This window comes from Quercus robur, chromosome 7, assembly GCF_932294415.1.
Source record: "Quercus robur chromosome 7, dhQueRobu3.1, whole genome shotgun sequence".
Lineage (NCBI taxonomy): Eukaryota > Viridiplantae > Streptophyta > Magnoliopsida > Fagales > Fagaceae > Quercus > Quercus robur.
In genome coordinates, this window is record NC_065540.1 from 4,122,577 (window position 1) to 4,194,665 (window position 72,089).

Genomic DNA, 72,089 nt, shown 5'->3' on the forward strand with positions numbered 1-72,089 from the left:
ATCAATTATAATTTCATTGATCATAACAAAAAGTAAGCAACTGACAGCGAATACGAGTCACACGACTCTTATTTAGCCAATCTTCCCATGAGTAATAACTAATAGGCAGAATTCCATTAAGCAATTACCAACATAGTAAGATTTAGAGCAATTGCATAAGTTGATGCAAAATTGTGCAAAATGGAAAAATATGTTCATTTTACACATTTTGAGCAAAAAAACACCCACATCAGTGGGTGTAAAATTGTGCATTTATGCACAATTGCTATAGTAACCATGCATATATGCATGGTTATTGTAGCACTTGCATTTATTATTTTATTAGTTTTTTCTCTCTCTTTCTCTCTGTCTCTCTGGTTGCTCTCACTCTCATTGCCGCAGATCATCAAAGAATGCCACACCATGCATCAATAGAGAACACCACATCAAAAAATTTCTTCCAAAATCAAGTAAAACAAGAAATTAATATTACACAGAATTTGTTTGGTTGCCGAGAAAAACACAGAGCAAACAAGAAATAAAGAAAATTAACCAAACACAGAGAAAATCAACAGATCTTTGGTTGTAGATCGTCTTTCGTTCTATTTCTACTCTGTTCCACCACTTTCTCACCAACCAAACAAGAAATAAAGAAAATTAACAATAAAAAAGTCTTGAAGGACCTGGATCTTCAGTGCGAAGACAAGCATAAGAAGACCAATCCAAGAAGCGAGCCATTTCGATCACCGGACCGCCGGAACCGGATGCTGATGAAAACAATAGAGCTCGCATGTCGACGAAAACAACTGCTACTTTTCTTTGCGTGTTGGGTCTGGGTCTGTGAGAGAGTGTTGGGTCTGGGTCTGCGAGAGAGTGTTGGTCTGTGAGAGAGAGGGGCGCTGAGGGAAAGTAATAAAAAATTGTAAAAAAATAAATATTTTATTAAATAAATGTGTAGAATAGATAAACTGATTTAAGTGTTTTACAAAAATGAGTGTATAAAATAGAAAAAGTAGTTTTTTTTGTACAAAATAGAAAAAAAATTTGCATCAACTGATGCAATTGCTCTTATGAAATAATTTTTTAAACGTTGAGAATTTATAGTCAGAGAATGTTTATGTTAGACAACCAAGTAAACAATTAGTACCAGAATTAATAATAAAAAAACCCCTCATCATTGGCATAAATGGTCTTTCTCACAGCAGCTTCACCGTTGATTTTCTCACATTCTCAGTTTCTCACACTCGCTCTCTACTCCCTAGTCTCTTCTCTTCAGGTTTTTTTTTTTTTTTTGGTAATTTTGTTGATTACATTAGGGTTATTTATTTATTTATTATTTTTTAATAATGTTTTCTTATCAATTTGGGCTAAGCCCGCTAGACTAATCTATTTATTACCTTTTTTTTTTATCAGTTTAAGGCCTTGGGCTCCATTTGGAGGCCAAAAATAATTTTTTTCTCTTTTTAATTTTCCTTCATAGCAAATGATTTTTAGTATCACTATAGAATTGGGATCCTATAGATCCTAAGATTCAAATTGGGATTTCACACAAATTCCACTTTAGTAAAGATCTAGTGAGATCCAAAGTGTTTTAGAGATGTAGGATCTTAAGATTTTAAGATTTGGATTAAAATACTGATAATTATTTGGGATGAAGAAATTTGAAACCTAAATATCTATGTTGGAAACATTAGGAAGTATTAACCAGTTAACAAAAGTATAAATCCTTATTTTATGCCATAATAGCGGAAAAAATCATATAAGTCCCAACACAAATGACAAATCGCCTCACTTTGATGGAAGCATTACTAGAATGAACCCTAATAAGTGGCCGGCCAGATATCCAAAACAAAAGTTATCCTCCCTATAACTAATGATAAACTACCGATACGAATAAAAATTACTTCCCAACCTCATCCTCATGTTTGTGATTCTAAAGTTTCTAACTAGTACAAACAATTTAACTAGTACCACCCTTTGGTTGCTTCGAGTTGAGGTTGTGTCAGCAATCAGCATTCATGTCGGCAACAATGACATTATCTTTTTTTTTTTTGGTTAAAAGGATATAGCATTAACAACGAAGAGGCTGCAGTAGTGGCTAAGAGCCTACAATAATACAGTCTAGAAGCATCAGAGTTAACAAAAGAAGAAATTTCAACAGAGGGAGAAACATCAAAAACAACAAAATCTTCAATAAGAGAGCAGCCCCCTTTTGCTATAGCATCCGCGCACTTGCTTCTCGAAAGACGTGGACCACTTGGACCTAACAATGGCATATCAAATACGTTGATTTAGAAGTCAAAGGCTGAGAGTGAAAATTAAAAAAAAAAAAGTTATAACTTTCAATCTCAGGCAAAAATAGCACAGTACCACTGTTTTTTTGAAATTATTAGTATTTTAACACTGTTTCTAAAATATGTAGAGATCTACTACTTTTTGGGTATTCGAATTTGGAGAAATTGAGTTTTTAATGATACTTGAGTTCCATGAACTTGAGTTTTTTGAAAAAATAGTCTTCAAATTTTTCGAAATTCTTTTGATGGAACTCAAATTCATGAAACTCGAGGATCATGAAAATTTTTCAAAATTTTTCCATGAAGCTGGAACTCGAGTACCATAGAAAACTCGAGCATCAGAAAAGTGATACATCCCTACATATTTTCGAAATAGGGCCAGTATATCTGCCTTCAATCTCGCCACTTGATAGTTTATTACACTCATATCCCAACATGCAAAGCTTATTTTCCAAGCCTGTCCCCATCCCATTTGGCAAAGTGATACCTTTATTAGAGTGACCGCACTGCGGATGAAGAACTCTAGTACTGTGTTTGAATGATCACCTTGTCAGTGGGCTGTCAAATGAAAAGGTCAAAACAATAAGACTTTAAAAAGCAGAAAATGATTTTTTTTTTTTTAATTTTAATAAGCCGATAATAGGAGAGAAGAACTTGGTTAGGGATGGAACTAAAAAAAAATTATGAATGATGGTCAAAAAAAATAATAATAAATATAAAATTAAACCAATTTAATAGTGTCATATAAGAAATATAAAGAGTTTAGGGACTAACCATATTTATTTTGAAAATTTTAAATAAATTCAAGGATAAAAATCTAATATTTGAGAAGTTTGGGAGGGAGCCAATAATATTTCTTTTTTTTGAAAATTTAGGAGTACTTTTATAATATTGTAAAAGTTTGGGGGCCATGCCAACCCACCCTTCTAAGTAGCCCTTCCTTTGAATAACCACATATATATATATATATATATATATATGAATATTACAAAAAATGTCATTATCACTAGGTTATCACTAAAACTCAATTAGCTTTTAAAATATGCTAAAATGAGAAGCTATGAATGGAAGGGCACCAATTTCGTATAAATCACTAAAATCTATTTTTTTTTATTATATATAAGATAGAAATTCTATTTTAGTATAATCCAAGTGTATATGTGTGTGAAGTTCTTTACTAAAAACTTGAACCCTAGTCTTTTCTCTTTACATCCGACAAGCACTTATATTCGTAGAATGATAAAATCTATTTTTCAATGATATATAAAAGGCAGAAAAAAAAAAAAGTGGTAAAATGCCAAACGAGGTTGGTTATGGATGAACACGATTTGTGTCGACTGTCAAGTGTAAGTGATTGATGCACTGGATACAAATTTGACCAGTTTTGGATACAGTAAAATCTATTGCAAAAAAATTCTAATTCCTTTAAAAGATTTGCGTTCACCATTGGATTGAGATTAGGTGCAATACCATACAATTGGTTTGTAACTTTAAATTTTAACCATTAAATATAAAAAATGAGAAAAAAATAAATAAATAAAAGTAAAAAAAAGTTGTGAAGGAATTGGATGAATTGCATTGCACGGCCGGATCCCAATCCTTCCCCATTGTTTAACGGGGTACGCAGGAGTCGTGGTCCTTGCCCGTCATCATATCGTCTTTGATGATTGAAAAGGAGACCCATGACGAAAGTTCAAAGGCTCTGAAACCGTGAACTCAAGTTTGAAACCTTGACTCGATCAAAAGACCACAGAGGAATCATCAATTCGAGCAAGTTGTTGTTTTTTATATTTTATTTTTTAAAAGGTTGGAAAAGCATTTGACGCAATTGTCCTTTGTTATGCTGACGTGGACATGGGAAAATTGGGGGATATCATAAAATGACATGCGTTAATTGCAGGAAATATGTGAGGCCAATTCAATTCAAAATGGCATATGATTATTCAGCCTGGCTCTCTTGTGCATGGATGAACCTTCCTAGGTATATCCTCCAAAGAATTAGGTAAAAAATGGAAGGGCGAGGAAATATATTACTGTAATTTTTTTTTTTTATGAAAAATAAAAAAATTATAAAAAAAAACTAGCTATTTTTTATTTTTTATAATAAAAAATTTTCTAAAATAATTTATTAATATTTATACTAAGAGCATGTGTTAGTAAAAACTCAAAATTAAATACATCTATTACACACACCTTACTAAATACAAATTTTTGTGCAAAAATTTTTTAAACTCCTATTTGGCATTAACTTTAGTTTTTAATTGTTAAATTTTAGCTTTTAATTTTTATGTACAACTTTTTAAAATCTCATTTTTTTTCTGTATTTTTTCATTTTTTTCCTTTTTTTTAAAATACAAGCATATTTTAGTACATTTTCAATAAAAAATTTTAAAAACAAAAAATTAAATAAACTATTCTCAAACAGACATTTAAGTCGCCAACTTTTAAACTAAAATCATGACTTAGAGAGTTTTATAAATTTTACACGTAAGTTTGTGTGTATTAGGATGTATGTAAGGGTATTTATCCTCAATATTTAATGGTACAAACAACTAAGTACCAAGTACCAACAGTCTATTATTCAGCAAAAAAAAAAAAAAAGTACCAACAGTCTATTACATTTGTAGTTTATTAAAAAAAGGTCTTAATATGGTCTAATACGCACCTGTTTTTTGTTTTGTTTTGTTTTTTCTTCCTTCCAATATCTGCTTGGTTCGACTCAATTTCCTTTTTGGGGCTTCGGCTATTTTCCATTGAACGCAACTAGCAGACTTAGTTGGACTCTAAATTGCTCGTGTTTGAGAATCAACTAATTAATAACATATTAAATTAATAATTCTATTTTACAGTTTTTAAAGCCATGTAATGAAGTGGGTATGGGATTTTCTTCTAAGATCATAAAATATGTATTTTGTTTATTCGACCATTAGGTGAGACCAGAAAGACACATTATGTAATGGTCTCAACTCTCAAGCGAGAGAGAATTTTTTTATAAATTTTTTATTGAAGCATATTATTATATTAACAACTAGGGAAATTCCTTTTAACTTATCATTTTTTTTGGCTAAGATTCTAGCCTATCATTATTATTATACTTTACGTTATGATCAACTTGTAGTAGGCTGCTTTTTGTTGTTGTTGAAGATGATTGTAGCAGGCAGATAACAGACTAGTGGCATATAAAATTTATAAATTAACATTAATATAAATAAACTAATAATTTTCATAATATAAAATCCCAAGTAGAACTTTCAAAGTCAACAGACTTAAACAAAGTCTAGAGAGAGAGAGAGAGAGAGAAGTGTGCTAAGGAGTCAAACTCCTGGAGGCGTGTCCCCATTTATTTGTGCTCTCCTATGCTGCTTCTTCTCTCCCTTCCAATTTTTCTATTTCTCCATTATGCTTTCTGATTAACCCATATATCAAATTTCAAGGAGAATTTAATTTGTAGAGTACAACAACATGAAACTTTCTTGCTTAAATTGCTTCAGTTCAGATTCTAGAACTGCGGATAGGACCAGGCAAGGTAAATTTTTTTTGACAATTTTCAAAACTTCATCCTTGTTTAAATGTTATTGTTTCCATTACACATATTGTTGTTTCATATATATATTCCTTTATCTATTTTGTGTTTTACTTTGATTATTTACTTAGATTTCTTTTTATGCATATCCAATAAGTCTAGAAGCACAAAATCCAGAAAATTTCCGAGTGTTCTCTTATAACGAACTAAGATCGGCCACTAATGGCTTCCATTCCGCGGCCAAGATCGGAGAGGGAGGTTTTGGCTCTGTCTACAAGGTTAATCTCTTTTTAAAAATAAACCTTTAGCATATGTATAAAAATAGAGTTAGAGCCTAATAAGACTGTTTGGTTTCACTTTGAAGGGTCGGATTCGAGATGGGTCACTCGTGGCTGTAAAAGTGCTTTCAATTGAAGTAGAATCGATGCGAGGTGAGAGAGAGTTTATGGCTGAAATAGCTGCCCTTTCTGATATCAGACATGAAAATCTTGTCACCCTTCGAGGATGTTGCGTTGATGGAGCTAGCAGATACTTGGTCTATGAATACATGGAAAACAATAGCCTTGCCCATTCCTTACTTGGTAATTTTATGTCTTTCTTGTATTTTTTTTGATACCCCATTTACATAACTCTATAATGCATGATGTTTTAGGTGGTATTGCCAAGTTATCATACTTCAATTTCCTTTTAAACAAGTTATGTTCTTGATTGATAGGTAAACAGCAAAACAGGTTGAGATTTAGTTGGGAAACAAGGCGGAAGATTTCCTTAGGAGTGGCTCGAGCACTTGCCTATCTTCATGAGGAGGTTCAACCCCACATTGTCCACAGAGACATTAAAGCCAGCAATATACTTCTTGATAGAGATTTTACACCAAAAGTTTCAGATTTCGGTCTATCAAAGCTATTTACAGATAACGTGTCTCATGTTAGTACTCGTGTTGCGGGCACATTGTAAGTGGAATTTCTAATTCTTACCTATAATAAGCCTAGGAAATGGTAATTTTATTGTGGATGTGGTTTATTGTGATTTGAATATAATAAAAGTAGTTTATATTACTCGATAACTTGTCACCTTCTAATTTATAAAATGCAGTTGTGAAAAAACTTATTCACCTCTTTAGATTTTTCTTTTTGAAATGTTATGTGCTAATGGGGTTTATTGCTATCACAAATGCCAAAGAGGCTATCTTGCACCAGAATATGCCATCAGTGGACATCTAACACGAAAATCTGATGTTTACGGCTTTGGGGTACTACTATTAGAAATCGTAAGTGGTCGGGCAGTCATGGATTTTGACCGAGAATATAGGGAACATTACCTCGTTCAGAAGGTAATAGAATTACGAATTGTATCCTTTTTCAGCTTTAGGCTACCATATGGTCTAATTAGAATTTTTTTTTCTTCATATGTGACTTGCAGGCATGGGAAGCCTACAATGCCAATGAACTTGTACAATTAGTCGATTCCGCCTTAGAGAACAACTTTCCTGAGGAAGAAGCCGTTCGATTCTTAACGGTAGGCCTACTTTGCGTGCAAGAAACTGCAAAAGTCCGGCCACGAATGTCGGAGGCGTATAGAATGTTGACAAATGAGACCAACGTCAATGATTTTGAGATTTCACAACCTGGACTTGTTTCTGATTTCATGAATATCAGAACAGGCCCAAAGCAAACGACAGAGGCTTCGAGTTCTTCTTATGCAGTATCCATGTTTAGTACAGCCAATCTTGGACGTTAAATGAAAGAAAATTTTTTAATGGATAGGTTGAAGTTGAACACTACAATTGGAAGAAGAAAATGGGTATTTTTTTTAAGGCTGATTTTTGGTCAAGCTCCCATTAGAGTTCCCCCCACTAGGGTTTTTGCCAAATCAACTGGAGAGAACATTTTTTTTTTTTACAATGGTCACCTCGTCCATGGAGCAATTGCGTGTATTGAACATTCCAAAGAAGACTAAGACCAATGTTGGAATTCCATTATAGATAACGCAATGATGTGTATTTATTGGAGGCAACTTGTGGATTGTAGCTGAGGATTGTGCATATTTTGTTTTTGATCGTGTGAGTCCTCTGGTAAAGTTAATCATCTTTTCGAACTTTGTAAGTGATTCAATTAATTAACATTCGATTGTGTAATACTATTCATTCTTCAAAGTGAAATAAGAAAATTTTGATTTGTACAAGAATTAGTATTCAAAATGTTTTTGGGTTCTTATTAGTTGAATAATAAATAATCGATATTGGTAGCAAAAGTGTAGGAAACATTGACTGATCTTGTCCAGTAGATATCCTATTCTCAAATAGAGGAAATAATACTTTTTCATACTTGGTAAGCAAGAGGGATATAAATATTGATATTCATTTGAGACAGTATTCTTATGGGTACACTTCAACCACCTTACCATGAATCTTCTGTCCTGGAGACCTTGGATATGGAAAACCATGGTAGAATAGTCAATTCAAATTTCACTACCATGACCAGAGGTGGCTGGAATTTATTGAGTGGCACAAATTTGAATGGAGTCTTTGGCAAAAAATTCAATAAGTATTATAAAAAAAATACCCCTACAACTACATTAAAAAATAACAACTTAGACTTTAGTCTCAAAATTTGGGTTCAATTATGTATTCTTAGTAGACTAATTAGAGTCAGTCGTATGTATTATTTTCCATCATATCCAAAATTATTTATACTATCTCCTTAATTGACATTTGTTTTTACTACTTTTACCAATGTTATTTTAGATTCATCGTCTATCATTTTTGGTTTTTTCAACTTGAATCAACTTATCACTTCTCATTTGTACATTAATCACTCTATGATTCATATAACCAAACCTTTTAAAGTAGCCATACTTCATCTTTTTAGTAATAGTGGTCACCCAATCTTTTAGTGAATTTCTTAGTTTTAAATTTATATATATATATATATATATTCACTTATTAATCTTAATTGTCTCATTTTAGTTACACTTATTTTATGAACATGTTGTTTCTTAATTGGCCATCAATGCAGTACCATAAAACATATTGGTCTTATGATAGTTTTACTAAAAATTTTCTTTAACTTAATAGGTATGATAAAGTCAAACAATATTCCTAATGTGCCTCTCCGCTTCATCTTGGTGCCTCTTATTCTATCATTCACATTCTTTTCCATCTCTCCATCTTTCATCTCTAGATTGCTATATTATTCATCATAAGCCTTACTGCCTTGAATTAATTTAGCCGGCCTCTCCATCTCCTTAGTTGGTATTGCTTTTTTATTGTTTATATTGATTCTTATGCTTGGATAGTTGTTTTGAGTACCAATTGAGAGAGAGAGAGAGATAATTTTTTTTTTCACCCCAACAGATATTCATACTTTGGAAGCAAGAGGAAAATAAAAATTGATTTAAAGCAGAAACCTCAAAATCCCTTTACTCGGAAAATTTTCATATCGAATCTACCTAGGAAAGAAGTTACCCTGGTCCTTTCTACAAAAATAATTCCAACTACACATTTCCATGTATATATCTTCAATTATTCAGGCTTTGGATGAAGCCACGAAGGGCCTTGCAAGAATAGTCAATTCAAGACCATAGGTGAGTTAAATTTATTGCGAGTGTGACACGGATTTGAATAAATCAGCCCTGGCCAAAACAACAACAACAACAACAATCATATTTTTTGTAGTAATCCTATATTAAAAAGAGAGAAAAAAATTATGTATTGAAAGATTAAACCTTAACCCTATCTTAGACATCGTACAACTAAAAATATAAAATAATATACAAGTTACCAACACAAGACTGTATCAAATCAGAGTACCTTCTTCTTCCACGATTTGAATTGATCTTCCCTGGTGAATGATACGTATATAGTAGATGCATAGCTCCTTGCACGCCATACACGAAGGCCACCAACATTCTGATAGGCTTTGCATATGGCATACAGGGAGCCAGGCATACTCGTATATATGTAATGTGTATATATGAATGCCTGCACTGCACACGAGTTTTAACTTACAGTTACATATTTTTCTTCCATTTTGAAAGATGATGAGACAGTGATACAATATAATGTCCTTAACTTGCTTTTGATACGTCAAGACTTGGAAGTGCCTGTAATATTAAGATAACACTAATTCTGAGGGTTGAACAAATAAGACATCTTGTATAACATGAATGGAACAGTATTTATATAGAAAAGAGACATAAAGTAGTCATATTGTTCATTCCTCGTTCACTTCAACCCCACACTGATTATACCCAGAGACGAACTAGCTGGCCTTTGCGTTGGCAATTTGGTGTAAACCAAAACACCAGCTGTATAAACCACTGCCATCTCTGAACGGCCACATCTTTTTTCTACTTTAGTCTCTAAACTTGGCAAAATGCCTGGTTGTGCTTAGGCTTTAAAGCTGTAAGATGGAATCTATGGGAGGTGGGTGTTCAAATATGTGTTGGATGTACATGTACTTATATATGCATATGCTTGTGAAAGAGAAAGATGGGTTGGACTACATTTTGAAGCCTAGCTCATATGGCTTTAAGGAACTTTCACCTTATTTTCTGGAGCATAATGCAAAAGGTTCTCTTCCTCTCCTGAAACGTATTTGTCTGGAAGTGTTTGGATGACTTGGATTCCCATCTCTACATATATTTACTTTTTGTCTTTCAATGGAAGAATATAGCTTGGTCTCACATGCCTTCCTGTTCCAAGGTCTTCTTTTCCTTGATTCATTTTCGTTTTTATCCATTATCATATATGAAATGATAACGCGTTGTAACCATAATCAAATCAATTAAACTATGATTTAAGTCACAATAGGTAGAGTAACTTTCCGGCATTAACATAAGAATTTTATTAAGCCTGCACATCTGACAGGCCCTTGCATTAGAAGCAACCCCTTGTGATTTTGAAGTGGTATATGGTTGTCGTTTTGGGGTAGTTCTCTCTATGTGTAGAGGGCTGTAAATGAACCCTTCGAGTTATTTATGAATAGGAAGTTAACTTAGAAAAATGTTTGTTTATGTTCACTTCTAGCGAACAAAGCTAAGAACAGGTCCAAATTTTAAGCTCAACTATTAAATGACTTAAATTCAGGCTAAACAATGTATTCATTAACATAAAACTTGATTTAAGTATATAAAATATTATATATTTATATACATACTTGTATAAAGTTTACTTATATATATAGATTTTAAAAATTGAATTATGTAAGTTTGTAAAGAGATTCATATTCTTTACAATTATTATTTGTAATTTATTGTTAATATAAACAGTTCATTTATAGTATATCGTTCTTAACAATACAAGGTTCTTAAATCTATTTTTTATAAATTCATGAATGAAAATCATTTTATCTAATTAACTCAAATGATATAATTCCAACTATAACATAGCTATTAATTATTAGCATAGATTTGTGAAAGGGTAAAAAATATTCTAGACATGGTTATATTATATTTGGAAAAAAATACTAATAATCAAGTAACTCTTGAACTTGCTTGATAAGAAAATGAATCAAGCTTAAACATGATGAGTTAGAATTTGACTTATGTTTGAAATATAATTAAATAAACAATATTGAAATGTCAATACTCGATCCGCTCAACACGTTTATAGCCCTACCAATATATGCTCACCGTTTTAAACTCTTTTCCATATTGAAATAAAATATGTTGCTTGTTCTAAAAAAAAGAAAAGGGCATTTTTTCTTATTCTTCATTCTTATTTTCAAAAGAAAATAAAACCATTTTGATTACGAAGAGTATGAGTAGGTGAACATTGTTTTATCTCAAATTAATGCAATTAACAAAAGTCCCAGTTTATTTATGATGATATTAAAGCCATTCTGATTATGAAGAGTATGATTAGGTGAACATTGCTTTATCTCAAATTAAAGCAATCCACAAAAGTCCCAGTTTATTTATGATGATATTCTTGCAATCTATTTAACTATAAGTATTGGAAAATTGTGGACAATGACATAATTAAAGCTATTTTTGTGATCTTAAATTATGGGTATTGACTAAAAAGAGAAAAAGAAAATCAATTATACACACATGACATTAGTTACTTAAGCGGAATGCCTTGAACTAATAATTAAATGAGTCAAAAGTCTTATAACTCAATTAGTATCTCCTAATGTTTCTAACAGAGACGTTTAGAATTTATATCTCCCTCCGTCAACTGTCAAATTATCAAAAAAAAAAAAAAAAAAAAAAAAGAATACCGTCACATGACTCACTTTAGTTGGTGCAATGTTCTCTCAATGGAAATTGCTACAAAGGAGGTGAAGGAGTGGAGAGTAAAAATGGCAAGGAAGAACGGAACAAAAATAATACCCCCACAAAAATACCAAGTGCAAGTACAATTCAACGATTGTTGCATCCAATTACTCCTCTTACGTTCTTCCCTAGGAAATCCGATCTTTATAATCCTCCTTAAAAGATGGATTGGATTGGTAGACAGAGTCATTATCACGTTAATTATGACCCCAACTATCCTGCCTCGCATTTAATGGGACTTTGCTTGTCTATCAGGCAGAAATTCCAATAGCCCATATGGGCATGCATTCCATATTTCCATTTCAACAAATCAGGCAGGACTATATATGTCACCACAGTCGGAAGCATAACGAGAGAGATGGTGATGAAATTCACTAGAAAACATGGAATTACAATTATAAATACCCCACTCCTCTTCTCACACATATATGCAATCTCAACTCAATACACTTGCTATTCCAACCCTCTATTTTCTAGGAATCTAACTTAATGACTGGAGTGCTTACTGGTGACCCCCGGCGACTGCCATGTGATGCAGGCATTTGCCGGAGACATCCTCCTCCTTTGCAAGAACTTCCTTAATAGTTAATCCACCGTAATATATTAATCACCTATTTAAAATTATCCTTCCACCTACAGAAGGTATGTGACTAAATAGAGACAGAAACCTAGTGGTGGAACATGAGGCACTCAAAATAGCAAGTTCTCTTACCACATGATTGAGGTGGAATTAATTAGAAGTAGACCTCTAAGCAAACAGCAACAAGCAGACAAGCTTATAAGGACAGGCACAACAAATGGCATCTTCATTAACAGGGGCGGCCCAACATAATTTGGGACCTAAGGTGAAAAATTTATGCGGGGTCTTTAATAGATAAATATTAATTAAACAAAATTATTTAATACTAATCAAATTAAGGTTAATTTGATACATTAAATACATAAATAATACCAACTAGACTAATGTTAATTGCATATAGAGAATTGAATATCATAGTTGAATTATAAATATTAATAAAAAGAAATAAAAATATATTGCAATTGGAAAAGATACTTTATTTTGGATATAAGACGATGCATAATTAAATAAGGTTGTAATCTAATTTTTAATTTTATATTTTGATTTTAAGAGAGAGAGAGAGAGAGAGATATTATTTGGTGTATGGTTTTGTAGGATATTAGTTTACAAAAATCAAAGTCTCAAACTATTAGGAGAGATTAATCTATAATTGATGATTTAACACATTTGCAACATCTTTTTGAAATATTTTAGGGTTTCAATTGAGTTAAGGTTGTCTCGTACTTTGAGAGTTTTAATAGAAATGAAAAAGAAAAATGCGCTAATTACTATAAAATGTTCAAAATATAATGTGATATTGTTTCTCATTGATGAATTTCATCAATTTAACTAATGAATGTTTATATCACATTTTTTGTGATTAATAACATGACAATTTGTAAGCTAATAGTAAAATTTGTATATCACTAATTAAAAAACGTACAATCTTTAGAAAATATATATAATTTTATAAAAATTTGGACCTTTAACTATAAAAAATGGGGCCTTTTTTCCCAAATTTTTTTTTTTAATTTTTTAGTGGGGCCTTAGGCCTAGGCCTAACTTGCCTAGGCCTTCAGCCGGCCCTGTTCATTAATTCTTCACAGCAAGTAGCGCGTACCACATAGAAAATAAAGGAAGAATGGAGGATAAGACTAAGAGAGTTGAAAGTTGAAAGTAGTTGTGGTAAATAATTTGGAAGTTCGGGTCCCAAAAATATTTTTACATAGGCATGTCAGGAAAACTCCCAACCTCTATGTAAACCTTTGAAAGAGAGGTATTCCGAATGATGTAGGGCCTGTTTGGTAATGTTGTTTTAATAATATTATTTATATTTTTTGGAAATACTTATAGGTGAAAAAATGTGTAAAAATACATATAATATTGTTTAAAAACTGAAAATTATTGCTCAAAATCACATACCAAACGGCCCCGTAGTTTTCCAAGAGCATGGAATTGAAGCCAAAACAACAATACATGTATCGTGGAATTATAGATTTGCGAGGGGAGTTTGAGAAAGTGGTTTTAAATAATCATTTTGAAACTCGAACTATTCAAAGAATTAAAAAAGGGAAATGTTCAAGATTTTTTTTATTTTGGACCGAGGTCCAATTGTGATGTGTCATTTTATTTTTAAATAAATTTAATCCATAAGTTGTTCTTATATATAATAATTTTCCACAACATACCAACAAAAGGTGTGTGGCCCAATGGTTGTCACTCAAAACATGCAAATTAGCAAGCTGGAAACCCCAAAATGTATTAATTAGTTGAGCTATAAAGCTTTTGGCTTGTGAATAGTGTGATTAATTAAGTGTAGTAGTCCCATATGAGATAATAATGACAAGAGTGAATAGTTAATATAATATAATTAAATACAAATCATACTATATGTAAATATGTATTTTTATAATATATACATAATCACCAATCATTTGATACGATTCATACAATATATAAATATGTATTTTATGATATATACATGATCATCCCCGATACAATTAAAAAAGACATTTTTGTGCACCCAATTCAACAAGTATGTGTACGTTATGTATCACATATACATTTTTATGTTACTAACAATCATGCATTAAAAAAAATTCCAATTAGTAGGTGGTCTATTACAATAGTAAACAATTTACAAGAACTTCAACAAATTACAATCACAATGAGAAGATAATCCTAGATTAAAAAAATAAAAGGTTATTGCCAACTTATTTATGGTAGTTATAATCCATCGTGTCAACATGTCAAAACTCATACTAGATCCGTTTTCATAGGTTAGGTAGGACTCAGGTTAACCCATTTTTCCATGTGTATGGAACCTCTCTATTCATAATTTCATACTTATTTTTCCTTCAGTTCGACTTTGATTTTGCCTCATCTAAACCTTGATATACATGCATGCACTTGTTGCTGCCAACAGGTTCCAAACACCGGGGTTGGAGTCTCAAAATTGAAAATATCCAAGTGATTCACAAATGAATTCTTCTCTCACGGTACGGATTTCTACATTGCCGATGGTCTGTCGTGTCTATGACGATGGATGGCTTCCTTCCAGTTCCAGATCACCTGCCAGAAATTTTGGAGAAGATAGGAAAATTATCCAAAGTTAAGCTAATGCTTTGACAAGCTACCTATGTTACTGATTAGATAAGTCAGCCTAGCTTTTGTCCTCGTAAACAAACCTCCTAATCCTTCAATTTACCGGGAGAGGATCAGTTTTAAGATTTCACAAATAACATACATTTGATTTTCCATGTGAAGCTCCCATTTTTCTATAATTGCCTTCCCTTTCCATGATTTATTTGTGCAGAGCATGACACATCAAACAAAATGGGGGAACTCAAAATTTCATACAACCGTCTAAACACACGTCTCCTTTGATTCTTTCTTTTACTGAGAATTATGGAAATGAAGCAGAATTTGAGATGATGGCGCTGAAGATATATTCCTGACATAGTAAAGCACAAAATTTTACCAATTAAGTGTTATTTAGTTGTTTAAATAATATAGTGTTCATGATCAAATCTTAATAACAATGACAATCATGTGGATGATCTAAAACATTGCTGGAGTCCAAAAAGTGCACTATAGTGCTAGTTGAAGTATTAGGCATGAGTCAAATAAGATCGTCATCCCAGAATTTGTAGGTTATTCGATTATCAAAGCCATCACACAGAAATACATAATTTCCTTAACATGTATTCCTTGGGCCATTGACAAGCCTAGAAATAGTTTGTTCCTTGAAGACAAGGACGTGTGAGTTGCAACCCTCACATGTTTACACGAAAGGTGAATATTATTGGGTGAACTTCCATAAAAATGAATAAAAGAATTATTTGGTGCAACAATACCATTTCCTTCATTCTCTAAAGATAAACAAGTAAGCAAACGTCATATACAAGAATCTCTTAATAAATGTACAATTGCAGAAGAGTAGCACTCAGGGCAGCTGCTGTCTACAGATCCATTCAGTGTTGTTCAAAATTTGAGAACTCAGTACTACAAGATCAATCCATCTTTGAAAATTTGTTCCAGCCGAGATGCCACATCTGACATGGTAGGACGCTCACTAGGATTTTCCCTCACAGCCACCTCTGCTAAATCAGCAAGTTTAAGTAGAGGTTCAACATTTCTTGGAAGTGCCACATACCGATCAATTATGGCAGCTGCCTTACCCTGTTTGATTAAGGGCACTGCCCACTCAACTATACTTGGAGGCATATAATCTCTGTCATATGCTTTCCTTCCACTGAGAATCTCTAGCAGTACAATTCCAAAGTCGTAAACATCACTTTCTATATCTCCACTAAGATCTTTGTCATTTGAAGTAACAAGGCCAAAGTCTGCAATTCGTGCTCCCCAATCAAAATCCAAAAGAATATTTGAAGTCTTCACATCCCGATGGGCAATTGGAGGCACAAGTTCCTTGTGAAGGTACTCAAGTCCCTTAGCAGCCTGCATTGAAACCTTCAACCGGAGGCTCCAATTCAAAGGAGAAAGCCCACCATGGAGGTGGTCATGAAGTGTCCCATGAGGCATATACTCATAAATGAGCAGCCTCTCACCCATTTCTGAGCAATAACCCAACAAGTTCACAATATTACAATGCCGGATTTTGCAAAGGATTTCCAACTCCATTTCAAAGTCACGATTGTTAGAGTGAATTATTGTGGCAGCATTTGCCCTTTTGACTGCAACTTGCCGCCCATCTGAAAGGACAGCTTTATAAACAAAACCATAACTTCCCCTGCCAAGCTCATTAAATTCCTTGAACCCATTAGTGGCATCTTTTAGCTCTGAGAGTCGGAAAATTTGAGCCATCCCGGGACAGGAGGCAACAGAAAGAGGAGGCTGCAAATCAGCAATAGGGTCAGTTTCTAACTTCGGCTTGCCCATGCAAGAATTGAAATGTCTTTTGGTCCCTTCCACTTTTTGGGTAGTCCTCATGCACGGAAGAAGACACCAGCCAATCAATATGAATAACAAACCTGAAATAGAAGATCCAATAATGAGCACCAATCTACGCAAGTGATTCCAATGCTTCTGATCCATCTTCTGAGATGATTGAAGTCGACAAACATCCCAACAAGAGCTGTTCTGGCAAAGAGAGCAAGCGGTGCATGCTCTGTCAGCATTCTCAGAACATGAACTAGACAAGAAGAAACCTTCAGAACAATTTGACCCACAAGGTGAACAAATCTTAAGATCTTTCCGTACACACAAGCTTGTCAAATCGAGCTCATTAAGAATACTTGCATTATAAGCAAATTGCCCTGTGCTACAGGAACCAGGAGTACAAAGACCCGGGCTGCACAATTCCAATGGAGGATCATAATCAGACGGTGAAGGGGAATTGACAAGCCAGCAATCAAGAACCAAATCATCCTCTCTAAGACCACAAGTAACAAAATCAGATGATGCTATTGCCATAAACCCAGAACCCTTTGGAACCGCAGACAAATTAAAGATCCCCCAACACTCCACCCCATGATTGTCCTCACGTATTCCGCAAAAATGGTTAGCACCAGCCGTCAGAGACACAAACTTAATACCAATTGGAGGGGCAACATATGAGCCACTATCACCCCAACATTTCACTTCATTAGAAATTTCTGAAATCCCACAAAGAGAACTTCTCCCTGAAGCTAAAACTACATAGTTCTCCAATATGTTAGAAACCCCCAAACTTGCTGAGTTTGGTCCCCAACAAACAATCCCACCTTCTCTAAGACCACCACAACTAAATCCATCACCAGACACAACTTTCTTAAAAACAAAGTTGCTAATAGACTGATTATAAAACAGAGTACTCTGTTTAGAACTCAAAAAATTATTGGATTTTTTCACAATTTCCCAACAGTCAGCGATGCCCGAATCGTGATCAGAGTAATAAGTCCCTCTAATAGCACAAACATGATTCTTGCCCGCGGCTATATGAGAATAAGCAGTGGTTTGATATATTGAAGGCACGAGATCTATACCTGAACTGTTTGAGCTCCAACAATAAGCTTGCGAAGTGTTTGCTAGAATGCCACATAGAAAACCTTCGCCGCCAGAGAGAGCAGCCATTGCAGGAATGTTGTTGAGATAAGCAGAGGCTGAAGACGATGATGGTGATGAAGAAGAGCTGTTCTTCGCCCAGCAAATAACGTTCTGCTTGCCACTCGCGTCAATGGCACAGAAGAACCCGTTTTGGCCAAATGCTGCAGAGATGGGTCCCATTGATCCGAACCCAGATGCAGTGGTGCAGCAAAGAAGCAGAAGAAGTGGAAAAAGAAGTAGAGATTGAGAAAACGCAGAAAGGGTTGTGAGGATTTGCATGGTTGAAGCGAGTTTTGAGGGTGGGTTTGGATGAGTGGTAGTAACATGGAATGGTGTGAATGTGTTTGTGCTTGGTGTTTGATGAAGTAAGAGCTGGGATGATGATGAAGGTGGTGACGATAAAAGAACGTGGGGGTAGTTGTCGCCATTTTTACAGTTTGGTTTGGAACCTGAAAACTACTGTAGGTAATAACTAATAACTGTGGAACTTAATTATATTTTGGACTCTGTATGGACTGGATTTGGGACCAGACTCTCTCGTAATGAATGTAATGCACAAGTCTCGGACTTTACAACGAATCTCATGTAAGATACTAAGATTTTTAAGTTCCTTCCGCAAAATTTTCTACATTGATCATATTTGTCAGATCATAGCGCAACCTAATTCGGTGATTACTCCATAAGTATACGTGTTTGTGATGTGTGAAGGGTAAATGTCAGGGTTCAAGTTAAAGTTCTGTAACCATTAGAACCAAAGTACTGAATTAGTTACATGAGCTTATCTATCATTTTGCTCAAAAAAAAAAAAAAAAAAAAAAAAAAAACCATGTGTCAACTAGTGAGTTGTAGATAAGTTATGGATTCGGTTAATGGGTGTCTTTAGAACATTTGTTAAAAGACAATTTTAAAAAAGTTTTAAAACTAATATTTTTAAGACATTCGTTAACATTTTCTATAATTTATTATTGGGTTGCTTTAAAAGGAAAAGAGTATGGATACATATAAATCGGAAATATTGGCTTGATTTGATTACTTGATCATTAAGTATTTCAGTTTGTTTTTATTAAAATTAATCTCTTCACACATATTCAAACACTTTTTAAAATTTTCAAATTGAAAGATGTTAAAATTACTACAAGTTTTATTATATAACATTTTCAAATTGATCTAGCAATAAATGTGATTAGCTGATGTCAACAATATAATAAGTAAATGTTAGAATTATTCTTTTTGTGATTGTATATCAATTTGTAGAAGTTATGCCGTCATATTTATAGTATTTATAGAATCTTTATATATAATTGGGACACTTTAGTCTCTACATTTCTATAATTCCAAAATGTGATGATTTGCTACTGTTTTAATTTAAAAAATAAAAATAAAAAGAGTTCTATGATTGGATGCATTTCTTCTGTTTACTATTCACTAAAAAAAAGTAATCATTTTTTTTTTATTTACCAATGAACTCAATTTTGATGTCATTACTTTTTTTTTTTTTTTTTTTTAATTGTGGGGGATTCAACCTAATTTAAGAATAAGATTTGTAAAGTTGAAAATTATTATTGTGAATAATCTTTAAGGTGACCCAAAGTGTTAGTCAAAGAGAATCATCTAGTAAAAGATTTCTAGAAACACATGAGGTCTAGGGTAGACAAATACCTTGAGAAAAGCATTTTGAAATTTTTTATCTTTTAGAATAAGCAAATTATAATTTATTTTGTACTCATCACGTGGATCCTAAAATTCATCATGAATAAATGCAGTATAAATTATACATATTCATGAACTAAGTCAAGTTTCTTTTTTGTCTCACGAAAAAAAGAATCAAGTCAAGTTTCTTTGACTCTTATGTATTAAATGCGAGTTTTAATATTAACACGATTTTTATTAGAGAGTTCTTGGATTTCTAACTTGGGTTAAGTTAATGGATACTCTTAGTGCATTTATTAATTGATTATTTTGATATTATTTTCGTGAGAAATATAAAAAATTATAAAAAAATTACTTGTTTTTTTCCCCTAAAAAATTTCCGAAAGTAATTCTTAAACTAATGTAGGCATTCATTCATATTTATCTTATAAGTTAGGTAAAGAGGATAATTTTCTCTATTCCAAAGATCTTTATATTTTAGGTTAAAATCGCGACTCTTTTTATTATTATAGAATATTAACTTATGACGTTCGCTTTTGATGAATATATTTTTTATTATCAAATCAAGATATCAATAAATTTTTAGTGTAAGTAGAAATTGAACCCCAAAACTTTCATTCAACCATAAAAAATTTTATTAGTTGAGTTAATTAGAACTACAAAATCGTGACTTATTTAAGTGCAAGAAACTTTATGATTCTTTCAATTAGACCTCTATAATTAAATGACTGCTGCTTATGATTCGCATCTTATTGGACCAATGAGCAAGAAAGTGGATCGCCCAATAAAAGCCAATTTGCCGCCGTCGGAGATTAAAAATAGGAAAGAACAGCCTACCCAGCCACTCATAGTGTACATTAGTGGATCCTCTTAGCTAGTGTGGACAAAGTACTGAATTCAATCACTTGTGTACTTAATTTGTATATATATACTACGCATTAATGGGTTGAAAATGGCCTACTTGCAATTTGGAAAGCATCAATATTATATTGCATGTGGCTTTTACATTCGAGTTCAACCACTGGGCAACACAGCCTAGAGAATAGAGAGAGAGATTTACCTTTTGTATTCTTAATTAAGAAAACATATATTTCTATTTTGGGACGTAATGTAATTGTTCACCTCGTGCTCTTGCTTCTAAAATGTCCTTGAAATTCTAACCCCGCCGATTGCATGGCATCACGTGGCTGATTGGTCAGAGACACTCATAGCTGTCTGGCCTTTGGCCTTTCTTTGAATGCATGATTGAATCAAAGACTTTAGTCAATTGTGAGTTTCTTTTTTAAGACTTCCCCCTTGGAGCAACAATCAACAATGTACTTCTCTTACTTTTGGAGCTGTCTTTAGGTGTTTTCTATATCAGTCTAAAATCTCTGGGTCTTTGCCTATCCAAAAAAATGAAAATAAAATCTCTGGGTCTTTAACCACCCTTCGTCTTCATATTGACGGGCTGTTGGGCTTTGCTAAATGGTGTGTACGGCCACCGCTCAAGGGAGCCATATTCACCACAACTATTGCTTGATTGGGATGTAGGTAAGAGAGAGAGAGAGAGAGAGAGAGAGGTAGCAACGTGTCAAACATGGGGAAGTGAGAAATCTAAATAGCAAATCAATTGCCAATTGAGAGATAAAGATCCTAATTTTTCAGCTTAGCTTAATTTTAAGCTAATTACAAAATTAAGCTTAATTGTTAATATGATTCGCCGCTTAACACATGCATAGATACACAATCGCAATATATAGCAAATCCCCATCAACAACACAAACACTCAAAACACCTTTAATTGTTTAATTACAAAGCAAAAAACCCCTATACTAGGCAAAAAACCTCTTAGGGGTGATAGCACTAACTGATATCACTAAGATAATAGTTGCAATATATCTCACTTACAAACCCTCCAAGCTATGTAAATGACAACTTATTTGAGCTCTTCGCTTGTGCTCACAACTGATTGCACTAGTATTTTTTCCTTAGCAGTCAATACTAGTTTTGCAAATTGAGCTGCCAATCGCAAGACCAAGTCTACTTGACTACTCTATGGCCTCTTAAAGATTTAGGGATTGCTCCAATGGTTCCCATCACCAAAAAACAACAAAGATAACTCAAGATTTTTATGCATGTAAGGTTTTTATCTCCTCTCAATAGATTTGGAAATTGAAGAGGGTGAAGGTAGAGAGAACAAGTTGGTTTTTGTTCTAATTTGAATGGTTGCTTTCTAACTCTTCAATATGAGAATCAAATGTGGTATCTTGTGGAAATAAAGAGTTATATGAGAGGGCTGAGTGAATGGGTGCAACATAGAATGAGTGCAACAAATTAATTAGGTAATCTCGCTCGATCAAGAAAGGGGCAAGTGTCGGGTGAGACTGCTGGTAAATTGATTTTCAAAAAATATACTTCACATGTCATACAAATCTTGCTCGATTGAGATTCTCAATGTAGCAACTCCAATCTTCAACATTTTGACCTCTCATCTGAATACAAAAAGTAACCCACAAATGTACAAATTACATGAAATAATAAGTAATAACAAGGAAATACATGGAAATATGGCATCTCTCTCTCTCTCTAGCTGTCCTAATCTCCCCATAAGCCAATAAATCTCATTGGTCTGATTGTGCCAAAATAGTGGGTCCTTTTGCAAGATTTCATAATCCATTTTGGGGGAGTCACTTTAAATCCGGTGTATCCAAACAAAAAAGTTAAATGCACATATAGGGTTTAGAACCCACCCACCCTGATATTTACTAGGAAGTCTCTTGGGCAATCATGCAAATCTCTTCTGTACGGCCACCTTATTCTAATTTTTCAAGGCCCGCCACCATGTTGAGGTGTCTCTTGAATTGTTGCGAGCTTTCCACATTTTAATCCTAGTTTTACTTCAAGTTATAACATCACATCATCTTATTAATCATATATGTATCCACACGCTAATGTGAGTTGACAAAATGGAATTTTGTGATGAAAATGAGATTTTTATTTAGATATTGGTTCCTTATAACTTCCTCAATATCCAGATTTTGGGTCTCTTAGATACACAGAGACGGACCTAGCCTTGGGCTTGGGGGGCCATGGCCACCCCCCAATTTTGAAAAAAAAAAATTTCTTAGCATGTGTGTACACAAAGAAAATTTTCAATTTGTCCCAAAATATGCAATCTTGGCCCCTCCCTCCAAAAAAATTATAAATTGGCCCCTGAAATCCAAAAGTATAAGTTCTATTCTATCCCTTTTGCCCAGTTTCCTGAAGAATAATTACAATAACCTATGGATAATAACAAAAAAAAGCACAAATTTGGTCTAAAGAAACCTAATTGCCCAAAAAATAATATGAATTACCTGCAAACAAAGAAACCCAATTGCCCCAAAAATGACATGAATTACCTGTAGACAAACTAATATTGACAACAAAAGTAAAGCACAAATTTGACATTATCAAATGTATGATTTTCAGTTCATATGGTGTGAATTATGAAGTGCTTAATGTTATATTTTTTAAGTTACTTTGTAAAAAGTTTTTAGTTGTGTTTGTTGCAATAATAATGTTTATTTTTTTTATTAAAAAAAATTATATAATGAGTTTGCTGTAATAAAATGTTTGGTAATGTTACTTTTTAAGAAATGAGAGAAATTTGTCAATCTTATGTCAAAATATTATTTAAATGGTTAAGTAGATGTAGGATAAATTCCTTATAATTAATTATTGTTGCCTTTTTTTTTTTTTTTTTAGATCATGGAAAAATAATGTTCAATTTTGATTTTTTTTTATTAAGATAAATTAGAAATAATTTAGAAGCTTATATTGAAAATGCAATATTGTCAACATTTTAGTTTGATGTCCCAATTTCTAAAATCCATCAAATAAATTTTTGAAAAATCACCATATATAAAATTGGTAATAGTTCATTATAGAATAATCTAGAATTATCACGAATATATTATGATGTTAATTAACACAATGTAATTGAACAAGCTTATGTTAAACTTGCTCTTTACCAATTTTTTTTATATACTTTGGCCCCTAATTTCCGAATCCTGGTTCCGTCCATGTAGATACGTGTGATATCATATGTATATATGCTGAAATCTGAATAGTTACTCCTCTATCTCAAAGAATAGCATATTCCATTAAATAACAATTATTCTTATTAAATATTAAGAAAAAGCCACCCACTCTGTCTTTGTTCACAAGAGCAGGCAGTGTCAGCGACAGATCCACAATATCTGAGCAGGCAGTGACAGATCCAAAAGAAAAAGAAAAGAAAAGAAAAGAAAGTGAGTGCATCTATCTGTGCTGTGCATGGGATTTATGAGGGGGGTGGTGGAGATTACGATGTTCACTTCATTAGCAGGGAAAAGGGACCACTCGATTGGATGACTCATCTGGCACGTGAACTGTCGTGGATGAAGATTTTAAGCCCCAACAGCCAAAGTAACCTTGGATTTTCTTTGTTTTTCTTGCAAATATATGCATGCTTTGTTTTGAAAACGCATTTTGTTTTGGATGTATTAGTCGACTCTTCATTGTTTAATCTAAGAAAGTTATCCTCCAACTTTTGTTTTGTCACAAACAGTTGTACTTGATTGAGCAACAAAATTTTTTTTTCCCTAAATTTTGGTTAATCACACTATTTTCTTTTTAATCTCCAACAACTCACCTCTCAACAAATTATTATATATATATCTAAACTACTTCAACAATTGTATTGAGATTACTTTTTAAATAGGTTTTTATTGAGGGCGGTGTTTCTTTCACACAGTGTGTGAAAACGTTTTCAATTTATAAAAACACACCGTGTTAAAGAGTTTTTTTCCTTTTGTTAATTGGTGTTAGAGTGCATCCATTAAGAAGGAATTGAGCGGATTCCACTGTATTGAGAAGCAATAAAAGCTAAAAAATAAAATGTTCGATTAATGAGTATTTGAAAGTATTGGTTACGGTTGGATTTTTTTTATTGTGATCTATTTTTATTTGGAGAGTTGCACAACATTTAAAGTTCAAAATTATTTTAATAAAAGCTAAGAGAAAAAAGAGCAAAGGTATTACTGGTATAAAGTCTATGATTGGATTCAAAAAAGCATAAGCCTCAAGCAATTTTGAGAAGAAAAAACTATTTTACCTGCTCTTATTTTCATTTCCTAATGCATTGGAACCCATTAAATTCTTTTTTAATGAATGCGCAAATATGCCCTTTAACAAAAGTCATAAACAAATACCACTTTCACTAAAAATTGCTTAACTCTCTAAAAAATAAAAATATGGAACAATTGCAATTAAAAACTCAACCTTAACCAATGTATTTTGACACTTGTTAACTGAACCCTTTTAAATAATTTATTTTAAAATAGTTCATTCTTTCTATCTCTCTCTCCCATACCAAAAATGAATTTAAAAAAGAAAAAAAAAAAAGGCTTATCCAAAAAGCAATGCATTGCAATAGTTTAGTATTGAATGATTTGTCATGAGAATGAATTGATGAACGAAATGTTTCGATAGACACTTCAACATTCGATAATAAGTTAAATTTCACAACTAAACCACATATCAGAATTGAAAGCTAGGTAGGATTCTTTGCTTACATTCACACATAGTAAAATTTTCTGACACTGATATTATTATATTTTTAGCTGCTGTTGGATAATAATTGAATTCTTCTTCACATTTTTAGGGTATTACTGACACAGCCTAAATGCTCATGGAATAGCAGGCTTGCAGCCCTAAATGACTACATGCCTCTGATTAGAATAGTTAAAGGTCTTCAAGCAATTTTGTTGGCAGCATATTATGGGTGGTTCCAGCATGGTAAATATTAGCTCCCCTAACATTGTGATCAAACACAATATGTTTTTTCATCTCTCTCTGGCAGATGATAACCATGTTTATTACTTATTAAGCAACTGTTTAATCTAAGAAAGTTATCCCCCAAATTTATTTTATGTGAATCACAGTTGTATTTGATTGAATTGAGCAACAAATTTTTTTATTTCCTAAATTTTGGTTAATCACACTTTTTTTTAATCTCCAAAAACTCACCTCCCTACAAATTATTATAAATCTACACTACTACAACAATTGTATTGAGATAGCGGTTTAAATTATTTTTTGTTGAGAGTGGTGTTTCTTTCACATAGTGTGCGAAAATGTTTTCAGTTTACAAAAACACATTGTGTGAAAGAATTTTTTCCCCTTTGTTAATTGGTGTCAAGTGCACCTATTAAGGAAGAATTGGTTGTCTCACTATATTAGGAAGTAACAAAACTTAATAAATAAAAGATTCGATTAATGAGTGCTTAAATGTATTGATTAAGGTTGAGTTTTTTTATCGTGATCTTTCCATTTTTATCTGGAGAGCTGCACAACATTCAAGGTTAAAAAATTATTTGTTTATTTGCTTTCTTTTTCACCTTTCTCAATGCAATAGAACCCATTAGATTCTTCTTTAATAGATGCACGAATACACTATTTAACAAAAAGCCATAAACAAATATCTCTTTAACTAAAAATTGATTGACTCCCTAAAAAAGACAAAGAAATCAAATGCAATAAAAAACTCAACCTTAACCAATGCATTTCGACTCTCGTTAACTAGACTCTTTTAAATAATTCTTACACCAATAGCCCATTCTTTCTCTCTCTTTCTCCCATAAATAAAAAGCTTATAATCCAAAATCAAAGCATTGCAATAGTTTAGTATTGAGTTATGAGTCAAGAGTGTGAATTGATGAATGAAATGTTTCAATAGACACTCTAGCATTCGATAACAAGTTAAATATCACAACTACACTAGATATCAGAAGCGAAATCTAGGTAGGATATTATGCTCGCATTCACACATTGTAAAATTTTCTGACACTGATATTATTATATTTTCAGTTACTGTTGCATAATAATTGAATTCTTCTTCACATTTTTAGGGTATTACACAACCTAAATGCTCATTAAATAGCACTACCCCTACAGGCTTGCAGCAAATGGCTACATGCCTCTGATTAGAATAGTTAAAGGTCTTCAAACAGTTCTGTTTCCAGCATACTAGGGATGGTTCCAGCATGGTAAATATAAGCTTTAACATTGTGATTAAACACAATGTGTTTCTCCATCTCTCTCTAGCAGATGACAACGGTGGTAAGTTGGACCAGGAGGTATGGCAGACTGGCAAAGAATGTGTGGGCATGTAAAAGACTGATTTTGGACATGTCCATCAGGACCAAGACATCCCCATGTGAAAGAAGGGAGGGGGTGTGGAACTCAGACATTTCATGTATTCACAATTTAAGACAAACTGACACATTACCCAAATAAGGTACTAGTTGTAGAGTAATTGATAATTTGATACACATACAAAGAGATGCCGTGACTGGTTAGAATACCTTATCAATCCAAAACAAACTTTTGAGCCATCATTCATTGATGACATTATTGGAACGAGAACAAATTCTAGATTCTCTGTAAAAATGCATCTCTAATTTTATAATTTTTATTTGTTCCTCATAAGTAGAGAAGTCCTAACTTATTATCATGAAATTCACAGGGTAATCCAAGCCCAAAATGGTGTGCCAGATTTAAAATGTATAAACACTGGCATGTCTGGATATCTGACATTTGTGATATATATGAACTTATTGACAAATAGCCTTGAGTTCGCGGATGGTTGTTCTTGTTGTTGATTATTAAAAGCTCAATTATCCTCTTTAAAAAAGTAAACACAAAAGCTTATATAATTTAGCACAAAACACAGACAGCCCAGGATAAGGGTTGGAGTGGAAGCCATTCGAAGTCGTACATGACATGCATGCTAGGAGTTAAAAGAGTTTTGGGTCCTTTTAGGTAACTCGAATTGCAAACAAGTCATACTATAACTTGCTAATTCGTTGGTAAGAAGAATTTAAAAATGACAACTCACAGAAATTTTCTAAACTTTGATTGTAATTTGGATTCTTTTTTTATATGAAAGTCGAGGAATGGATGAAATGGTTATCTAAGAGAATGCCCATTCCATTCCTTCCCAAGCATTTCTGACTGAAGGAACACTCATTCTTTTAGATTTTAGAATCAATTAAGTTGGGATAATTTTGATTTTTGATGAGAAAAAGGAAAATGTGAGATTGTTATCCATTTGGTATGAATGAAAAGCCAGGATGAAAAGAAGAGAGAGGTGGCATTCTCCGCCCAAACCTACAGAGCCTTATATTTTCTCCACGCCCCCACCCAAAAAAAATAAATAAATAAAAGGGGTTATAATAACTATTAACACAAAATTAGTGTTACTATTCCCCCCCCCCCCCCCCCCCCCCCCCCCCCACCAACAAAAAAAAACACACACACACACACACACAAAATTATTGTTTCTTTCCCAATAAAAATTTTGTTTCTATCCTTCAATTTTTTTTCTTTTCCCCAATCAAAGGAAAATAAGTTTTCTATTCTCACTTTTTTATTCCTTTTACCAAACACATAAAGGAAAACAACAATCATCTCATCCTAATTTTCTGTCCTCCATATATTTTCTATGCCCCACTGTTCCATCATTTCAAAACAAAACCTCAATGAAATGGAGATTAAATACTGATTTTATCTTTATTATAAACGAAAACAAATAAACAGTAAAGTCCATTCCAGCACAATTATATATTCTTTCCTTTCCATTAATTTCTTAATAAACTTACACTAAAAAAAAAAAAAAGCACCATATTCTATTCCATTCCTTTACAATCTACTTATTCCATTCTTTTGAAAACTCTCAAATAAAAAGCTTGTACTTTTATTAAAGAAAATATATATAGTATGGGTACAATCTACACTGGTATGTCGTGTGGAGTTAGCTTGAGGACTTGCACGAATCACGATCAAATATTTCATTGGCATATATATATATATATATATATATATATTATGGGTGATTAAGTAAATTACTCTTTGCTATTAAAAAAAAAAAAACCAAATTACTCTTTGTACGTTTTTCTTTGACAAAACAGCACCTCATTTGTAATAGAATCAATTTGCCTAAGAAGAGATGGCAAGAATTTGAGGGATATTATTCTTTCTAACATAGAAGGCATTTATGGCATTCTTTGAGTACAGTACACAGCATAACAATTACCAGAACAAGAAATCCTATTCAAAACACACAAGCAGTCTAAGGTCCATGAAGAACCAGTCCATAATTAACAAGATCTAGGAGTTTGCAATATCACCTTTACCATCCACAGACTTAATTTTTCACAGTTGTCACATGCTTCAGAACCATCGCAACTACATCTTGTGATATCCTTGCAGCGTCTTCTTTTAGTTTACAGATCTTTGCCTCAGTCTCTTGTTCAAGCCGCTTAACATTTGCACCTGAATCTCCACTGCTCTGTCATGAGAAAGACAGAAACTTAAAAATAGCTTGACACTATAAAAGCCTAATTCATTATTTGTAGTTCTCATTTCCTGCCCACGGATCTCAAGGCATACATCAAATACAATTGATACACCATAAGCGTAGAAATACTCATAATGCCTTGAGCTAGTTAACAGTACAAATAGGTTTTAACTAACATATACATACCTCTGCAAGTTTCCTCTGGAACTCACGCTCCACTTGGGCCCGATATTCAGCAATTTCCTTTTCAGCCTCTTCTTTAGCTTGTTTCAGTCTTGCCATTTTTGCTAACAGCAGAAACACAAAGCCACAAAGCAATTAGGAATCAAATTACAGAACACAAGTGGAAGTGTAACAACCAGAGGAGTAAGGGGGGAAGGGACCTATATAGAAGTGCCATCTCATCTCAAGAATGCATTTTTTTTTTTAAATAAACACTATGGTTGATTGTGTAAAAGAGATGCATATATCTACATATTCAATGTTTCACATGACATGAAAAATAACGTAATGCAAAGAATAAATTTATTTATTTATTTTAACAATTAAGAATTACTTAATTTCTCTAAATTATGTAAATATAGTCTGTATACAAATAAACACATATCCATAAAGATATTCCTGTGGAATGAGATATAGATGACATCCAATTGTGCATAAATCCAGATAAAGAAGAGAAAAATTACCACTTTTGGCAGCATTGACAATGTGTTGAGCCTCTTGTTCTGCAGCCAGCAATTGTTGGATTCCACCTTGACCCCTATTGGCTGCCATGCTTCCTGGAAATAGATACACCAAGTTCTAAAAATAAGATTGACAGATTGAAACTGCACCCAAAGACAAAGAAAATCCTTCCTATGATAGCATAATACCTCATTTGATGCAAAATAAAACCAGTTCATGACATAACTGGATCAACTCAACTGGTTAGTTGAGCCTCATAAATGGACTCTATAAATTCAGTGCATAGTACCAAAAATATGGTGAAGAAGAAATTCACTTATGGTTTCCACATTTGTTTTTTTTATTAGTTAAAAATTAAAAAAGAATGGGTTAAAATACAAAGGTAAATATGGTTTCTAAATTCTCAAAACACTCAATAAATCAACCTAAAACAGCAACAAAAATGTTACAATTTAGTATTAAGTTAGGGGAAAGATAGTAAAATCATTGCACTCACCCACATATATATAATAATATTTATGTGTGTAAGGGTAATTAACTATATAAACCCCAAACAAACTTCCCAAGAAAACAAAAAAGGGGTAAATTTTGCATATTAGAAAAAAGTGTAATTTTACAAATTTCCTTACGAAGTTCATCAGGCCACATGCTATGGAGGATCCAGAACAATGTCAAAATTTCAGCCATTTCTATCCAGGAGATAGCACAACAAAGATACTTTTTCAAGTTTAATAGCATCCTTTTAGCCATTACACACATAAATAAAGCAGAATACATCTAACGGCAACTATATCTTGAAGAGAGAGAGAGAGACTACATGCCGAACAAAAATATAACTTGGAAAATTTACATCACTAAAGCTTGTATTACTACCCTAGGTTACAATATTATTTAAGTGCAATTTATATCTTAATATATGGAATTGGAAATCTAAACATTCATTGGAGAAAAGAATTAGGGCTTCAAGTTCTTCTAACAAAAAATTGAAGAGGAACATTTCTTAAACAAACAAAAAGGATGAAGCCCAGAACTAACTGTATTTAAACAAGCACCCACGCTATACAAGACCTAGATGGCAAATTACAATACACGAACTTGGACTATTACAATCAATTACACTACCTTTGAAGCACCTTTTGTATCTTATGAAATGCCTCGAAACAAATCCTCATGGGTCAACATAACTCAGAATTTAACTTAATCTAATAACAGTTTCTAGAAAAAGATTTCTTAAACAAAGAAATTGCAGTCATGTCAAAGTCTCAAAGATCTCAAGGTAATTCTCCAAGTACCCACCAAATAGAAAACATTAGAAACTTATAGCGCACAAAATCTACAAAGAGACTTCATATTCGAAAATACCATATACACTCAAAAAACATTTAAATAATAAAGATCATACATCATAAGTATCAGTTTCAATTTAGAACTATATATATTGAAAATATAACCCATTCAAATATGACATATTGAAGTCTGAATATGATCCATCTAATGATCATTACAGAAACTGAGACCAGAAGAGCCAATAGTTTCAGATCAACCAAAGTAAATGGGATATAAGTATAACATCAGCAATCATACTCATGTAAGTTTTCAAATAAATTATTATCCGCCACCAAAAAGTGTTACAGGACTAATCCTACGTTTGGTTGCCGAGAAAATGTGGGGAACGAACCAAAAAAGTTTAAATTTTGAGTTCAACCCACGAAAAATAACACCACTAGCAACACCCCAAAAGTGAGAAAAATATGAAAACCCGAATTTTAAGTTGGTTTTTTCTTCCACAGTTTTCTCATAAACCAAACAGAGAGCAAACACACAGAGATGATAAATCTAACTGGACTGATTCTGATAATCAATTCAAAAACCCACAAAGAATTTCAGCACTATTTACAATTCGTACACAAAGCAATACCCATCAAAAGTTGAAGATCTATCTCATTTAGTTGACAGACTTGAAGTGATTTAGAGGCATAATTTGAGGGAAAGAAAGATCAAATGATAGGAGATTGTGTTAAAGAAAGAAATTGATGTTGGGAATGGAAACATACCTCTTCAGTGTTTGATCTTTTGCTGTATCTGAAGCTTCAGAGAAAGGCGGAACACACACAGAGACACGCGAGTGACCTTCCTTGACCACCGATATATGTAAGAGAAAACGGCTCCAAAAATATATAAAAATAAATAATATGTGGAAAGTGTCCTATTTGCCCCCCAAAAAAAAAAAAAAAAATCTCTCTCTCTCTCTCTCTCTCTCTCTTTTTTTTTTTTTTTTTCTTTTTTTTTTTTTAAAATCTTATTAACAAAACTATATATTTTTTTAAGTAAGTTATTTTTTTGTTATACATTTAATATAAAAGCTATAAAAAATTATATATTTTGTTTTGCATTTAACAAATAACTACTGAAAATTATGATATACTAATCGGACATATCTCTAAAGTTTTAGATTAAATGAATTGAATTTTATTATGTCATTAATAATTTAAATAAATATTAAAATATAATATTCAACTTATTTTTAAATTTTGATGATCATTTCCAACAACTTGATTCAATTTATACTATTTATATATAAATATATATAGAGTTATCAACCAGTTTAAGTGATAGTCTAATAGTAATAATATTATTTGTGTGCTTCATGTCTGTGGACATGTAATTTGAAACTCATCTACCGCTCTCACACAATCTAAATGTCTTGAAAAGAATTTTGTCCATGCTTCTCAAATATTTTTGCTACAAAGACATGAGAAGGGGGTGGGGGCGGGGGGCAAGGAGGGGGCTAATGGAGTTCAAACTTAGTACTCCAACATCACAAGAGATGTTGAAACCAACACCCTAGATAATATCATTTATTTGCTTATTATGTGGCTATAAGTTAGTATTCCTTTAATTATGGGTGTGCATTCAACCTACTAGTCCGATAAACTTGACCAAACCTAACCAACCTGACACCTCAATTGGGCTTTAAACTTCTAAGGGGTTAAAGGGTTGGTTTGTAAATTTTTGTAAAGCTTGTGTTGCATTGGGTTTAGGTTGGCAAAAATTTTCAACCCATGTAATCCAGACCAAGATTTTAACAGTTTAAAAATATTTGGATTTTAGATTTGTTAACTAATTTATTTTTGGATATATAAATTTGTCATTTTGATATTTTAAGACTTAGTTTCGATAAATTTGACTTATTATGTAAATTTTAATCATTTCTTGAAAAAACAACTTAAATAATTTAATGAAAACTTTTTTTTTTTTTTTAACTATTAGGTTTGTCAAAATGGTCTTAACTCTTAACCCAACAACTTGACCCAACCGAACCTAACTCCTAGGGTTGCAAAATCTCCGAAACAACTTATGCACACTCCTACCTTTAAGTAAAGATACTTTCTCCCAAAAAGTACTTGACATTGCTTGTAATTTTTTTTTAAAAAAAATCTAAATACCAAATTACAAGTTTAAACCTTCAATTTTGTATGGCAATCAAGTGGTGTAAAACCTACCAACAACCTTTAGGGTTATTGACCGCTAGGTTACTTTGTAATCTCTTGTATGGGGAGTTCAATCCCCCATAATTACCCAATCAAAAATGAAGTTAATAAATATTTAGTTCATAAGCATGAAGAACTCATTCTCGTATCATTTAAAAAAACAAAATTAGTAAAACTCTAATCCTAATTTCACAACTCTTGAATTAATATTTTCCGGTTGAAATCTATCCCAATGGAAGATTTAAACCTTTAATTAGGATCTTTAGTTACATAATAACACATAAATTCCGAAATATTACTCGTATCACAAAAACCCCCCAAATCAACCCAAATCTTAACAGAAAATAAATAATTATTTCAAATTGGGGCAATTGGAGTTATGTGAATTTGAGACACCAAATTAACTAATAAATCACAAACCACTATAGCTAGATATGAACTATCCATACTTCCTACTTTGACAGTTGAGTTATTAAACAATGCATATTCTCAATTTAAATCTTTGTCTTAATCATAAATGAAACCGATCCAGTTATAGGAGATTGAACCCAAAACTTGACCTTCCCCTCCACCATTATCTTTGAAGAAGAGACAATGCCATTTGGTTGCCACTAGCTCTCAGAATTCACTTTTTCCCAAGTTCTGATCTTGATGCCTCTGATGTTCAGGTGGTGGTGATAATGTTGGAGAGATAGCTAGGAAGAGGTAGAGAGAAGGAAAGAAAGAGATAATGAAAGACCCAAAAATTGAGAGAAAATTCATAGTTGACGTGGTGTTTTTTTTAACCTATGAATGTGTCATTTGCCACATGTCAGTCATCTAAACAAAAACTGGAGAAAACATGAGGATTCTAAACCGGAGGGGAGCCAAACCCCAACATATAAACCATAAAAATGATCTCCATGACAACTAACAATTTCAATTTGAAAATCTTACCAAAACCTAATAAATTAAAGCTAATCTTACTGTCTAATTAATCCAACTTTCCAACAAAGAAAATTAACTTATGCCATTCTTCAAAAACTATTCTGGAACTTCCATTACTATTTCTCATGTAACATGATCATTCAAGTACTGGTCTTGTAGAGTAGTACCACAGCTCCATACATATTTTTAAAGTAGTACTACAAATTTTAGATAAATAAGAATTCTATATGCAAAGAGAATATTCAATCCTAAATCACAACCTTTTGTGCTAAAATTTTGTCACAATTCTGATGTAGCAGACTATAGGTGATAGAGAAAAAGTGTTGTAGAGTAATACCACAGCTCCATACATATTTTTAAAGTAGTACTACAAATTTTAGATAAATAAGAATTCTATATGCAAAGAGAATATTTAGTCCTAAATCACAACCTTTTGTGCTAAAATTTTGTCACAATTCTGATGTAGCAGACTATAAGTGATAGAGAAAAAATGTTGGGTGTGTGAAAATAATAGGCAATTAGATACAATCTACCGCTTAAGATAATATAATTGTAGAAAAAATGCAATAAAAATTGTGGTCTTAGAATAGCTCGAGCTCCTCTCGCTTAGCCATGTATTTGTACTGTGTACTTTTCTTCCTATCTTTCCTCTTCTTGCACACCAAAGCTCCCAAACCAACAATACAAGCACCACCAATTATAAGCCCGGCCAAAGTTCCTCCATTTCCACGCGAAGAAACTTCTGGTTCTTGCTCAAACACCCCAGCATCGTCTTCAGCACTGTAACTGAAGGGTGTTACAGGAGGGAGCTTTGGAGAAGACTCATTAGTGTCGGATTCCATAGCCATGGATGGAGCGGGCACAGGAGTTTCAAGCGGAGAGTAGAAGCCATCGCCTTCAATTTCAGGTGCCATAGCTTCGATATAAGGTGGAGGAGAAGCATATTCTGGAGAAAGAGAGTTGTCTGATCCATATTCAGGCGCCAAGGGCTCTTCACCGTAAGGAGAAGGAGAAGGAGAAGAGTATTCATAATCGGGAGCTAATGCTTCGATATAGGGAGGAGGAGAATTGTATTGATATGCTGAAGATAGAAGGTCATCTCCTGCATAAGGGGGAAGGAGCAGAGTATTGCGGTGAGAGAGAGTCATATTGGGTTTGATCAGGAGCTTGAGCAAATGAAGTTTCAATGGGGTTTGTAGGTGTGGTGATTGCTAATGATGAGAGCTCATCAGATTGGTCTTTAGGCTTGGTTTCACTGCCTAATGATAGCTCATATGGATCTGTAGGTTCAGTTGCATTTGTTGGCATGGTAAGAATTACTGCTAATAAGAGGACTATAAGCATGAAGAAACCTTTTTTTGAGAATTCTGCCATGTTAAAGGTATTGGCTAGAGAGAGAACTTGAATGTAGAAAATGAATGCAAATGCGTGAGCGTGAATTTGAAGCCCCCAATTGTACGAAATTTAGAATACACTTGAAATATTGAAGCAAATACAATGTATGCTATTTTAGGAAAAGAAGTCGGAGAACTCCACGTTTTGAAGAAAGGAGAAGAGTTTAAATACGTGTTTGAGAGAAACAGGCATTGCTTTCAGGATGGCAAATGGAAGTTCCATGAAATAATGGTGGCAAATGGAAAATGGGTTCTCATTCGCGTTTCAATTTTCAAGATTAATTAGAGAATTGTATTTAATGAGACCTCATGTGGTTCTGAAAAGATTGTATATTAGAATTATTTCCAAATAATAAAGATTATACCATTCATGATTGGCAACAAAATATATATATATATATATATATATCACTTAGTGATTCCCAATTTTTTTTAAACAAAAACGATAATAGACTTTATTATTTATACAAAATTATGCTTTACAATGGAGAAGAAAAAAAAATGGCATTCTTTTAACCAAACAATAACCTATTCTTTCTCTTTGGCAACACTAGCCAAAACTAGAGAAGCACAATTACATCGTAAAGATATGCTAAAAAATGGAAAAAAAAAAAAAAGTGTACAAAACATGCCTTTGGTATTTATTTTTAACTATGGGTGTACATTCACCCATCAATCTAATAAACTCAACCAAACCCAACCAACTTGACTCCTCAATTGGGTTTTAATGGGTTGATGAATTAGATTGTAAATTTTTGTGAAGCTTGTATTGGATTAGTTTCAAGTAAGAAAAGTCTTTCAGCCCACATAACTCAACTCATGATTTTAATAGATTGAAAATACATAGATTTTTAGATTTGTTAGTTAATTAATTTGTTTTGGATTTATGAATTTATTACTTTAATATATTTTGAGACATAGTTTCGATAAATCCGACTTATGAGTTATGAGGCTCAATTGTGTAAATTATAATCATTTGACAAAAATATCTTAAATAATTTAATGAGAACCTTTTTTACTATTAGGTTTGACAAGATGGTGTTTATCCAACAACCCGACCCAATCTACCCCAACTCTTGAGATTGAGAAATCTCCAAACCAACCCATGCATACTCCTTTTATCCAAAGATACTTTCTCCTTAAAACGTATCTAATATTGCTTGTAATTTTTTTATTTAAAAAAAATTCAAATTACAAGTTTAAACCTTCAATTGTTTATGGCAATCTCATATTTGTGTGAAATAGCTTCATTGACAATCAAGTGGTGTAAAACCTGCCAACGGCCTTTGGGGCTATTAACAAGTGGGTTACTTTGTAATCTCTTGTACCAGGGTTAATTCATTCCCGCAAACTTACTCAATCAAAATGATGTCAATAAATCTTTATATATTACTTTTGGGATTAAGCATGAAGTAGTCATTCTCATATCAATAATTTTTTTTTTTCCTTTAATTAAACCTAATTTCACAACATTCTAATTAACTTTTTCTAGTAATTGAAATATATAACAATTGATTTTTTTTTTTTTTTTTTTTTGAGAAATAGTTTCAACCAATGGACGATTTAAACCTTTGATTAGGATCTTCAATGTCATAATAACACATCAATTCTGAAATACTACTTGCATCATAGAATAATCCAAATCAACCCAAATCTTATCAGAGAATAAATAATTATTTCACATCAGGGAAACTGAAGCAAAATCAAGCAAATTGAACCAAAAAATAAGAAAGATGGTGTCCAAACCTTTTGTGGGGACAGTTCAATTTAATAAAAAAACCAAAAATTCAGTGTTAATTTGAGGAAAATGTGATGTTTTTCTGACAATTTTTGGAATCGAATTGGTAATAGTTGCAATAGTGAAGGCTAATGGGAGCTTGACTCCATAGTTTAGAATGAACATTACAATTGATGCTATAGTTTATAATGAATAGCTACAATTAATGATCACTATATTCTAACATTTTGCCCATGTACGAGATTGGCAATGAGAAAACAACTTCATCTTATCCTCTCATTTTCTAATTACTTAAAAATTAAAAAAGAAACGAAAAAGTGGACAATTAATCCAAAAAAAAAAAAAAAAAAAAAAAAAAAAAAAAAAACCCGTTGATCAGATCACAAATCCAAAATTTAAGTGTACAATCAGTTACAATCACAACAGAGCAAACCACATTGTGTAATTAATTAGAGAAGTATGAACATTTCAGGTACAGTCTGGCATTTTTTATTTATTTATTTGAATGTGATAAAACAGTACATCTTGAGTAACCAAATGCTCAATAACACATGGTGTTTCCTCTATCCAAGCACTAAAATCTGAAAGGCCTCTAGCATGTTGGGCTAGTCCATGTGCAGCCTTGTTACCATCTCGTGAAGCAAAAGAGAATTGGTAACTTTAAGCCTATAGTTCGGGTCAATTATCTCCATCTTGTAATTAGTATCCTATGTGGGATTTCATTACTTAACTAATCGCACCACTTACATATGAATATTCCAACTTATTGCTTAAGAAAGAAGTGCTGAAATTAATTAATAGATCGTGGTGTACATAACTTTATACCACTATATGAAATTTATTACATATTTACATGAATAAGCATACCCATTAAATTAAAATGAGGTACAAAAAAATCTGCAGTTATTGTATTTTAATTTTTTATTGGTTAGTTACGCACACTCAATAGTGGTGAACCCAACAGATGTCATTTGAGCTAGAGTTCAATATCAATCTACAGTTAATGTATAAGCAAAAGAAGTGAACACAACCCTACCAATAAGAAGTTTACTACATCTTTGCATGCATAAAATGCCATTTTAAGTTGTAAGCGCAAAAGAAACACTGAAGTTATTAGATGAGTAACTCTTCACTATCATATGAAGTTTATGCAGACATGCATGCATGGACTGATGGACTCTCTTTAAGTCTTCACCATTTGCAAATTTAAAATTCTCCCTTGCCACAAAATCTTTGTTTTAACCCTCTCTCTGCTAACTCAGAACCAATAGGTCATTCCTAAAAATGCCATTGCAAAAAAAAAAAAAAAAAAAAAATCACTTTTAAGTACACAAGACCAGCTAGAACCAAAGATAGTAATCTGAAGTAGTCCTAAAAGGTTGTGCAACATCAATAAACTGATACCCGTACTCTCAATTCTGGAAAAAAGTAATGTATTGGGCGCCATAAATGACACCAACAACCCTAAAGCTGTAGGATGCCATGGTTGCCAACATACACTGCTAAGAAAGTAGACAAAGTAAAGATCTGTCATTTGACAAGAGTAACCAAAATTTCACAACATAAGATAACACAGTTTGGCAATTTTAAGTGTCTATCCCAACCAAAGAACTTTGAAACTGCCTCTTGAGATCAAGAATGCTCTATTACATCTTCCTGATATTGAAACCCTTAGAAAGCAATTATATCCAATAAAGAGTCCATTGCTCATGCAACATATACATGAGTGAGATATTCAAAAGTATGAGATTGAAACTGCCCTCTCTATTACCCAAAAAAGAAGAAGAAGATACTGCCCTCTCTGAATACAATCATAAAAAGAAAGATAAAAGAATCACTGCATTGCATGACAATTAAAATAAAATTGAATAAGCTGCAATTAATCACGAAACAAAAGGACACAATGTATAAAAATGTTTGGTGAAGAAACTCAAAAAATAACTTATACTTAATTTGATTCTTTCAGTGGAAAGGATTGAACATCTATCCAGTTTAGTATCATTAACATAAGACGGAGCATTATATTAATAATTATATGGATTAAATATAAAAAATTCAAGAGGGGGTTTTTTTATATGTTTTTTCACATGCTGAACAACTTAAAAAAATTCAGCCTGATCCTTTAAAGTGTTTATTGTTAATCATTTAACAACTTATTTCTCTAGAGATTGTAACAATCCATCATCGTTATTATCATCATTATCATCATCACCATAACAACTTATTTCAGTAGAAAATATAACAGGTGAGTTGCTGGTGCATAGCAGATAATTATCATGTACAACTTTCGCTCTTCATGTGAATCACAGAAAAAGTACATTGCTTAAAAGGACAAATTCCAACACTGCCAAACTTGCAAGCTAGTTCACACCCACAAAAACAAGAACTCTCAAGTTAGTAACAACCATCTGACAGTCCAGTAAAACTGACAAGTTTGTAGGAACTATAGGACAATGCTAACCATTATTTAAATCCTTACTAACTCCTTTCGCACAAGAAAAAGTTTAAACATGTCACACTACAGGAAATAACATCAGCTAAGAACTTGTCACCAGCAACCAAGCAGTAGTAATTCAAAAGATAAATTCGTTGTACTACCTCTCTATATCTATAGTAGTCTACATTTTCATTTTAGGCTGTCTCTAAATAATTTTTCTTCTCCAAAAAAGTTGAACTATTTTTTACACTTCTCGTGATAGCCATTGTCAATTGTCTTTATCAAAAAAGATTTGATTGCATTTTCACATTTTAATGTGAAAGTAAAAGGTATAGTTGGAAAGTCATGCTGTATCAGGATAGGTAGCTAACACCAGATATTTTGATTTGAGAGAGAGAGAGAGAGAGTGAAAACAAGGCATAAAGGAGGAGTAATTCATTAGAGGGACAAATGCTACGAAAAGTTTCATCAGTTTCATGAACAAAGAAGCTCATATTCAAGGAAAATATCATATATATTGGAAGGGGAAGAAACACAGGCAGCACAAACGGACACATTAAATCCACCATTCCTTTCAAACATACTATAATGTTAAATAATACCAGATGTGATATGTTTTCTAGCACTAGAACTATGTATGCAGGAGAATTCAGAATTTACAATATCCTTTGTCTTTTCTTTTCCTAAACAACATCATGAACTTGGCAAGCAACATACGAAAAGGTTCAACCCCTTGAATCGTGATATCTCACCCCACAGCAGTCAAGTTAGTATTCAGTAATTAGAATTCTTATCCGTAAATGTACGATAGAGAAATCAATTATCAAGAAATTATTAATAATGCTTAATTAATTCTTTTAAGCAATAGTATTAAAAAATTTTAAATGCACAAATGACCATAAGGTTTTAAATTTAAAATAAAACACATACACAAGAAAAACTAGAAAGATGTGAAGATTAGCATAAAAATGGCCGATTCTTAAAAAAAAAAAAGTAAAAAGAGAAAAAAAAGAGAGAAAGTCACAAAATGCCATCGAATGTTCTTCAACAATAGTCTCAAATCTTTTGATCAAGATTTGATAAGGGCACATACCTAGGGACTGGTAAAGGGGGCATGTCCCTCCACTCTTTTGTCTTAGTACCAAGCACATGTATGAGCTGTAGGCCCTCTGTTGAGTTGGGCCCGTGTGTGGCTTGAATTGCCACAAGCCCAAGTCAAGTCTAAATTCTCCTTTAGTTGACCAAATCCTATTTGTAATAGGAAACCTTTCTTTGTCTCTGCCGACTTTAACATACACATATATATATTGTATTAAGTGCAAGCAAGGTGTAGCCGTGAGAATATTTAGAGAGAAATTCTAATTAACCTAGTAAGGAGCCACATGAGAGGAAATAGAGAAAAGAGAGGCAGTCAGCTTCTATTCTTATTTTTTCTGTGAGAGAGTGCTAGGGTGTAATTGGGATTTGGGTTTCTTGAGAGTGTTCTTATGCACTATTGTATTTTTCCTGATAATAGTGAAATCCCTGCAACTCCGTGGACGTAGGCAAATTGCCGAACCACGTAAATATTGTCTTGTGCGTGTGATTATTTTCTTTGACGTGTGTTTTCTCTATTTGTTTTGTTTCTCACAGGTTAGGAATTTTTGGTTAAATTCCCTAAAACTGGTATCAGAGCCTAGGGTTAGGTTTGAGTGGGAGCAATGGCAGAGGAAGCAGGAAAGGCGTCTGGAATAGAAAAGTTTGATGGCATAGACTTCGCGTATTGGAGGATGCAGATTGAGGATTACCTTTATGGGAGGAAATTGCATCAACCGCTTCTAGGGGAAAAACCTGAGGCTATGAAGGCTGAGGAATGGGCTCTTCTTGACAGACAGGTACTAGGAGTTATCAGGTTAACTCTGTCTAGGTCTGTTGCACACAATGTTGTAAAGGAGAAGACCACAGCAGATCTGATGAAAGCTTTGTCTGGTATGTATGAAAAGCCGTCAGCAAACAATAAGGTGCACTTGATGAAGAAACTGTTCAATCTGAAGATGGCAGAGAATGCATCAGTAGCACAACATCTGAATGAATTTAATACTATCACAAATCAATTGTCGTCTGTAGAAATTGATTTTGATGATGAGATTCGTGCTCTGATCGTCTTGGCTTCTTTGCCAAACAGTTGGGAGGCAATGAGGATGGCAGTAAGCAATTCTACAGGAAAGGAAAAACTCAAGTACAATGATATACGAGATTTAATTCTAGCTGAGGAGATTCGCAGAAGAGATGTAGGTGAATCCTCAGGATCTGGTTCTGCCCTAAACCTTGAGACAAGAGGTAGAGGTAATAACAGAAATTCAAATCGGGGCAGATCAAAATCCAGAAATTCTAATCGGAACAGAAGTAAATCTAGATCAGGCCAACAAGTACAATGCTGGAATTGTGGGAAAACAGGTCACTTTAGGAATCAATGCAAAAGTCCTAAGAAGAAGAATGAAGATGATTCTGCTAATGCTGTAACAGAAGAGGTACAGGATGCATTACTTCTTGCAGTAGACAGTCCACTTGATGATTGGGTTTTGGATTCAGGAGCTTCGTTTCATACCACTCCACACCGAGAAATCATACAGAATTATGTTGCAGGTGATTTTGGTAAGGTGTATTTGGCTGATGGTTCAGCCTTGGATGTTGTGGGTATGGGAGATGTTCGAATATTATTGCCCAATGGGTCTGTTTGGTTATTGGAGAAGATTCGACATATTCCTGACCTGAGGAGGAATCTGATTTCTGTTGGACAACTTGATGATGAAGGACATGCAATACTATTTGTTGGTGGTACTTGGAAGGTTACAAAGGGAGCTAGGGTATTGGCTCGTGGAAAGAAGACTGGTACTCTGTACATGACCTCAAGTCCAAGAGACACAATTGCAGTTGCTGATGCAAGTATTGATACAAGCCTATGGCACCGCAGACTTGGTCATATGAGTGAGAAAGGGATGAAGATGCTGCTGTCAAAAGGAAAATTACCAGAATTAAAGTCCATTGATTTTGACATGTGTGAAAGTTGCATCTTAGGAAAGCAGAAAAAGGTGAGCTTCTTGAAAACTGGCAGGACACCGAAGGCTGAAAAATTGGAGTTAGTACACACTGATTTGTGGGGGCCTTCTCCGGTTGCATCCCTTGGAGGTTCAAGGTACTACATTACTTTCATTGATGACTCAAGTAGAAAAGTATGGGTTTATTTTCTGAAAAATAAATCAGATGTATTTGAAACCTTTAAGAAGTGGAAGGCCATGGTTGAGACAGAAACAGGTTTGAAAGTAAAATGTTTGAGGTCAGATAATGGAGGAGAGTACATAGATGGAGGGTTCAGTGAGTATTGTGCTGCACAGGGAATTAGAATGGAGAAGACCATTCCTGGGACACCACAGCAGAATGGTGTGGCTGAGCGCATGAATAGAACTCTCAATGAGCGTGCTAGGAGTATGAGGTTGCATGCTGGACTACCAAAAACTTTTTGGGCTGATGCTGTTAGCACTGCAGCTTACCTGATAAACCGAGGACCTTCAGTTCCCATGGAGTTCAGACTTCCTGAGGAGGTTTGGAGCGGTAAAGAGGTAAAGTTTTCACACTTAAAAGTTTTTGGTTGTGTTTCCTATGTTCATATTGATTCTGATGCTCGTAGTAAACTTGATGCAAAGTCTAAAATATGTTTTTTCATTGGCTATGGTGATGAGAAATTTGGCTATAGGTTTTGGGATGAACAAAACAGGAAAATCATCAGAAGTAGAAATGTGATATTTAATGAACAGGTTATGTACAAGGACAGATCAACTGTAGTGTCAGATATTACAGGGATAGATCAAAAGAAATCTGAGTTTGTCAACTTAGATGAATTGACTGAAGGTACTGTCCAGAAAAGGGGTGAAGAAGATAAAGAGAATGTAAATTCACAGGTAGATCTGAGTACACCTGTAGCTGAAGTCCGCAGATCTTCCAGGAACATTAGACCTCCACAGCGTTATTCACCCACTTTAAATTATCTCCTGTTGACTGATGGTGGTGAGCCAGAGTGTTATAATGAAGCCTTGCAAGATGAGAATTCAAGCAAGTGGGAGTTAGCCATGAAGGATGAGATGGATTCCTTGTTGGGGAATCAGACATGGGAACTGACTGAATTGCCAGTAGGAAAGAAGGCTTTGCACAACAAGTGGGTATACAGAATAAAGAATGAGCATGATGGTAGCAAACGTTACAAGGCCAGATTAGTTGTTAAAGGGTTCCAGCAGAAGGAAGGCATTGACTACACAGAGATATTTTCTCCAGTTGTGAAGATGTCAACAATCAGACTAGTACTGGGAATGGTGGCTGCAGAAAACTTACATCTTGAGCAGTTAGATGTGAAGACAGCATTCCTTCATGGTGACTTGGAGGAAGACCTTTACATGATTCAGCCAGAAGGGTTCATTGCTCAAGGACAAGAGAATTTAGTATGCAAACTGAGAAAGAGCTTGTATGGCCTAAAACAAGCTCCTAGACAGTGGTACAAGAAATTTGACAGTTTTATGCACAGAATTGGGTTCAAGAGATGTGAAGCTGATCACTGTTGCTATGTTAAGTTTTTTGACAATTCTTACATCATATTACTGTTGTATGTGGATGATATGCTTATTGCAGGGTCTAGCATTGAGGAGATTAATAATCTGAAGAAGCAATTGTCCAAACAGTTTGCAATGAAGGATTTGGGAGCTGCAAAGCAAATCCTTGGTATGAGAATCATTAGAGACAAGGCTAATGGTACATTGAAGCTTTCACAGTCAGAGTATGTGAAGAAAGTTCTCAACAGGTTCAACATGAATGAAGCTAAACCAGTGAGCACACCCTTAGGTAGTCATTTCAAACTAAGCAAAGAACAGTCACCGAAGACAGAAGTAGAAAGGGACCATATGAGCAAGGTGCCCTATGCCTCAGCTATTGGCAGCTTGATGTATGCTATGGTGTGTACAAGGCCAGACATTGCACATGCAGTGGGAGTTGTGAGCAGATTCATGAGTAGGCCTGGAAAGCAGCATTGGGAGGCAGTCAAGTGGATTCTAAGATATCTGAAGGGTTCATCAGATACATGTCTTTGTTTCACAGGTGCAAGTTTGAAACTGCAGGGTTATGTAGATGCTGATTTTGCTGGTGATATTGATAGTAGAAAGAGTACTACTGGGTTTGCTTTTACTCTGGGTGGTACAGCTATATCATGGGCTTCAAATCTACAGAAGATTGTTACTTTGTCTACTACAGAAGCTGAGTATGTTGCAGCAACTGAAGCTGGAAAGGAGATGATTTGGCTACATGGTTTCTTAGATGAATTGGGTAAGAAGCAGGAGATGGGCATTCTACACAGTGACAGTCAGAGTGCAATCTTTCTTGCCAAGAATTCGGCTTTTCATTCAAAGTCGAAGCACATACAGACAAAATACCACTTTATCCGTTACCTTGTTGAAGATAAACTGGTAATACTTGAGAAGATTTGTGGATCTAAGAACCCGGCAGACATGTTGACTAAGGGTGTCACTATTGAGAAGTTGAAGCTGTGCGCAGCTTCAATTGGTCTTCTAGCTTGAGGACAGGAGGACGAGTTGCAGGGATGAGGGATTGTGTTATGGAGGATTGTGGTTGATGTTTGCAGCTTGTGAGCCCTTAAGGGCTAAGGTGGAGCTGATGGAGGAGTTTGCTAGTGTAGCTTGATCAATTCAAGCCAAGGTGGAGATTTGTTGAGTTGGGCCCGTGTGTGGCTTGAATTGCCACAAGCCCAAGTCAAGTCTAAATTCTCCTTTAGTTGACCAAATCCTATTTGTAATAGGAAACCTTTCTTTGTCTCTGCCGACTTTAACATACACATATATATATTGTATTAAGTGCAAGCAAGGTGTAGCCGTGAGAATATTTAGAGAGAAATTCTAATTAACCTAGTAAGGAGCCACATGAGAGGAAATAGAGAAAAGAGAGGCAGTCAGCTTCTATTCTTATTTTTTCTGTGAGAGAGTGCTAGGGTGTAATTGGGATTTGGGTTTCTTGAGAGTGTTCTTATGCACTATTGTATTTTTCCTGATAATAGTGAAATCCCTGCAACTCCGTGGACGTAGGCAAATTGCCGAACCACGTAAATATTGTCTTGTGCGTGTGATTATTTTCTTTGACGTGTGTTTTCTCTATTTGTTTTGTTTCTCACAGGTTAGGAATTTTTGGTTAAATTCCCTACACCCTCTGCTCTGTGTAGCATATTGTCCTGCGACTACATACAAATGTATCTCCCATCTGTTACCATTCCTAAATGTAAGTACTTTCTTTGGCAAAGAAAATCTTCCTCCCCATGTATTATCAGTAAAATTATATATATCAACATGAGAATGTACCTATAGAAGATCAACTTAATTAATTAAAAGAAATATTAAGGCCCTTTGTTCTGTTAGCTCAAAAATACAACACAATACATAATTAAATAAGAGATCACTTTTTGCCAATGAGCACTAGCTCAAATGGCACCTCCTTCCCAATAAGAATGGGGTGGGGAGTTAATTGTTGGTTCAAAACCCACAAGAGGTAACAGATCAATTGGTGAAATAAAAAATTTTGAGAAACAGATTTTTTTTTTTGGTAAAGATACCCTGAATCACTGGCATATGGCTGCATCTAGATCAGAATCTGTTTTCACGCTAAATCTTCATATAGCCAGAAACAACACATAGCATGCAATAGCTTCCTTCAGTTTTGGGGTTTTCTTAAACAAAATGGAGCTTGAAACCATGACCTGACCCTTCAATATTATTGTAGGAGAATGATGTGCCATTTGAGCTATAACTCATCAATAAATTCAATCTTTGAATTCTAACACATACAAAAACCTAGAATAACACTTATAGACTACAATAATGTACTATAAATAATGCCAACATATCAATGTTACAAAATAAGTTTAATACGTTAATAAGTAAATATGAATTGAATTAACGTAGTGCAGGGCACAATCCTAGTACACAGGTTATATACAATGGGAGTGCCTAGGGAGAATGAAAGCAAAACAAATCCTTGGTATTAGGTATACAATAATTTAAACAAATTGGGGAAGCAGTCCACAAAATATTCAGTGCAACGAAGTTGACTACATCAAAAGCAACCCACTAACTGATTCAGTGTTAAAAGTTTGAACAAAATAACAAGCCATTCAGATTACCAAGACAACAATGTAGGCAGCAGTATCAAATAGAGATATAACTAGCCTTTGAATATACAAGAAACCTTTGAATGAAGCAGAGAGAACTTAGTCTCACATAGTCAGGTGTTCAGTATCCTGAAAAAGCATTTAGAATATTCTTGATTTGTATGGAGCTCCATCCAAATGAGGCACAAGTGCATCTGTCATCTATTCCCATTTAATTCTGGGGAGAGAAATCAGCAAAAGTAGCTGATAAGACTCTCCCAGTAGCCACTTCCTTATCCTTGACAGCTTCCTTCTATAAATAAAAAAAATTAAGCTCCAACTAGAGGACCTTTCAGATTTCCAACATGTTTATAATCAAGAAAAGTCCAAGATCTTTTTTATGCATATATATTGGTAATGGTAATTGAATTAAGAAAAAAAACTCAAAAGTACAAAGTACAGGACATTTGGTGTACACAGGTTGTGCACCCTAATGTCAGCAATTCAAAGCATATATGTTGTCATACAGACTGGATGGTCTATTACTAATACTATCTAAAAGGCACCCAGCCAAATAAAGTTCCAACAAAATGGGATTTCAGTGATTTCACCCTCTCTGTAGGTGTGGAGCTAAACTCCATACTCTACTTCGAAATTGCATACATACATATTATCATCAAAATGAGAAAAAAACAAAATAGTGATTAAAGAAATCTGACCTGTTTGGGTTGTTGTCATTCGTTGTTGGGCAAAGAAAGAAGAAATATAATTAAGCCCCCACCTTTTATTTCCAAACACATGAAGCTTTGATGGGCAAGCAAACCTGATCCATTAATTAAAAAACAAGCCAACATGGACAATTCAAATTGCTTGAACTTGAGTGTGAGTATAATGCTTACTCTTGAATAGGCGAATGAGAGACCATCATCCAATGGTTCTCTTCAGCTCTGAGATGGTAGATATCTTCCTATGCAAGGATGGCCTTTTAAGCTCAAATTCATTCCATTTAATGAACATAGTGGCTCTGCAGACTTTGTTTTTGTGTTTGCAAGAACCTTCATTTTACTATTTTACCTAAACTGAATGTAGTGATCTTGTTTGGGTGGTCTATGCTAAAAATACCTTCCATCATTGTAATTCTACCAAGAAGAAAAGGCAAGCTAGAGTGATTTCTGCCTAGTCTGCTTCCCGATATAATGCGGCTTCAACAATTTTTTCTTTATTTAATGAGTGCTTTAAGATAAGCATTAAATTACAAGCAACAAGATGCCAGGACACATAAGCATACATTCCACCCTAAGTCAGAGGTTGAAGAAATCATGTACAATTTAACAATTTAGTCATGTGGTTGAGTGCTAAGAATAGAAAATGCCACTTGGTCCAGAAACCATTAGCTTAAACAAGATGCAAAGTCTGTGATTGTATTATCGACGAAGCATGCTAGTTTTATAAAATTGCTCCATATACCAAAGTAGGAATAGCAAAAAACTAAACACATTCTTTTTAAATAATAGAAACAGTCAGCAATTCAATCAACTCAATAATACCACTAACCATGTAAGTCCTATTATATAAAAAACAAATACAAACGAAGATTGCATAATAAAACTAATCACATTCTTGAGGAATATATAATAATGTCCGATTAGTTCATATACAAATAATCTCATATATTAAACAATTTAATTATTTAAAATATGACAATAAATTGGATTTTAGGGCACAAACTCTAACAATTATGTTGTACGAAGTATTAGAAGCAAAGAAAAGGTACATCAACCATAATTGGAATCTTCAGATTATTTGTTTTGACAGGCTATGAAGCACGGGTGCGTTTCGGAACTCGGGTGCGGGTGCGGGACTCGGCAATTTTTGAAAAAGGTGGGTGCGGGTGCGGCAGGACTCGGCGATTAAAAAATTATTAAAAATATTTTTATAATATATGTTTAATATATTGCTAAGCATACTTTTACTTTTTCACATTATATAAACAAATACCAAATTTAAGAGCAATAGTAGATAACAACTAAAACATGATGTTCATAAATTAAATATAATCCACAAGATTGAAACTAAAACATTCCATGATGTTTGGAAATTAGAATACAACTCATAAGTTTGAAACTAAAACAAAATAAAAGATAATTAACAAGACAATCAAACACAAATATCATCATCCTCAAGATCAATAGCTTCACTTCGAACTTCACTTTCACTAGTAGTAGCACTAGTGTTAACATTCCCAATAACTATAGCCTCCAACTCTGGCTCATCAAGTGTAAGAGCTGCATTCTCAAGAATTCCAGCTCCTCCATGCATGTCGCTCTCATTCCAAAAGTCTCCTGCAATATCCCACATCTTTGTTGCGGTATGTATGTACTCTTCATTGCGCCTTGACAAGAGTCGAAGATTAGAATGCACATATACCAAATCCTCAGCGCGTGCAGGAGCCATTTTGTTTCTTTTTAAGGAATGAATGAATTTGTACGTGCTCCAATTTCTCTCAGCACATGAGGATGAGCAAGGTTGTCCAAGAAGTTTAAGGGCAAGGGTTTGAAGAGTTGGAAATGCGGAGCCATGGTATTGCCACCAAACCAAAGGTAGTAAGGTCCACCTATCCGTCAAGGCACTTGGTGAAGGAAACCTCCCTCCTGAAAATTTAGCAAACTCATACTTCACCACCGTTAAGTCATTCTCATCTTCAAAGTATCGCTCCAAACACTTGCTTCTTTCCATAGAAATTTCATGATCCCGATGTGGAGGGATGCGTTTTGGATTCTCCGAAATCCATTCAATGGAATAATACCTAGTTAAAGATTAAAAAACAAATATAGATCAAATGTGTGTTTTACTAAAGGGTGAACTAAGGAAAATAGATAATAAATGTACTTACTTAGGATTTAAGGAATGAGCCAAGCAATGTAGTGGTGTAGAATTTTTAGTCCACCGATCAATGAGTATATCATACACCACAACCCAAAATGAGCTATATTGATCATCTTCCAAGCCTTCATGCCGATATATCATTGCTTTCACCTTCTCTATCATGGAATCCCACATCTCATACACAAGATGAAGACAAGGCTTATTTGTGTCGGCTATTCGTAGCATATCATAAATGGGTGCCGTGAATTCAAGGATATAATCAATATTATCCCACCAAAGATCACTTAGAATCATATCTTTCACCTTTTGAGCTTTTCCAACGTCATCCTCCCTATAAGAAGCCCATTGGTCACTAATAGCCATGGCTTGAAGGCATCTTTTTATCAACTTCAACCTTTTCAATGTTACAACCACCGAAGCAAACCTAGTATCAGCAACTTGGAGCAATTTTAATGGACAAAATTCATTAAACATTGCCAACCTCATAGAATGGTTCATGATAAAAACTCGTATGAAGGATGCATCATCAGCAACACGTGTAATCCAACTACATTCCTCATATGTAACTTCATTCTTTTCAATGTTTTTTGCTGCACAAATATTCTTCAAAGCTAGATTGAGAGTGTGGACAACACAAGGTGTCCAAAATATTTTAGGATACTCACCCTCAATAAGAGCTCCAGCAGCCTTCATCACATTTGCATTATCAGTGATGATTTGTACAACTTTTTCATGTCCAATCTCTTTTATAGCATCCTTCAACACCCCAGCAATGTAATGCTTATCTTTGAACTCACCTGACCCATCAATTGCCTTTATAAATACTGGACCCCCATCTGATACAGCCATAACATTAATAAGAGGCCTCCTTTGTGGATCTGACCATCCATCAGAAACTATACTTACACCATTTTCAAGCCAAGAGTCCTTAATTGGTTTCAAGAGTCTTTCAACATGAGCTCTTTCCTTTTGCAAAAATGTTGTTCTCAAAGCATTGTATCCAGGAGGAAGATAACCCGGAATGCTATGAGTAGCAGCAAATGCATAGGAACTACGATAATGTGGGTTCCTTGCAAAGTTAAACGGAAGCCCACCGGTGTAAAACATCCTAGCAATTCTACTATCTAAATCATGTCTAGCATTATTCTAAAATGCTTTCTCCAAAGTAGTATTCATAGTCACCTTCCTCCTCTTAGCATCAACCGGATTTGTACTATGACTACTATCACTCCCTTCTTGTTTCCGAAATGGGGAAATAGGTATCCCACGGCCTGGGGGAGGTAGGGGTAAGGGAATTTGACTTCTCTGTTCTTGCTCTAACTTACTAGCCTCAACTTGATCATGCATTCGCTGCATTTCTAACCTATGGCTCTTTGACACATTACGGCATGCTCTAATACCTTTGTTGGAAATTTGTAATAAATGAGCCTTAACCCTAGAATAGGATCCCATAAAAACTATATCACAATAGTTGCACTTAAAATATGTGTTTCCACTAGATTTAACAGATGCACCAGCCGGTTTTTCTACTTTAGTCACATACTGCCAAAGAGGAGATTCAGCATTTGACACTTCTTGTGAACTTTCTGTGCTATTAACTTCATCCATTGTAAATTCAATAGATTCAATTTAACCTACAAATAATAACTATTAACTAAATAAATTAATGATAAATCAAACCAAGTTTACAACAACAAAACACAGCAGCCAGGTTCACAGCAAAAAAATACAAAACCACAGAACCAAAAAAACCATTTAACTCCCACAAATAACCTACAAATAATAACTATTAACATAATAAATTAATGATAAATCAAACCAAGTTCACAGTAAAAAAAACACAGCAACCAGGTTCACAGCAAACAAACACAGAACCCTTTAACTCCCACAAACCACAAATCACAAATCACATATTAACAAAACCCTTTAACTCCCACAAGAAATAATTGAAAAAACAAGTAAAAAAACACAGCAAGCAGTCAAGGATATAAATTTTCAGATTCAGAGAGAAATTGTAAAGAACAAAGAATAAAAATTCAAGAAAAGAGCAGAGAGAGAGCACACTTGAAGGCAGTGTGCACACAGCACTCACAAAAAGCTCAAAACGCAGAGAATAGAGATGAGGGACGGAGCATAGTGACAGCACACAGAGAAGGGAGATGAGGGGCGGAGTGAGAGAGAGCCTTTGGGAGTTTTGGACGAAATGTGAGGGTTTGAGGGGGTCTGGGTACTTAGGTTTAGTCATACGGTGCGTTTTGCACCTTTTTTTTTTTTTTTTTTTTTTTTTTTTTTTTTTTTAATTTTGGCCTGACTCGGCCGTTTCGGCCGATACAGGCCGAGTCGGCCCGATTTCGGCCGCGTCGGCGCCGATTTCGGCCGTATTGGCGCCGATCTGAGCCGCGTCGGCTCGTCGGCCCGATTCGGGCACTGCCACGTGGCGGGACGTGGCATGGACGCGCGGTCTGCGGCGTCCCTGCCGCGTCCCGCCGCGTCGGACGCGGGTGCGCGACCCTGGGAGCCGCGTCCGTGCATCCCAGCTGACAAGTACAAAGGTGCTACCAACAATATTGTTTTTATTCAATAATTCAATTAATATTTGTGACAACAATAAAGAACATATAATTTGATCTTCGAATTAAATCATCACCTTTTACTAACATCCATTTTGAATGAATTCTTAACATAGCATATATTTTGTTTTCCTCCCTGAATGAGTTGTTATTTCTTTGCCTCTGATTAGACATTTAAAGTATTTTAACACAAATTTGAATATTATTCTGAAACATTATTCAAACATTATCCAAAACTCTGTCAAAAAAATGTAATCAGGTTGTTAACTGTTACTATTATAAAACTAATATAATAGTAACAGTTAACAATAGAATAGAATTCATTCTAAGTTAAAGGAAAGGAAGAAGAAATTACTTGAATCAAGCTGTAGGGGGAGTGGGGTATATAAACCAAAGCCTTATATAAGTATACAAGCTTCCTATTCTAAAAGTATACAAAAATGTCGCCATGCAATGAGTAAATGTACAGCTACACTCCATCAAACAGCAGAAACCATATTTCATATCATTATAACTCTTGGAAGTATTCGCTCCATCAAATTAAGATGATGCTGATCTGAGATCTCCATTTTTTTTAAACTAATTGCTGAACCGAGTGGTATGATATTATCTACACGAACAGAATTGAAAAGCTTTATAGCAGCTTCCACTGCTTCTTTGGAAGCGCATGATGAGCCAACAGGTGTTACTTGATTCCCAATTTCAATTTCAGAGGGGTCCTCCTCCATAATGTCATCATCATACACCTCCTCCACCTCTTCTTCTTTAAATTTGTCTTCAAGATCAGAAGAGGCAGCAGCACAAGAGGATAAGATCATAAGACAACCACTTCAGATTCGGGCATGTCATGTAAAACAACATTGACAAAAGGGTGATATAAGAGGCTGCCAGCACTTGACCTCTCTTCAGAATTCCTAACAAAGCATTTAAGCAAGAAGTCTTTGGCCAGATGTGAGATCCCATCTGGGATACTGGGTATTGCCGAGGCAATCTGCTTCCAAAGGTCTTCAATACCCTCATCCAAATTCAGTTTCCAAGTTGGCCTCCTTGTTAGCATATTGAGAACCACACAACCGAGTGCCCAAACATCAGATGGCTGAAGCTGAATCTCATCGACAATGCTTTTCAGGCGTAAGATACATGGCAGTCCCTCTCATTAGACATGACACCATAGCTGAAGCCCTTGCATCGCCGCCTACGGCCTCTCATCACCACTATCGCGATGGTGTCTTCCTTCACCTTCATCTGTTATGATCGGTATCTCTCTCGTTTTCTCTCTTTCAGTGAAGCCTCCATGGCCGATCAGCCTTCATGACAGTGGGTTCCTCTCAAGTTCCAATCCGACTTTTAGGGTCATGGGTTTTTGGATTTTCTTGCAGAGAACCTCGATCAACAAGCCAAACGGGTCATGGGTTTTGGGGTTTTTACTTTTTTAATCTGGATTTTAGGTGGTTGTCGGGGGTGGATTTGGCTGGATTTGTGTTGAATTGTTGGATTAATGCTCGGATTTGTGGGTTGGTAGTGGCTGGTCTGTGCTTGTATTCGGTGGTGGTTGATGGTGGCTGATCTGTGTTTTGTATTCCAAACACTAGAAAATTTTTTCACGTTAAATGTTTTACAGATATAAATCGAGTCTCTAAAACTTGATTTCTAGGTAGAAAAGCACCAGTTCAGATCTTATTAGAACATGATTTATAGGTGCTAAATATACTTTCAAAATAGTGCCTATTAATTATATTTTTTGACAAACATGATTAATTTCCAATTTTGGCCAACAAAGTCCAACCCCTCAAGTAACATCCTTGTAAAACGCCTCACGTCCTCCTCAGGCAGGCCACATGTAGCTTTATTCGGTATTTTTTTAGTTTGTACAGTAAATGACATGTAGTTTGTAGTTGTTTGTATTTCCTCTTTTATCATTCACACATGTCTGAGTTGGTTAGTTTTTCTGTTTTGACTCCAGATAGTTTAGGAGCCTGATAAAAGTTCATTTCATTTTTTTCCCCTTTAATAAGTAAAGCAATTAACAATTGTTGAGGACCAAATTCTTGCAAAGGCTCACTTAGAAACTTGTCAGCAAAATAGTCTAAGTGACCGTTTGGATACAAACGTGTTTGCGTTTGTGCTTGTGCTGACATTTTTTGTGTGGGTCCCGTGCATTGTTCACGGGACCCACAAATATGGATTTTAGCAAATTTTTTCTTTAAAATTGGGTTCCACGGCATTATTCACACATTTAAAAATTATTTTACTATAGTGTTTTCAGTTTTCAGCAATAAGCGGTATCCAAACAGACACTAAGCAAGATCAAGCCTATGTCTTTTTTATTTTATCTTATTCATATCACACATGGCCAAGTCCACTCGAAGGGATTTTTTGGGGGGAATTTTATGAAGATGTGGTTTGGAGGGCCTAAGAGAGAATTTTGTACACTTATGAGCTAAAAGGAAAAAGAAGCATGTGGGCTTGGAGCACATACACTTCCATGAGTCCACAAGTGTCACATGTGAGTCAAAAAGCCAATAAAGGCTCTTCTGCTACACATCTCTTATTTCACCCCATGTTTCATGCTTGTTTCACCTTATCAACGTTAATGATACTAACATAGTCCCCTAAATTCAACGGTATCATTAGGCAAAAAATCCTTAAAGAAAGCTGGCCAAATAATCAAATTACCTAAAATCAACACTAAGCCAAACCAATTTTACTGCCCCATACAACTCACTGCTTAAAATTACCAAAACTCAAAACAGCCATTACTTAAAGAGCAGTGCCTAGGGATTTTAGACAGCCTTAGATGCCTCTATAAATGCCAAGTGGGTGGAAACATTAAAAAAATAGAACTTCACCAACCTTAAATTCCCTTCAGTTACTATTATCGCTCCACGAAAAAACACAACGTTCTTGTGCCACATACAGCATAGGCCAAAACAAATTTTTTGGGTTCTTGACCACATGTGAAAATCCTCCCTCTCTCCCCTACCAAATCACTCTAAATTCTCTCTTTTGTCATATTTTAAAGCCAATCGCTATTGCTTGTTGTATTGTTTCCTTTAACCTCTTTTGTTTATTAGTTAACACTTTTATGTGCAATTCTTGTGACAACACCGCTTGCCTTTACCACAATACATGTTGACGAGAGTAGCAGACTTAACCCCCATCTTAAATCTTAGTCCAAAATCAAAAGAGAAGCCAATCTAGATTTGACACGTTATGACACAAAGAAAAAACCCCCAACGACAATTATGTTTAATTCACCGTGTATAAAATCAACTACCATAGCCTTATGTTTTTAAAACTAAAATTGATAATCATGACACAAGGATTGGATGATAGTTATCGAGCAATTAAATTGGATGATAGTTATCATCGAATAATGCTCTAGAAATACAGTAGTAATTTAGTGATTAGCTCTATTAGGTGGGAAAGCAAACCAAGAAAGACATCCCAAGAGAAGAAAATGACACATCAATAGGTCATGTGAAACTTTCAATTCTACCGACAATCATTTCAAGGTTATCGAGTAATCAACTTAAAATCTTAGATACATTTGCGACTCCAATGGTAACCAGACCAACACATTATTGCTTCAAGATAGGAATGAAGTTCCCATCAACTTTAAAGTAGTCGATTAATTTTTGACTAAGGGAGAAATATTCTGTGAAAGACCAATCAAATTTGGGTGATCCCACAGGAAATGATGATCTCAATCCCTATATGTATGCACTTCTTTTATGTGGGAGAGCAATTCTGCTTGTGTGTCCCAAGTCCCAATGTGATCACTAGATGGGCCTAGGCCCGGAAATGATTTAAAATATTTTTCATGCTGAAAAGCTTGAAATACCAAATCCTATGAATTTCTCTCTATATATATGTAACACACCATTTTTCAAGGTTACTTTAATAAAAACTTAAGGGTAAAAAGATAATTTTACAATATAAGGGTAAAAACATCATTAATTGTTAAATGAACAAAATTTTAATTTACAAAAAAAAATTTACTCACAAACAAAATCATAATTCCTAACTATTGAAGTGATATATTGAAAGTAGAAATTAGATCATCAGACCGTGAGATAAGCCAAATAAAGTTTCGAACGAAAAAATTGAAGTAAAAATTTGCAAAACTTGTCCATGCTACTCCCTACAATCACTTATTGGCTGGATTTTCCATAATAATTTTTTTTATAGAATCTTTTCCATAATAAATAATGCAAGCATTTGCACATTTGCATGCACCATAATAACCAAATCATGCTGAAATACCAAATTTTGTCCTAGTGTGCGTGGGTCATCAATTTATAGTCTCCACATCTCCAAGTTAATTAAATTTGGACCTGACGATCCTGTCTTCCATTATAATGGGCTCAATCTATCCGAACCTGGCTCTATGTATGCAATTCTTTTATATGGGAGATTGGGAAAGCAACCTTGCTTGCATGTCCTAACTAACGTGATCACTATATGGGCTTGGGCTGAAATGATTTGAAATAGCCTTCATGTTTATTACTTAAACCCAAAACAAACAACCAACCTTCACCTCCCAAAAAAAAAAAAAACAAACAAACAAACAAACAAACAAATAAAAACAAAAACAAAACAATGTGACTCACTTGCGTTTTATGCAATACTAGTCACTAACCAACGAGATGTGTTAAATTTTTTTTATTAATGTGATAATACATATGCACTATAATTAAATAACATTTCTCCACTATCCAAAAAATTAGAAATCCGAAAAATGTTATGAATGAATATAAAAGAGATCTCTTATCACAAGGTAAATGAATACAAATGTCATGACCGAAGTGACTTGAAATGGACCAAAAGAATTGAAGTGAATTAAAATAGACTGAATTGGACTAAAATAAACTGCAGTGGACCGGAGTGGACTGAAGTCGATCAAAGGGGACCTAAAGGACCGAATTAGATCAAAGTGGACTGAATTGGACTAGAGTGGACCGAATGGATAGAAGTGTACAGAAAGAAACGATTTGGACCGGAATGGACCGAATTAGACCTTATGAATTGAAGTGGGCAAAATGGACCGAAATTGACCGAATGAACTGAAGTGGACTGAAGTAGACTGAATTGGACCCAAGTAGACCAAATGGACCGAATTGGATCTAAGTGGACCGAAATAAATTGAAGTAAACTGAAACGCTACATTGATGTGACTTAAGAGGCGTAGCAATAATAAATACTATGCTAAAGCTTTTGGATATCTTATATATATATATATATATATATGAGAAATAATATGTTTACAACATTTTTACAACATTTTTACAATAAATCCTAAGTGACAGGTTGTTACTAATTGCAATTGTTGGGGCAAAAAAGTAATCATAGTGTTAGGTTCAAATTTGAACCAATAACAACTAACTATATATGATTTGTTATAAAAATGTTGAGAAAATATTGTGGATGTAGCACCTCTCATATATATATATATATATATATAGATGATATTTATGTGAAATTTTCATTTACTGTTGGTGGTCGGAGTTTTAATTGGCAACAAAAATTGAATTGAAAATTAGCAAAACATGCCATTACTTACCATTTCACATATTGGCTTGCTTTTCCATAATAATTCATGCAAGCATATTTACGTGGATCTTGTCCTGTATTAAGATAATTACTTCATCTTATTCTTTGTAATTTTGTTCTGTTGACAATTTTGAATTATTGTCATCTTTATCTGTTTTATATTTCACCTGATATCCTCAATTATAAATCCAATGCATACAACATTCAACAGATTAGTGTGAATGATAATTCATTCAAACTACCTTGTGTTTAAATTTGGTATAAGGGCCACTTTTTATGGCTTCCAACATAACTAAATTACAACAGATAAGATTAATTATCTCAATATATCGAGTGCACAGGTCATCAATTGTGCGAGGCCACAGGACCTGATGATCCTGGCTTGCATTGCAATGGGCTGACTCGAGATGCAAAGGTATTGATGCGAGTACAAAGGGCGTGAGAGATCGAGGAATTAAACCAAAAGATATAGTTATTATGGATGGCTCCATAAAAACAATATTTTTTTAGTGATTACTGATTAATTAGCTATATTAAGAGGCCAGGGAAAGCAAATCTCTTCTCAAAATAAATAAATAAATAAACAAAAAATAAAAAAGAGGGAAAGCAAATTAAGAAAAACAATCCAGAAAAAAAAAAAGAGAGACAAAAATAGGTCCAATGAATAGTAAGACACAAGGCCTAGTAGCCAATATATCTGGTGGTAGGAATAGTGTATGAAACACATTAGATATTACGATTAAAGAAGCGATAGCACAATCCATGATAAAAAGAATATAGTAATATGGTTATAGAAAATGGCATTGACAAATAACAGTGAGCAGTGAGCCATTGATCTAAATTACCTCTGATCTGGAAAACGATGGCACAAATGGTTGCATGTCACAAGCCTTATAATATATGGCCATCACTAGCTATCCTCGATGATATTTCTCAATCAAGGGTCATTCATTACATAGAGATTCCATCTTATCCGGTCGTTCTGCAAAACAGACAATCAAATGAATAAATTCATAACGCTTCAAGGGTGTGATTGATAAGGAAAATGCAACCATTGTAATTACAATTTCTTGCAACATAATCAAATTATCATACCTAGCTCTTCTCCTCCCCTTCTTTAATTTATGAACAATGCCTCTAATTGCTATCATTTCGTTGACAACAACATTTATACGAATCCGCTCATTTGGTGAACTTGCAGAACAGGACAATCCAATTTGGAACACTGACATCAAGCAATCTATCATTCTGCTACTAACATTGACATGCAGATTCTCTTCTTTGACTATTGCTCTTCCTTCTACGTCTTCTTCATTTCTTGTATCATCAACTTCTTCTTCATCCTCTTCAAAGAACATTAACTGGTCAATTATATCAATGACATGTTCAGGCAAAGCCATTGCAATGAACGTGTGAATGTTCTGACCATCTTTAAACACTTCATCGGTAGGTCTTTTCCCAATGAACATCTCCAACAAGAGTATCCCATAGCTATAGATGTCTCAAGTGTAGAAACTGGGCCACCCATCCAATATTCTACAATTCATTGACACATTTTTAGTAAGAAATGGAAGTATTATGAGCTTAGAACATAGCCACTAATGCATCATGCACAGTTTGCACATATGGCCCTTCATAACAGACATTTATTTCAAGTTCAATGGTGTCAAATATTTTTTTTCCTGGTCAGGAATTGGTGTCAAACAGCAGCATAATTAATTTTTTAATAGAATCCCTATTTTAGTCCAATATTAAATTAAATGTTATGCAAGAAATGAGGTGAGCTTTCATTTGGTTGAAAAATTACTTGGAAGAATGTACCCAATGGAACCCTTTAATCCACACGATAAGGTTTGAGTATTGGAGAGATTTTTTGATGCTTCAAAAATATATTTCACTAATCCAAAATCACCAACATGGGCTACCATATCTTCATCAAGGAGAATATTACTTGGCTTTAGATCACAATGAACAATTGGCGTTTGGGAATGGTGATGGAGATATTCTAATGCATAAGCAACATCGATAGCTATGTTCAGTCTTTGAAGGAAGCTCAAATTCTTCCTTTGATGTTACTCATCACTTTTAGGATGCAACCATTGCTCTAGACTTCCATTGCACATAAACTCAAAAATTAAGCTCTTAAAATCATTCCCTTCATGATCCACGCTCGAGCAAACAAAGATAATTTAAGGAGATTACAAGACGTATATCTCTCAAAGCATTGCATTCATTAATAAAACTCTTCAAAGCTCCTTGTTGTTGAAGGTTTAATACTTTAACTGCAACAATTGCGCCATTTCTAGAAAGAACTCCTTTGTATACAGAGCCAAAGCTACCTGAACCAACCAAGTTGTTCTCAAAAAACCTATTTGTTGATTCTAAGAGTTCAACATAAGAGATAGGTAATTGCCAGACTTCAAAAGAAGATGCAATTAAACCTCTCTCCCTTGAATTTTTCACGATAGAACATGTAGGGAAAAAATACAACAGAAGAAGTACAAATATGATTATACTAGTGATAGGAATTATTATTCCGAGTACAAGAAGCTTTCAAGAAAAATTAGGATTTTTACTTGAGCATGTAGATAAATGTAATCCTTGGACACCACAGCATAACTTATCGTTTCCAAATATTGAAATTGTGCTTGCATTTGCAAAAATTCTATCACTTGGCACTTCACCCTCAAAATCATTATAAGAAATATTGAGATACTTAAGAGCCAAAAGCTTGCCAAGAAATTCAGGAATATGCCCAAACAATCTATTACGAGAAAGATCTATATCTTCTAAACCTCTTAAGTTCTTCAAGAATTGAGGAATTTCTCCTTCAAATGAATTTCCATCCAAATACAAATGCTCCAAACTAATACAAGTCTGAAGGGTGGTGGGAATTTTGCCTGATAATCTATTGTTTGAAAGATCTAACTTGGCAAGATCTATTAAGTTTCCCACTTCAAAAGGTAGTGCTCCTATTAAAAAATTATAAGACAAGTCCAAAAAAATTGAGAGGGATGAAAGACTCATAACCTGTTTTGGTATGGTGCCTGAGAGATTGTTATGATAAAGGTTCAGTAAAAGCAAATTTCGGCAGTTTTCTAGGCTTGGGGGTATCCTTCCCTCAAATCTATTCCTCTGCATATAGAGTTTTGTCAGTGTAGTTAAGTTACCCAAGGAGGAAGGGATTGACCCAAAAAAATTCTTATTACTCAAATATAATCCCTTTAACTTTAGAAGCTTCCCAATAACATGAGGGAGAGTACCTCCCAAATAGTTATATTCTAATACCAGAACATTTAAGTTAACGAGGTCCCCAATCCCAACAGGGATGTCACCACGGATCATATTCTCACTCAAAGTAAGAATTTGTAGCTGGGTGGAAAGGTTGGCTATGGAGCTGGGCAATAGTCCTCCAAAATAATTAACAGCAAGACCCAAGATCTCCAAACCAGTACAATTAGACAAGAAATTGAGAAATTTCAGGTCACCATCTTTCCCATATCCAAGACTATTGGCTTCAAAATAAAGTGTAACCAATCCTTGCAAGCTTCCTAGATTTTTAGGCACTGTCCCGGTCAGAGAATTTTTAGGAAGGTCAAGGACTTCAAGTTGAGAAGCATCTGACAGTGATACGGGAATAGGTCCTATGAAATTGTTCGAACTGCCATAAAATATTTGAAGGTTAGGAAGAGTAAGACCGACATCTATTGGAAGGCTTCCATGTAGCTGGTTTTGAGTGATAGAGAAAAATAATATGGATGAAATATTAAAGATCAGGGGAGGGATGGTACCAGACAGATAATTCTGAGAAAGCTGAAAAAGTCCGTAGCCTGGTAGACGGCCAAGTTCACTAGGTATGCTTCCTTGAAAATTGTTCCTGGAAAGACCAAGACCATACAAAGAAGAAAAGTTCCCAATCCAAGCTGGGATATTTCCTGTAAGGCTATTCACATCAAGAGATAGATACACCAACTTTGACAATGAGTTGGGGTGGTGTGGAATTTGCCCAATAAGATTGTTGTAAGTAATATTAAGCACTCTAAGTTGTGAACAGGAGCTCAGATTAGGTGGAAGTTTACCACCAAAGGAATTCACACTCAAATCGAGATGTTGCAGGTGCTGTAGATGTCCCACTTCTTGAGGAATTTCTCCATAAAATCTGTTGTTTCGTAGATTGATTCCTATGAGGTGAGTAAGGTTTCCCAAAGAGGGTGGCATAGGGCCAACCAATCTCTTAGCTTCCAAGTCCAAAACAATGACTTGCTTACTAGAGGGGCTACATGTAACACCTAACCAGTTGCAGAACTGTATGGAGTCATTCCATGAGCTCATGATTTGAAGTGGGTCTTGAGTTATTCGATTTTTGAAGTCAAGTAAAGCCAGGTAATCAGTTTTATTTGCAAAAGTTGGAACTATTGCCGATTTCAAACATAGCTCATACACATAAGAAGAATCCCATGAAAGAATATTAAGAAAAACCACTTGTAGTTGAGACAAGATTGTGTCATTTTGTTGGGGTAGCAAGTTTGAAGTGAAAGATAGAATCTAATAACAATGTTTCCTTTCTATGGAATACAAAAAATTCAGTTAGAGTTAACAAAATTATATGTTAGTAAGACAACTTTCTGTGGAAATTCAAAAAAGTGAACATCTTGTAGATAAGAATGACCCAGGAGAGAATACTTTTGGTTTATTAGAAACGGCCATTTTAACAATGACTTCATTGTCAATTCTGTTAAAATGTGTCTGGTACTATGACTTTGATAAGTTAATTGGATTTCTTTAGAAAGAATTGAACGTAGAATTTAGATGCTGCTATCCAGCTAGTTATGAGTCTGATAAAAGTTCTTTCTTATTTTTTTTTTTCTCCTTTGACTGAAGTAGTTAACTTGTACTGAGTCTCCAGCCCACATCTAATTAGATTAGTTTGAAAAGTTGTAGTATTGTAAACCACATGAACTTGAGGACTCCTAAATCAACATGTCATTGACCAAAAAGCTATCCTAGTTTGATAGGAATTGTGAGGACGTGAGGTTCAAGAAATAGATAGAAACAGCTGTGGATTTCTAGCTAAATAGATAGTCGATTCTTAACACTAAATTTGATAATCAAGACAAAGGATTGGAAACTCAATCTCTATGGTAGTCTAGACTCTAGAGGTAGTAAAATATAGACCAATTAAATCGGAAGACAGTTATTATCGAATGCACTAGAAATGTTGGGGGTGCACGACACCTAAGAAGTCCAGCCCACATGGAATTCTATTTCAAGTTGGAATAGGAGTTTGTTGCCTACTGTTATTGATACTCATATTGGAATAAGGTGAGACTGTAGGAGCTTTATATATATAAGCATTGTGAGCGTATAGATAAAAGATAGACTGAGAGAGAAATACACAGATTTGAAGGCGACTGAAAGGAAAAAGAATAATACTTTGTGCGGCACTAGGGGAAAAAGAAAATGTGAGTTTTTCTTTTGCTCAAGACACACAAGGAAGATAAATTGGGGTTTTCTCTAGGATGATTCTTTTTGTGCTACAACCACAGAGACGCTACTGGATTTTGTGGGGGGTTTTCTCTAGGAGGATTCTTTTTGTGCTACAACTACAGAGAGTTGAAGTGTTACTGGATTTTGTGGTGAGGTTGTATTTGTTACTAGAGGTAGTATTGTATTTTCCCAATTTATTGTGAACTAATATTTTGGGTATAACTTGAGTGTTGTTGTTGGGGGGACGACAATTTGACTCCCTGCAACCACTTTAAAAATAGGCCCACGAGGCATGATGTCGAATGTCATAAAAGATTTGAGTGTATCTTTCTCATTACCAGTTGGTTTTGAGGTGGAATAACACAGCTCACGGTCTGACAATTGTATTCTTTATTTTTTTATAATGAATTAATCTGTAATATTTGTTAAGAGGGCAAGCAAATCAAGAAAGAAAATGACACAAGAATAGGTCATGTGAAACTTTTAATTCTGCCCACATTCATTTCAAGGTTAAGATAATCAATTTTGATAGTTCTTTGGGGCTCTAATGCAACTAGATGAACCCGTTAATTAATGCTTCTAGATAGGAACAGTGTTCCCATCGAAGTTTACTAGCTAATCTATGATTGTAGGCTTTTAGATAGTCAATTTTGACTCAATGAGAAATAATGTCTGAAAGATGTTATATAAATGAGAGAGTATCATTTCCAATTTGGACAAAGTTTGACTACGAATTTGCTTATAGCTTAAGGTTACAATTTTCATTAAAAAAATTAACATGACTACATATTTTTAAAATCTAACCATTGGTTGCATATTTTTTATGTTCTTAAAAGTTAAAACACATGTCAAATTTTGTGTCAATAAAAGTATAAACTTATTTTTTATGCATAATTTTGAACTACAAAAACTTGCAATTTAAATAATTGATGACATAGTTATTGATTTTCAATATTCTAAAAATTTTGCAAGCATAGAGAATATAAGAAGAAAATGTAATCTGATGGTGGATTTGTCAAAATTCATATCCAATAAAAAGATATTAAGTGAAGTTGTAGCCTTGAACTATAATCAAGTTTGTAGTTAAATTTTATCCTTGCAATATTTGCAAACATTATATATGGCCCATTTCTAGCTTATTTTTGATAAATTAGGACGAAATTGTAGAAAAACAGAGAATTGAAGTAGGCTTAAAGACATGATATGGTTGTTTTTATTAACACATTATTTGCTCGTACTTGGTTGAATTTGATAAAGGGTAGAAGGTAAATATTGCCTCTAGAATACAGATAAGCTAGAATTTTACAAGTAGCAAATTTTAAATATCGTATGAATTTCTTTATACATTTAGTGCCCTATTTTTCAACTGTCATTTAACTTAACATTAAAATTTAAAAATAAAAAGATAATTTTAGAATTTGAGGGTAAAAACATCATTTTGACTGTTAGATGCAGAAAAGTTTAATTTCAAACAAAATTATAATTCCTAACCATTAGAATGATATATTGTCAATTAATATAATTCCAAATCTTGTCCTCATGTCATGGGACATCAATTTATAGTCTTCATCTCCATGTCAATCAAATTTGGGCGAGCCCACAGGACCTGAAGATCCTGGCCTGGGTTGCGATGGGCTCGCTATTTATATCTTGGGATGATTGGTTGAATCTGCCAATGGGAAGAAGAATCTGGGTTTAGGATGACATTGACATCAATGACATTATTGATATATTGGATGATTGATTCAATCCTTTAATAGGAGGAAGAGTCTGGGTTTAGGATGACAGAGATTCTTGCAGTCTCCTTCAAACATTTAATAATGTCATTGATCAATTAGCTAACCAGATGATCAAGGAATAGGGCCAGTGAAACTTTTAATACTGCCATTGAACAGTTCAAGTATAGGAAGAGTACTATGGCCAAGATCTGATTGTAGCCTTCCATGCAGTCAATTCTGACTGACGGAGAAATAGTGTGTTTATGGAAGATATGTGTATTATGAATCAAAGGAGGAATCGTACGTACCAGACAGAAAATATTGCCATAGACAAGTTGAAGAAGTTACAAGTCCCAACACTGATGCTGACCGTGATTACTAACTAGAACTAGGAGAGTTTCCTTGTGAATTGTCCAGGAGTAGCCAAAGAACATTACAATTTATAAAGAAGAAAAGTGTACCATCAAATCTAGGATAGTTCCCGTAAGGTTCAACAACTGAGTTGGTGTGGAATTGAAAGTCAGATTAAAATTGATAGAAAGGAATTGGAAGTAAAATTTAGATGTTAAGTGCGGTATGCTGCTAACCCGTGGAATACAAGAAAATTTATCATGTATCTTATATATATATATACACATTATGTATGGAAGATATATGAATTATAAAAGCAAAGGAAGGATCATGCGTACCGGACAGACAGTATTGGCTTAGACTAGTTGAAGAAGTTACAAATCCCGACACTGATGATGGCTATGTTTGCTAACTAGGACTAGGTCTAGGAGAGCTTCCTTGTGAATTGTCCAGGAGAAGCTAAACAACATTACAATTTATACAGAAGAAAAAGGATACTATTGAGTTGGTGCGGAATTGAAAGTCAAATTAGAATTGATAGAAAAAGGAATTGGAAGTAAAATTTCTAGATGCTGTAAGTGCAGTAAGCGACGACCCATTTCTTGAGGAATAATTTCCATCAAGAAAGATATTTTATTTATTTATTTATTTTTGAAAATTATAAAAGAGGTTAGTTCACAGATTTATTTACAGCAACCTATTGCGTTAAGGCGACAAAGGTTGGTGTACTGTTGGCCCGAAGTCCAAAAAAGAGAGAGAAGAATTGCTATATATTAATGGATGAGATAAAATTTAGTCACTATATTACAAATCATGAATTATTTAGAAATACAAGTTGGGGAATTGTAGACACTATTTCGGATTTCACAACTATGAAATTAAAATCTCATTCTTGAACAAAATTGTAACCGAGGACAAAATTATCATTTTAGAAGTTCCAGGACTAACGATGGCCATGCATGCTTCCTAACTAGGTGAGCTTCCTTATGAATTGTCCAGGAGAAACTAAATTTAGAACATTACAATTTTTTTGAGAAAAAAAGAACAATACAATTTAGAGAAAAGAAAAGAGTGCTATCAAAGCTGGAATGGTTCTGGTAAGGTTGTCAACTTCAAGACCCAAGTACACGGTACACCAACTAAGTTGGATTGGAATTGAAATTTGAAAACAAATTAGAATTGTTAATTTTTTAGAAAGGAATTGGAAGTCAAATTCTAGTGCTGTGAAAGTGTGGTAGGCGATAACCCATTTCTTGAGGAATAATTTGCCATTTGAGCTAATTGGAACCCACTGTTTGAGGGAAGACTAATTACAATAAAAACATACAATGAAAAACTACAAATATATTCATTTGTAATTAAAAATTAAAACTTGAACTTTATTTATTTATTGATATATGATAACTGGTATTTTCTGATGTTCCCTACAAAGATGTTTAAGTTTTGAATTTATCACCATCCTCCGTTGTTAAAACTGTCAATTTATCTAATACACACACACACACTTTATTTGTTAAAATATCTATTCATTTTGAGAATAAATAAATTATCTTTCAATATGATCATCAAAGTGTGGAGTTGCCCAGTGGTTGATGCTAAAACTATAAAGCATTCACATCGGTGGTGCTAAAAAATATAGCTTTTAGTATCTCAAACACCTACTCTATCTATTTAACACCACATTTAACAATACACTCAACATTTCATCTTTTTGTTCAACACATCACCAATTAAAATAATATAAAATATCCACCCACAAAAGAGAGAATGAGAGGCTACGATGAGAGAGAGAATAAAAACCAATAAAAGCAATGTTAGAAGTACTTGGTTAAATGATTAAATTTACCATATTATAATAGCTTAAACTTTTGAGACAATCGGTAATTTAACATGGTAATTTAATAAGCAATTAGCAACTTGCTATGGTGGATTGCAACTAATAGCAGTTTACTGTAACAAGTTGTTAATTATTTTTAAAGATTTAACAGCTCCAATATTGCTTGCATTTTGGTGTTTAGGGTGCTAAAAATAACTTTTTAGCTACTTTAACACAGCCAATGTGAATGCTAACCTCTCTTTTTAAGGGAGGGGGATTCAAACCTTAGTTGCATTTAATTTTGAAAGCTCGGATTTGTGTGAAAACACAAGAGCTTGTTTAGACCCCAAATCAAAAAATTATGGCTTGATTGCTTTTACTCTAACTTATCTAAGTGTGGAACAAGAATAAATGAAGTGCAATCACCAGATCTACTCTAGTGCATACAAATTAACAATAAACAATAAAAGTAAAGCACAAGAGTAAGGGAAGAGAGATGCAAACACAAGATAACACTAAGACGTGTTATTGAAGAGGAAACCAAAGAACTTGGCGAAAAACCTCTTAGTGACCCTCCAAGTCAAAATCAATCCACTAGAGAATAAAGTTGGAGTACACGAATAACAAAAGACCTTCCAAGTCTAGTCTATCCAATGTACTTGAGTCCTCCAAGCTCCTGCTACCAACAGACTTCTCGAAGTCATGTCTTCTCTAATTTTCCAGATTCCACAATACGCCTGATTGCATCCATCAAGCCTCACCGACTTCTTTTGGAAAATCTCCAAAGTTTCCCAAGCTTTAAAACACTCTCTACACTCTAAAAAGGTGTGGGTTTTGTTTGCATACAAATCTCCTCCCAAGGTATGACAATGGGAGAGGGAAGGAGAATAGGCTAGAATGATTTCACACTAAAGATGAGTAGCTCTCTCTCTCTCTCAAAGATGGGTGTGTGTGTTGTAGAAAACCTATCTAGGATTTTTCTCTCCAAATGGCCTCACATACTTTTGTGGGTAATGAGGATATATATAGTATGGGTGAATGGTAAGAAAGTCACACTTAAAAATCATCCAGGCAAAGAGTTTCACGGGTATCTTGTGGGTTAGCCCTTCTCGTGGGTATCTTGCGAGTTAGCCCTTCTCGCAAGACACTCATGAAACTGATAGCCTGGCACGACTCTTCAGCTTCCAACATGTGCTTCTCACATGACTACTTTGCGGGTTAGCTTCTCGCGAGACACTCGCGAAATCCACTTGTTCATCCAATACATGCTCGATTCTTCACCAACTCAATACTAAACCCAATACAATAAAATCCCACAAAATACAAGAAACAAAATTAAAGCAATTACAACACTTTTTGTTATGGAATAAAACCAACATAAAACATAGTTATAAATCACAACTTTACAAATTTTTTAAAGAAACCAATGAGTATCAACACTGGTGGGCAAGAGGAAGAAAATTTGACATCAAACTCAGCAATTCAAGTGCCAAATTTGGTGTCAGATTCTCTCTCCTCTCCTCACAAATTTTCAAGCGAATTCAGCACACAAGTTGCCAAATTCTACTTCTCTTTCATAATGCCAATAAACTTACATTTTTACAATATTTAGCCAAAAAGACTCCAGGAATTAGGGTTCGTGAAACTACGGAATATCTGCCCACAAACATTTCTAAGTAAGGAAGAGTAAGGCCAAGCCCAAGTGGCTAACTTCCTGATGAAACAACATGAATAGACAACAATTGTAACCTGTATTCATTTTATTCCATTAGTGTTAAATAACAGTAACAATCCTTTCCTTTTTTTTTTTTTTTTGTTTGAGGAAAAATAACAGTAACAATCCTAATAGAGCGATTGATGTTCTTTTCTATTTACTTACATCCAATTCCGTCATGCAACAAAACAGTAAATCACGTGAATTAATTAACGCTACAAGCGTATGACTAATGTGAACAGACATCAATTGTATTCCTTGAATTCCATAGTGCAGATGAACAGTAACATGCGGACTTGACAATCCTAATAGAAGCTATTGATATTCTTTTCTTTTTACTTCTATATTTTTTCCTTAATTATATGCTTATGTTTTTTTTTTTTTTTTTTTTTTTTTTTTGAAACAGGGAAGTGACAAAACATACCTAGCTCATTCTTCTTCTATTTTCCTTCTTAAATTTAAGAACTGTGTCTCTAATTGCATTAATTTTATTGACGACAACATTTGATTGAGGGAGAAATACTGAAATAGTGTCTGAAAGATTTTATATAAATGGGAGCATATTATTTGCAATTTGTGCAAATATTATATTCTTTAGAATACAATTAAGCTAGAATTCTACAAGTACCAAAATTTAAAAATCATATAAATTTCTTTTTTTTTTTTTTTTTTTTTTTTTTTGAGGAAGACACGTAACATATTTTATTCAGATAAGCCTAATAAATCGGCTTGAAGTACATCATGAAAATGTGAAGGAATATCCTCCATCCAAACTAACAAATCCGGTATGCCAACGGCATGTCTAGCCAGATTATGAGCTAAAATATTACAATCCCTCTTAACATGAGAGTAATGTAATTCTTCAAAATGTCTAGATAAATTTTTGGCCTCCTCAATGATCAATCCCATTGGAGTTAGCAGCCTTCCTTCCCCCATTAACCCTTTGATAACAGACAAAGAATCACCCTCAAGTACTACCCTTTTCACCCCCACGTCCGAAGCAAAAAACAGAGCCCATGCCGCAGCCTTTGCCTCAACATCCTCACTGCCTAGCTCCTGGTGCACCGGTTTTGAGCATGAGGCAATCACAGAGCCCTGGTGATCTCTTATAACGACTCCAATGCCGGACTTCTTTTCATGTTTGAAGACGGCGCCATCGAAATTTATTTTGAAAAGCTCCGATGGTGGTGGCCTCCAAAAAGTTCTGGTATTCCGGTTCTGCTGCACTGGAATAGTCACAGGAAGTTGCCGAGCTTGATATTCGGCTAGCCAAGACTTTGAAATCTGAGGGATTTGGTGAAGTGAGTCCGCCGGTTGGTTGAGACGAACCCGGTTCCGCTGGTTCCAGATTGTCCAAGCCGTTACAGCAAAGACCTCTGTTTGATGGTTGTTTGCAATTAACCACGACAGCAGCTCCTTGAAGGTCATGAACTGAACATCACACCTGCAATTCCAAAGCTCCAAGTTCGACCACACCGTGTCTAGTTTTGGGCAGGACCACATAGCATGCAATGAGTCTTCATCATGGCCGTGACATCTAACACAGTCTGAGTCCGTTGCAATAGTTCGACGGAATAGTGCCTTCTTCGTCGGCATAGCTTCACGGCATGCACGCCAAAGCAGTGTTTTCACCTTGGGGGGAATTCGGAGTGACCATATTCCATTCCACAGTTTCTTCTCTTCATTCACAGAGACTTGTGGTGCAGCAGGCAGCTCCTCATCCATTTTTAAGAATTTATAACCGGTCTTGCAACTATAGTGACCATTGCTTGAGTGAGGCCAATATAGGATATCTTCGGAAGCTCCACTACTTAAGGGGATGGTCTTGATTAGCTCTGCCTCCTCTGCACTGAACAGACCGTGTAGCATCTCTTCATCCCACCTTCTCGTACTTGGGTCTATAAGAATATCAACTCTAGAGTTTTCAAAATCTGTCAAGGGAGAAGAAAGTACTTGTGGTGGATGTTTTCTTGGCAGCCAATGATCTTGCCAAATTCGAATTTTTTTTCCATCACCGACTCTCCATCTAGCTCCCCTTCGAATGACATCCCTCCCTACAAGTATGCTCCTCCAAGCATAAGACCCCATCCTTGATTCCTTGGCCTCCATAATGGTTGAATTTGGAAAAAACCGCGCCTTGAACACTTTGTAGAAAAGGGAATTATGATTATGCAAGAGCCTCCACGCTTGCTTTGCTAATAGAGAGTCATTGAATTTTGCTAAGTCTCTAAAGCCCATGCCACCCACTCCTTTGGCTTTAGTCAACTCATCCCACTTGACCCAATGTATCTTCCTTCGATCTCCACGTTGTCCCCACCAAAATTTTTTAATCATGGTCTCAATTTCATTGCACAGACCGATTGGAATTTTGAAGCATCCCATGGTGTATGTGGGGATGGCTTGGATAACGGATTTTATCAATACCTCCCTACCGGCTTGTGAAAGTAACTTCCCTTCCCATCCTTGAAGTTTTCTCCACACACGCTCCTTAATGTAATTGAAACTTGCTTTTTTCCTTTTCCCCACAAAGGATGGTAGACCCAAGTACTTCTCATATTGCATAATTTCTGGTACACCCCATGCCTCTTTAATTTGCTCCTTTAAGACTTCATTGGTTGATTTGCTGAAAAACAATGCTGTCTTGCTTCTATTTATTTTTTGGCCAGAAGCAAACTCATAGGCATTTAAAATCTCCAATACTTTGCCACACTCCTCCATTGTTGCCCTGCAAAAAAGAAGACTATCATCTGCAAAAAGCAAATGTGTTAGTTTTGGGCCTCTTCTACAGAGGGAGAAACCATGAATATCCCCATTCCCTTCTGCTTTTTTGAGCAACCCATTCAACCCTTCAGTGCACAGCAAAAAGAGGAAAGGGGAAATGGGGTCGCCTTGCCTAATGCCCCTTGTAGGGTGAATCATACCACAAGGTTCTCCATTCACCAACACCGAGTATG

The 72,089-nt window shown here is 34.5% G+C and overlaps 8 protein-coding genes and 1 long non-coding RNA gene across 10 annotated transcripts in view; 1 reads left to right on the forward strand and 8 right to left on the reverse strand.

Annotated features, from left to right (window-relative positions):
- Positions 1 to 5,570: 5,570 nt before the first annotated feature.
- On the forward strand, positions 5,571 to 7,983 carry LOC126691824 (putative serine/threonine-protein kinase). The gene is made up of 6 exons (XM_050387009.1): positions 5,571 to 5,799; positions 5,959 to 6,074; positions 6,161 to 6,377; positions 6,512 to 6,749; positions 6,979 to 7,129; positions 7,219 to 7,983. The coding sequence occupies exons 1-6, from the start codon at positions 5,736 to 5,738 to the stop codon at positions 7,534 to 7,536; spliced, it is 1,104 nt and encodes a 367-aa protein (XP_050242966.1). The 5' UTR covers positions 5,571 to 5,735; the 3' UTR covers positions 7,537 to 7,983.
- Positions 7,984 to 15,818: 7,835 nt separating this feature from the next.
- On the reverse strand, positions 15,819 to 18,736 carry LOC126691822 (serine/threonine-protein kinase-like protein CCR1). The gene has a single exon (XM_050387006.1). It carries the CDS (start codon positions 18,458 to 18,460, stop codon positions 16,139 to 16,141), a length of 2,322 nt encoding a protein of 773 aa, XP_050242963.1. The 5' UTR covers positions 18,461 to 18,736; the 3' UTR covers positions 15,819 to 16,138.
- Positions 18,737 to 28,845: 10,109 nt separating this feature from the next.
- LOC126691825 (V-type proton ATPase subunit G-like) lies at positions 28,846 to 32,057 on the reverse strand. 2 transcript variants are annotated; one of them, XM_050387011.1, is made up of 4 exons: positions 31,934 to 32,057; positions 29,882 to 29,974; positions 29,382 to 29,482; positions 28,846 to 29,186 (listed from the first exon to the last, which is right to left on the reverse strand). In XM_050387011.1, exons 2-4 carry the CDS (start codon positions 29,967 to 29,969, stop codon positions 29,043 to 29,045), a joined length of 333 nt encoding a protein of 110 aa, XP_050242968.1. In that variant the 5' UTR covers positions 29,970 to 29,974; positions 31,934 to 32,057; the 3' UTR covers positions 28,846 to 29,042. The 2 variants fall into 2 exon arrangements, with proteins under 2 accessions (XP_050242968.1, XP_050242967.1); XM_050387010.1 differs by lacking the exon at positions 31,934 to 32,057 and adding an exon at positions 31,798 to 31,918.
- A 2,821-nt stretch (positions 32,058 to 34,878) lies between these two features.
- LOC126690798 (extensin-2-like) lies at positions 34,879 to 35,445 on the reverse strand. Its single transcript, XM_050385927.1, has one exon. The coding sequence runs from the start codon at positions 35,443 to 35,445 to the stop codon at positions 34,879 to 34,881; it is 567 nt and encodes a 188-aa protein (XP_050241884.1).
- Positions 35,446 to 49,197: 13,752 nt separating this feature from the next.
- On the reverse strand, positions 49,198 to 51,033 carry LOC126690799 (uncharacterized). The gene is made up of 2 exons (XM_050385928.1): positions 49,934 to 51,033; positions 49,198 to 49,846 (listed from the first exon to the last, which is right to left on the reverse strand). Exons 1-2 carry the CDS (start codon positions 51,031 to 51,033, stop codon positions 49,198 to 49,200), a joined length of 1,749 nt encoding a protein of 582 aa, XP_050241885.1.
- Positions 51,034 to 51,072: 39 nt separating this feature from the next.
- LOC126690800 (uncharacterized) lies at positions 51,073 to 51,534 on the reverse strand. Its single transcript, XM_050385929.1, has one exon. It carries the CDS (start codon positions 51,532 to 51,534, stop codon positions 51,073 to 51,075), a length of 462 nt encoding a protein of 153 aa, XP_050241886.1.
- Positions 51,535 to 52,996: 1,462 nt separating this feature from the next.
- Positions 52,997 to 62,474, reverse strand: LOC126690801 (probable LRR receptor-like serine/threonine-protein kinase At3g47570; the record flags this gene model as incomplete). Its single annotated transcript, XM_050385930.1, has 5 exons — positions 52,997 to 53,324; positions 59,145 to 59,518; positions 60,252 to 60,430; positions 60,626 to 61,021; positions 61,313 to 62,474. Coding segments are annotated over 5 exons (2,439 nt in total), but the record flags the coding sequence as incomplete, so codon positions are not given.
- A 7-nt stretch (positions 62,475 to 62,481) lies between these two features.
- LOC126691827 (uncharacterized) lies at positions 62,482 to 66,123 on the reverse strand. Its single transcript, XR_007644843.1, has 3 exons — positions 65,944 to 66,123; positions 65,563 to 65,655; positions 62,482 to 62,614 (listed from the first exon to the last, which is right to left on the reverse strand). It is a non-coding gene; the product is annotated as an uncharacterized LOC126691827 (long non-coding RNA).
- A 3,714-nt stretch (positions 66,124 to 69,837) lies between these two features.
- Positions 69,838 to 72,089, reverse strand: part of LOC126690803 (uncharacterized) — a 4,107-nt gene continuing 1,855 nt past the window's right edge. The window contains exon 3 of the mRNA XM_050385932.1: positions 69,838 to 72,089. This exon is cut by the window's right edge and continues 123 nt beyond it. Coding sequence (XP_050241889.1) covers positions 69,838 to 72,089 — 2,252 coding nt within the window.

What these genes read in the sequence shown, in the direction of transcription:
- LOC126691825 (XM_050387010.1), bottom strand. An exon ending in TGTCAATGCTGCCAAAAGTG is followed by an intron (nt 29,483 to 29,881) that starts GTAATTTTTCTC and finishes TTCTGCTGTTAG; the next exon opens with CAAAAATGGCAAGACTGAAA. An exon ending in TCCAGAGGAAACTTGCAGAG is followed by an intron (nt 29,187 to 29,381) that starts GTATGTATATGT and finishes TTCTCATGACAG; the next exon opens with AGCAGTGGAGATTCAGGTGC.
- LOC126690800 (XM_050385929.1), bottom strand. Translation starts at nt 51,534, where the DNA reads ATGGATGAAGTTAATAGCACAGAAAGTTCACAAGAAGTGTCAAATGCT.
- LOC126691822 (XM_050387006.1), bottom strand. Translation starts at nt 18,460, where the DNA reads ATGCAAATCCTCACAACCCTTTCTGCGTTTTCTCAATCTCTACTTCTT.
- LOC126691824 (XM_050387009.1), top strand. Translation starts at nt 5,736, where the DNA reads ATGAAACTTTCTTGCTTAAATTGCTTCAGTTCAGATTCTAGAACTGCG. An exon ending in ACTCGTGTTGCGGGCACATT is followed by an intron (nt 6,750 to 6,978) that starts GTAAGTGGAATT and finishes CAAATGCCAAAG; the next exon opens with AGGCTATCTTGCACCAGAAT. An exon ending in AACATTACCTCGTTCAGAAG is followed by an intron (nt 7,130 to 7,218) that starts GTAATAGAATTA and finishes TGTGACTTGCAG; the next exon opens with GCATGGGAAGCCTACAATGC.
- LOC126690798 (XM_050385927.1), bottom strand. Translation starts at nt 35,445, where the DNA reads ATGACTCTCTCTCACCGCAATACTCTGCTCCTTCCCCCTTATGCAGGA.
- LOC126690799 (XM_050385928.1), bottom strand. Translation starts at nt 51,033, where the DNA reads ATGTTTTACACCGGTGGGCTTCCGTTTAACTTTGCAAGGAACCCACAT. An exon ending in GCTCATTCCTTAAATCCTAA is followed by an intron (nt 49,847 to 49,933) that starts GTAAGTACATTT and finishes ATCTTTAACTAG; the next exon opens with GTATTATTCCATTGAATGGA.